The following is a 72,089-nucleotide window of genomic DNA, read 5'->3' on the forward strand; positions in this document are numbered from 1 at the left end:
TTAGCAGATGCCGCTAGGCACCTACTACCATCTCGTCAGTTGCGGTGGGAGATGGATATGTCGAAGATTTTTACCTGGGCCAGAGAAAAGCAGCCTATGCAGTCTCTGATGAACCTCTAAAAAGAGGTGAAATCGTCGATAAGAGTGCTGGCTGCACTCTCTGATCTGAGTAAAAGTTAAGACAGTTTTGGTTTCGCACCGCAACTGAATGAATAAAAATGGTATACATTTTTATTTTTATTAGTATTACTCCTATAGAGTAACTAGGTCCATTTTCCGCTGGAACTTTACCACGCTGCAGACGGGGGTTGTGAATTGCATAGTGTAGAATTCCTTCCCCTTAGTCTTCACTGCAGCATCCATGTGCTTGCATATTGTAGAAGCCTTGGAGGTTGTCACCAGGAACTGGGCCAATAAAGTTTTTCAATTAAAAATCTTTTAAAAATATTTAATTTACAAATATTTTTATTAGCTGAAAAACTTAGTCTTTTATTTAGCAGATGCCGCTAGGCACCTACTACCATCTCGTCAGTTGCGGTGGGAGATGGATATGTCGAAGATTTTTACCTGGGCCAGAGAAAAGCAGCCTATGTAGTCTCTGATGAACCTCTAAAAAGAGGTGAAATCGTCGATAAGAGTGCTGGTGCACTCTCTGATCTGAGTAAAAGTTAAGACAGTTTTGGTTTCACACCGCAACTGAATGAATAAAAATGGTATACATTTTTATTTTTAACAACTCTTTTGTTTATTTTAGTAATATTTTGTATTTTGACAACGGCACCCGATTTGGGCATCGAAACGTAAATAAAATTATTTTTTTCATTTTAATTGTGGCTTATTTCCCATATAAATAATTAATAACATGTCTATCTCGACAAAAAAGTACATCTACTAAATAAATTATTTTTCAAACTCTTTTAAACTAGTTTGACAAACAGTTTGAATTTTCAAACCCTTAAGATTGACCAGTTTGACTTGACTTGAAATATTTGTCAGAAGGATTGATTTGAGTTTGACTTGAAATTAAGTCAAACTCAAGTCACGTTCAAACATTCAAGTCAAACTTGTGCAACTCTAGAAGACATGATCTTCTAAAATGTTTTTAATGTACATCTCAGTTGTCATTCACCCAATCACATCCACAAGTTCGGTATGTCCTTTCCAAAAAATGCCACTCTATAGCACTATGCTGCCACCACCAGAATTAGCGCTCCGTATGAGATTACAACTGGCATACCATTCACCATATTGACCATATGGAAGACTAATCTCTACTTCGTCTACAGAAGACTTGGCGAATGGTATGCCAGTTATAACCTCACACAGAGCTCTAATTTTGGTGGTGGCGGCATAGTACTATGGAGAGGTATTTCTTGGAAAGGACATACCGAAGTTTTGGAGGTGATTGGGTAAATGACAGATGACACGTACTTTAAAAACATTTTAGAATATCATGTTTTGCTACTTTCCAGCCATATTGGATATGACAGATTCGTGCCAATGGGCATTAATGCCCCTTAATGTCGCTAGAATAGTGAATACTTACCTTGAGGAGGATCTAAAAAGAAATCCCAAACCTGTTACACTGAGAGGCTAAGGGTCGCAGTACAAAAAACGTCACTACAAAATATGCAATATTTTTGCCCATGCTTATTAATTGGCGAATTATTGCCTCTATGACAGATCGTCACTCCATCTCTTGGGCAGTATTTATTTTACTTGTCCCTTGCTATTTTAATAACTTTGTGTCCCTGATTCTATTGATGCTATTTTGTTCCGTTCTTTTTGAAGTTATACTTCTTTAGACGCGATTGAGAGTAAAATTTCATAATACTGCGCGCATGCGCACACAGACAGTATGGCGTTTAGTTTCTAAATCTTTCAAGTTATGTACAGTCCGTCTAATTTACTTACCGTTGCACGTCATTATCTACGCCAGAGATCTAAGTTGACATAGCTGCCAAAGTATAAAAAAATCCTGAATCCATTTTAAATCAAATAAATTACATAATTATTGTAAACGTGGATTATACAACAAAACAAATTAATATTAAATGTAAATAAATAAAAACTTAAGAAGTAGAGAACAAGAATTAAGTTATATTCAAATAAAGATTTGCAGTGCAAGCGTTATTGCACTGCATTGTTAATAATTATTAAAAAACGGCTTCGAACTCTTGGGAGAAGCCAATAGGTTCCTTTGTATATGTCTACAATAACAACTAAAAAGTTGTCAGATACCTCGATTATTCCAAGTCGTGATAAAATTAGGTGAAATTTATATTTTTATAGTAGAGGATCTTTTTATAGTAAAGTAAATAATAAAAACAGTAAATATAATAGAACAGATACTTATAGTAAAGAATATAAACAAATATTAAGTGTCATCACCGCAACTGTCAAATAAATGTTACCAATTTATTCTAAAATGTCACCTTCGTTCGATTACAGTTACAGTGTGTTCCAAACAAATGTGCTTCATAAAAACGCTTTATAATCCATTTATACAAATTAAATGAAACATATTATTGTGTATTTCTTTAGGTTAACATTAATAGAAATCTTCAAATATTATTTCTATATTTCTACGCGTATATAATAAAATATGTCTAGTGACTGTAATTGAAGTGTACTCGGCAAGATGATTCTAAAAAAGAACACACCTACCGCCAAATATTTCGTGTTGGTGTCATGCGACGTCACAGGCTATGACGCGGATGACGTGCAACGGTTAGTAAATTAGACGAAGTATATAAATATATCAGTGCAAGAAAAGGTGTGAAAAGAATATATTAGTATTTTTAGTAAATATATTTATTATAATTTTTGTGTCTTTGGATTTGTCTTCCTCAGGAGTAAGATGAGTATTATTAAAACATTTTATTGTATATTTATTATACTTCACCTTGTCTGTTTGTTACCGTGAATTGTCATTAGGTACGTCCGAACCGATACAGACACAATCCTCGTACAGGGTTGCCAACGACCGAACGTCGTATTCTACTAGATTTAGGTATAAAATCTACTAAATTCTACTAGATGGAGGATAAAATCTACCAATAATTCTACTAAATTATTTGCTCACAAAATGACACTTGACAGCCAAAAAAAAGAAGAAGAAATGACAGATGACAGCCCAAAAAAGAAGAAGAAATGATAGATGACAGCTAAAAAGAAGAAGAAATGACAGATGACAGATTATTATATTTTAAAAACAACAAAAACCATGTTTATTTAAAATATAATAATTTATATATTTACATAAACCACACATAAACAACATAATTGAAACTTCTAAAAAATAATTAAAAAAATGTTACAATACTTATTCTATAGAAAAGTATATCCTCTCTAGGAGAAAGTGGTGAAAACAAGAGAAACAAGTTGATTTAACTAATACCATTGATTAAGAACTACCCTTTTTTTTAATTCTTATACATTTTGTACATTTAATTTTTTTAACGTCACTTTCTTGTGCTTAACACAGTTTACTATCAAAAATTTTACTTCAAAATTAAGTTAGTTTAACGTTTTGAATTGTAAACTGATTTTAATATAAAATTATAGCTTATTTCCAGTAAAAATAGTGCATTAGAGTTCATTTCTAACTCTCAATAAACCCCTACTGATAAAATGTTGCAAGCATTGGCAATTTCATCTGATTGCACATATCACAAAAATATCCTCTCTAAGAAGAAATAGGTAAAAATAAGTTGTATTTAACTGAAAGGATAAGTAGTTATTAAAATGAAATAAAGTGTCTCTATTTATTATAATATGGGTAACATATTCATAAATACAAACAAGGAAATAATAATATTATATTATAAGTGTTGTATCGCATAAGTCATTTTTAGGGAGAATGTGACTTAAGGCTGTATGACACTATGCATTTTCTTGTATCATTTCTAATATGTTTCTTGTATACATTTTCTTGTATCATTTCTTGTACGTACATTTGTGCCCTGTATGACACTATGCAAGTTCTTGTATCGAAAATTGTATGAAATTCGGCACGTGATTGGTCGAAATTTTGTTTGTCACCCTGTGTCACATTATGGTAGTACTGCATCTACAGACACACTGCATCTACAGACACAGCTGATTTTAAATATTTTATCAAATTTATAAACTTTTATATAATTAACATTTTAATGTTAACCAGAATTTTACGTTGACTGAGGTTGATTATTTGTGTTTTTATTTTGTTTTGATATTTGTGCTAAAATATTTGCATTAGAATTATCTTCAGTTTGATCCAAATTAGGAACTATTGTATTTTCGTCTATTAAAAAATTATGCACCATGAAACCTAAATTTATAGTTTGAACTTTACTAGGAGCTAAATATATGGTTATTAGTAGAACAGTAGTCCATACCAAACGGTATATTAAGTATCAATAAAAGATTTATAAATAATACCTACAAAAACACAAATAAATTCATCAATACATTATCCCATTTTCATTTCAGCCGCCATTATGAGTAAGTAATTATGACATTTTAGATGTTTTACCAGCAGGTTTTACGTTTTTGCTCTTTGCGCAGAAATTGGCGCAGTTCTTGTACAATAATCTGTGCCTGACACAAATTCTTGTATCTGTGTATGACACTATGCATTTTTTTGACATCAGAAACGATATTAGAAATGATACAAGAAAATGTATAGTGTCATACAGCCTTTTCACCGTTTGACTTCTGAGGCATCCATATGTAAACATGTAAAAGACAACTATAAGTTCTAGGCAAAAAAATATAAAATCGTATATTTTGTACAAAATTCATTTACTTAAACAACATTTACTCAACTACTTAAAATATTTTCAATTTCCTCTAATTCTAAACCTACAATGGTATGTTTGCTGTCTTTTGTAATGTCTTTAAAGGTAGGTATATCGGAATTAAAATAACATTTGTATATATTTTTTTCTCCTTATGAACTTTTATTTACAATCAATTTCTTAAAAGTTTTAAGTAAGTTTGAATGAAATTTTAAGCAAGGAAGGAGGAGCATCCAATGATGCTTCGTCTTATAGGTTTATTTCACTGTTTTATTAAATCTTGTAGCCACGTTCGCTTGGGTCTTCTGTGTATTCGTCCATTGGTAGATATGTTTGATCAGTTCGTTGTCTTGGTTTCTTGTTCGACTTTCATGGTTGGTCACTTTACGCTTTATTTCATGTATTACGAAGGGAATATTCAGATCATTGTGAGATTACTGACATACCAGGGTGCGCCAGTAATTGGTCTAAGGACTTTTGATTGAAATCTCTGTATGGTTGTGATGTGTGTTAATTTAGCACAATCCCAGAGATGGATACCATACATCCTAATTGATTTCAACATTGCTTTGTATAGTAGTAATTTGTTATTTAATGACAATTTGGATATCCTACCAAGGAGCCAGTACATTTGTCTGAACTTGAGATCCAACTGCCTGCATTTCATTTGGAGGTGTTTGTTCCATGTTATCCTTTGGTTGATATGCAATCTAAGGTGTTTAAGATGCAATGTAAATTAATTTGAATGCACAAATATCATTCTTGAGACGAGACATTGTGGAAAAGTTTAGAATTTGTTAAAATGCTGGATTCAAAAGTAGGAGTTTAATACAACAGATATATAACATAAATGGTATTAACAATAAAACAAAGGTTTAAGTATTTATTTTTTAAATTTTAATACTTTATGCATTAGAATCTATAAAGTTTTGAACTAAGACCAAAAGTATTACACTTTCATTTGCATGCCATCAGCATTTGTTTATTTAAATGTGCTATAAAAAAAACACCATAAATCCAATTCCTTTACTTATTATTTTTTTGTCCTTTAAAACAATTTGTTTATTCATACATTTTTGCTAGCTGTGGAAGTTCTTTTAACGGAATGTGATATAACATACTTTAAATGATACTTCAAATCAAACACCAATATCATGTACCTATGTATTTATAAATTTATTAACAAACTGCAGTCCAAGAAAAATAATATATTATCAACATTAGCCATTTACAGTAAAACCTCCTTTAACCAAAATAATTGGGGGTAGGCTGTTTTGGATAACAAGAATTTCAGTTAAAAATGACATTGTTTTTGTACTCTTCTTTTATCAAATTACATAGTATTGGAGAGATATAGCTACAAAACATCATTGTCAAAGGGAAACACAAAAGATAATAGAAGAATTCTTTAAAAACACTCTAAACATGTTCATTTTCCTTGATTTTATTGCTTTTTGATTGATTTCCTTTATATTGACAAAATTATTGAAACTGTCAGCCATTTCGGTTAAACGATGTTTTGGTTAAAAAGGTTTCGGTTAACGGAGGTTTTACTGTATTTGCCTTAAATGGCAACATTTTAAAACAAACAAACACACACTACACAAAAAGTTGCACTAGACTTTCTTCTGGTTAAAAATGTATAAATGTACTGCCACAGTTTGTTCGAATTAATAACCGCAGGCTCAGTTGCCAATATTTCAATGTTTTCTCTAAACAACTGCAATATTTGTAAAGCTGCTATTATTGGAACAAAAGGTATGTTGCATTGCATCTCGTTTCACATATTAATACGAAAAATCTCTTTAAAATACCAAACCTTCTTTCAATAACAATTGAAGCAATTTATGATTGATTAAAAAGCACTTCAACTGCTGTCGAAGATTCTGCTATGGTGTCATTAATAGGTAGTTGGGAACTGGATATTCCCTAACAATACATTGTCCATAAATTCCCGATTTTATGTGCCCATAATCCATAATATACAAAAGTATTTGACAACTCCTAAAATAGAGTATTTTTTCTAAATGCACTTCCATAATATTGTAGGATGAGTATTATGGGTTATATTGCTCTTTAAATGACAAAATACTAATTAAATTCAACGTTTTACTCTTTTTCATGGTCTTTTTATATATATTACAGGTAACAAAAATAGAATTTTAGCACATTTTAGAGGTTATTTTTATAATTTTTTACAAAAATAAAAATATTTAATGTCATTGTCATTTGTCAAAATAAAAGATTCCTTTAAAACCTACTAAAATCTACTATATTTTCTACCAGATTCTAAAACCTACTAGATTTAAAATTTTCCCACTAAATCACAAGAAATTCTACTAGATCTAGTAGAAAATCTACTAAATTGGCAACCCTGTCCTCGTAGCGTATTTGGTATAGCATTCGGCCAGAGATCGAGAGGTCTTGAGTTCGAATCCGGAGCAATCCTATACTTTTTTTTTATTTTTATGAAAGCGGTAAGCACAAAATTAGTTTGGTGTTTAAAAAGAATTAAAACAAACTGTTTAAAGTATATTTATTTTTAAGAAATCATATAATAGAAGTATAACTTCTTACGTGCGTACAAAGTACACACACATTCTTTTTTTTTTCTGTTTAGTGCCCACTTGTTTATATCCTGGACACTACATTTTGTTCTGAACTCGTCAATCCTTACTCGGTCTGTTAGCTTGCTTCTTAAATAATCTTTCTATCCCATTGTATTATCTAGTAATACTTTATTTAAAGAAAATGTTGAATGCACTTGAAATTTTCAACACAGCCCTGCGTACGGTTCTGATACTAGTTATGCAAAAATAGCTATAAAATAGAACTGTGAAAGAAAATAAATTATTGTGTTCATATAAATCTCCTGCTCTTTAAATCAACTAAACCAAGATGAAACTGGCGTGTGTTTTAATTATCGCTGGTCTTATGGTCTGCTTAACAGAGGTAAGAATTGTTATTGTGCTAAAGTATTTTGCATTTTCCTATTATTATTCTTTCACTAGTCTGAATTTGATCTATTTTATTACTTCTACATACATGTCGGTTTGTAACGTTCTCCCTCCACCGTTTTCCGACTTCCAATAATCCCTTCATCCAATCGTTTCATTGATCCTCTTCTATCTCTCTTTCCCTCATTCGAACTTATTCTCCGTCTAAAAATTTGTTTTGCCTTCTACTGTCCATTTTAGAATTTCCTTTGGTATCCTTTGTTTTAGTTAGATTTATCATCACGTATGTCATTCTGTCCAATCAGATTATTATTATACCGGGAATATTCTTCCTACATTATTATACTGGGAAGAATTTTTAGGTATTGTGTTTCTGTTTAATTACAACGAGTTTCCTAGTGTTGACAACTGTCACATTTAAGAAAATAAACCATAATAAACTTTTAGTTCTGCATCTACTGTCAAATTGTCATGAGGACAACACAAATGGGCAATTTTAAGCGCTTAAATGTACTTCCGTAAAATTATTTCATGAATAAAACTGAATTTGTAATTAATTGTTATTGTAACTATTTTATTGATATCTTCGTCTAAATATTTTCTAAATTGTGCTGTTAACTTTGACAAGTTGATAAATGTGTGTCACATTAATTAGGATAAATGTAACTGAATGTTTATTTACAAATACTTCAATTTTGTATGTAAGTAATAAAAAATAATCAGTCGAATATCACACGATAGTAAGAATAAATAAGAACGTAATGCTCCAATTTGTTTCTCAAACATGTTTCGATTTGGCAATAGTTTTCGAAAAATTGTCGCATTATTGTCAATTTCTTCTCACTCTCTTGTCATATTCTTGTGAATTTCTTGATTCTGTGCCATATATTTTTTCTATTATTTGTGTTAAGGAGAAAATGGTCATTATTGCATCGAGCTATACTAAATCCTGTTAGTTTTCTCCTTCAGAATCTAAATATGCTTTACCGATTCGATTATTCAAAATTTTTACATATATCTGTTTCGGCAATTTTCACAGTTGCTTTTGTCTCCGTTTTTATGTATATGCTTTTTCTCATGAGGATCTTTCAGTGCGTCACAGTTTTTCGATTTCTTTCTAACGCATTAAATTGTATATGACAGAAAAAAACGCACGTCGGTGACATTTATAACATTTATTCTAGTTGTCAATAGATAGCGCTATAATCGAAAATAAAATAATTTCCGAATTATATAATATATCTACGAATATAATCTGAACAATTTAAAAGACTATATAAATCAAGCATCAGCATTAAAATCAGAAAATAAAGTACACGAAAAAAGAATAGAAGATCTAGAAAGAGAGGTAAGAAAGAAAAATATTATAGTATACGGTATAACAGAGAAAGACGGTGAACAAGAAAATGATATGATAAAAAGTATACAAAATATGGCAATTAAAATCCAAGTTCCACTAAATGAACACACAGACATAATAGACATAAAACGCGTTGGTATACAAAGAGATCCCCTAAGACAGTTACCGAGACCTATACTACTGGAACTTAAAAGCGGTTCCAAAAGAACTGAAATATTGAACCAATCGAAAAGACTAAAAGGAACAGACATTTACCTAAGTGAAGATTATTCCAAGGAGATACAAGACCAGAGAAAAATACTGAAACAACACTTAAAGGAAGAAAGAGAAAGGGGTCAGAAGGCATCGCTAAATTATAATAAGCTAAAAATAAACGACAAAACATATACTGTGGAAAGCTTAGGATACAAGAGGACACAAAGCGAAATGATGAATACTAAAACACCTCAAGGAAAACCCAGAGGAAGAACATATACGGAAAGATCACCAGGAGATGACGAAAATGAATCAGAAAATATGGCGAAAATAACCAAGACTGCACATAATTCCGGCACAAAGCCAAAAAACTGAGATTGTATGTAAAAGTAGCACATAGTAAAGAACAAACGACTAGTATCACTAAAACATACCGGCAAACGAATATGGAAAACGCATTTATGGAATGTAAAGAGATTGTAAAGCAAATGAATGAAAACCTGAAAACGAAACTAGCACGGAAAAAGAACAACGAATCAAACATAAGAAAAAGAGATATAATAAAAGAAAAACCAAGAAGAAAAATAGAGTAAAAGTAGGAACCTGGAACGTTCAAACATTATTGAGACCAGGAAAAATGGAAGAGGTAGCAAGAGAAATGTAAAGATACAGAATAGACATACTAGCACTACAAGAAGTACGATGGAAGGGAGAAGGAAATATCAAAAAGAAAAACTACACAATATACTACTCGGGAGAAAACAAGTAAGGAAAAAACGGTACAGCATTCATGGTTAGCAGTAAGATTAGGGACAAAGTTATAGAATTTAAAGCGATAAATGGACGAATGTCGTATATAAAAGTAGAAAACAAACAAGCCAATATGACAATCATAAGCATATATGCACCCACAGAAAATGCACCAGAAAATGATAATATTGAATTGTATGAACAACTGGAAGAATTATATGAAAGATTACCCAGAAATGATATAGTTCTAATGGTTGGTGACTTCAATGCAAAAGTAGGCAAAGAAAACCAGTATAAGGAAGTAGCAGGGAAAGAAACTATTCATGACGAGACAAATGATAACGGAAGAAAATTATGCCAACTAGCAGCAATAACAAACAGTTACATTATAAGTACAAACTTCATGCACAGAAGAGAGCATAAAGTAACATGGTTGATACCTGGCACAACAGATGGCAATCAGATAGATCACATACTAATATCCAAAAAATGGAAAGCAATAATGCACGATGTCAGATCATATAGAGGAGCAAACGCGGACACAGACCATTTTCTAGTAATAGGAGAAATCAAAATGGAGATAATTAAAGCAGAGAGAACAAGACAAAACAAAAGAAGATGGAATCTGGAGAAGTTAAAAGTACAGGAACTAAGAGAACAATATGAGACAACCCTAAAGGAAAACCTAACACAAGCAAATAACACAGAGGACATATGGAAAAATATAAAAGAATCCATTTTAAATTCAGCTGAAGAAGTGCTAGGACAGAGGGAAATAAAAAGAAGGAAAGAGTGGTTTGATGCAGAATGCGAAAACAAAATCAAACAGAAAAACCAAGCAAGAGATAAATGAATATCAACTAAAGAAGTGCATCATCGAAACGAATATAAAGAAAAAAAGAAAGCAGCCTATAATTGTTGCAAGAACAAAAAAAAACTATGGATCGAAGAGCTGTTAAAGGAACTAGAAATTAATAGTAAAGACAGCGCCAAACTATTTGGATACCTAAAAGCTCAACAAAGAAAAGGCAGACCAGTAGTTAAAATTGACAATAGATCATGGGAAACACAATTCACAGAACTATATAGATGCAAAGAAAGCCCGGAAGAGGAGGTAGGCACAATGGAAGACATTAGAGATAATGAAATAGGGATGCCAACACATGATGAATATTTAGCCATCATTCAAAAAATGAAAGAGGAAAGAACACCAGGCCCAGATGAAATTCCCAATGAACTAATTAAAAACGGAGGGGAAAAGTTATTAACAAGCATCTATAACCTAATAATTAGAATATGGGAAGCAGAAGAAATGCCCGAGGATTGGAAAGAAGGCAGAATTATACCAATATTTAAGAAAGGAGAAGTAGCAAACTGTAACAATTATAGAGCAATATCTCTACTGAGTACAACATATAAAATTCTAACAGCCCTCATCAAACAAAAACTTAATCAATTCACAGAGAAAAAAATTGGGGACTACCAGCAAGGATTCAGAGAAGGCAGATCCACTACAGATGCGATCCACATAGTTACACAAACAATCGAAAAATGCCACGAACACAACATAGAACTCCACATCCTCTTCGTAGACTTCAGACAAGCCTTTGACTGTATTGGAAGAAACAAATTATTTATTGAAATGAAAAATCAAGATATACCAGCAAAATTAATCAGATTAACAAAAATGACCATGGATGGAGCTCGAGCCAAAGTAACAACAGAAGAAGGTAGCACAAAATCAATTGCAATAGAAACAGGAGTGCGACAAGGCGACTCCCTGTCAACCACATTATTCAACATAGCACTAGAAGGAACAGTCAAGGCCAGCAAAATTAAAGGAACTATAGCCCACTCCTCAACACAAATAGTTGCATATGCAGATGATTTAGTTCTTATGGGAAGAGACAAGGAAAGATTAAAAGAAGCAGTAACAATCCTGGCAAAAGAAGCACGGAAAAGAGGTCTAGAAATTAACGAAGAAAAAACAAAATAGCTACTCTGCTCTAGAAGAGAAGATAACAGGATGAGAGAAATCAAAATAGAAAACTACACTTTTGAAAGAGTCCAACAATTTAAATATTTGGGAGTAATAGTGAATGGCCAAAACAAGAGAAGTGAAGAAGTAACGGAACGAATACTAACAGGCAACAAAACATACTGGAGATATCATAGGCTTATGAAGGACAAGAACTTATCCAGAAATACAAAACTGAAAATATACAGAGTTGCAATCAGACCAGTAGTTACGTACGCAGCTGAGACAATGTGCCTCACGGAAAAAGATGAAGAAAAATTGAGAATATTCGAAAGGAAGATCCTCAGACGCATTATGGGCCCGATAAGAATGGACAACGGAGAAATGAGAAGAAGAATGAACCATGAACTAAGAGACATAATGAAGGGAGAAGATATAGTTAGATTTATTAAATCACAGAGGCTGAGATGGCTGGGATACATAGAAAGAAGGAAAAACGACCGACTGATTAAGAAGATCACCAAATGGAAACCGGCAACTGAAAGACCAAGAGGAAGACCCAGAGAGAGATGGGAGGACCAGGTCATGAGAGATATCAAAATTCTGGAAGTGAGAAACTGGAGGGAACTATGCACATATCGAAATGAGTGGAAGAAAATAGTAACGAAAGCCAAGTTATATAACAAACTTTGACAACATACAAGTGGAATGCGGAGTGATTCACCGCAATAAGCGAATCTGAGAGCTCTAAGTAAGAGCGGCAAACATTCCACCTGGAATGAAAAGCCCTGATGATGATGATGATATAAATCAAAGAAAATACCATTTTATAAATGCAATAAACACAATTGACTTGTTTTTATGCCAAATTGCAAGTAAAATTTGACAACTGTCAGATTTAACTAAAATGTCATGTCACTAAAATGTATATTATCACGGACTTACCTTTTTTTTCTATCATTTGTGACGCACTGAAAAATTCTCATGAAAAGAAGCATATTACTGAGATATGATGTTTTCCATTCCTTAGACATTTCGTCTTTGTTGTAGCTTTATGTAATCTGTTCGTTCCGTACTTAAACAAGTCTCCGGATATATTCCCTGGTCCTGATGCTTTATTCTTTTTCAGATGTTTACATACATTTTTAATTTCTTCCGTTGTTAATCTTATTGGCGCGGCTACTATTGCAATTCTATCTTTGGTTATGTTTTGAAATTCTATTCTCTGCTAAAAGTCCTTTAAAATACTCTTCTCAGTCTTCGGGTTTGATGCTCTGTATTACGTATTTATTCTTTTCTTTTCTCAATTTTTTATCGATTTCCCGCTCTCTGTGCTTCTGGTTTTTCCTAGATAAGTATGTATTCGGTGGCAGTTTCTTTCCCAAGACTCTTTTTAGAATTTTTTTTGTACGCCTGCTTGTTTTCGTTTATATTTTATTTTGTCTTGAAACATTCTTGGTATAATTGCTTTTGCATTTGATTTGCTTTTGCACTGCTTCAAATGCTGCTTCTTGCAAACATTTTTAGCGATTCATATTATTCATATAAATGATCAATATTGTTAGGGAAGGGAATTTCTATTTTCTTAAAAATCTATTTTCAAATAATAGAACTTTTCATCGACTCTCGTTTGTTTCGAAATTCTGTCATATGTTGTATAATCTGTGTATAATATTCATATATACAGATTATACAACATATGACAGCAGCTCGAAACAAAGGAGTGTCGATGAAAAGCCCTATTCTTAAGAACTTTCTTCATATAGGCGTCTTCACGTTCTTCATGTTGCACTTTTTTTCGTTTCGAAGCTTTCCTCTTTATTTATAGTTCACTCACTCACGGTAAAATTTACTATTGTAATTGGAAAATGAGCCAAAATTTATCAAAATTTATCATTTATCGTTATCAAAATACAAAATATTACTAAATTAAACAAATATTGCAAAACCTACAAACTTGGACTGCCCTAAAATTTGCATGGACTGACATAAAATTTGGCATACACATCGCTAACATGTCAAACAAAAATAGTGATATTCTGCCGATGTGTGCCTTTTTCCTCGGGGTGAGACCCCGAGTTTTTCCACTAAATCAATACGTTTCGAAATATTTGCGAGTGAATATGTTTATTTTTCAAAAAAAAACGTTTTTAGACGGTTTTTCGCAAATAACTCAAAAAGTAAGTAATGGAACCAAACTACTCTTTCTCTCATGGGATAGCTGATATATTGGATATGAAGGCATCGTTTTACTACTATGTTTTCCATTATTATTAACTTCTTTTGTATTTTAAAATCTGTTTATTTTATATTTTCATCATCTTTTCTCTCTCTTCTAATATTTCTTTTATCGTCTTACCGTTAGTAAGTACTCTTCTATAATTTGCCATTTTACTATCTTCCTATTTTTAGACCGAATGATTTCTTTAGCTATTTTAATTCCATACCAGTTATTATCCTAAATATAACTTAAACATTCTTAGTATCTTAGATCTCTCCCAAATATTTCAAAATTTTTCTGCTATTTTAAAAAACCTTGGCTTAAATGTAGCTACGTTGGTTGATTAAATGTTTTATCATTGCGTTATCTTTTTTTATTGTCCCCTCAGTGTCTTTTGAAGCCATAATTCACGATATTGATGATATCCAACAATGAAAGAAATGAATACGTACATAATACATCCATATCCATTTTGTTGACCGTTACCTGTTCAAATTAATTCATTTCTGAATGTTCTTGTCACTGTAGGTATTCATGACATAATATTCGAAAGTCAAATCAGTAGACAATAACAGTCGTTTTGAATCATCGTCATGGAAACCAAGATCGTCGTCATGGTAAATAATTATATTGAAAGTTTGGTTTTGATAACCTTGTCAAAGAATTAATTTGTGTATTTTCATTCCTAAATAGAAACTGAAATAACTCTATTTGTTGCGGCTTTTTTCCAAACGTACGGCCCTAGAAAAAATATTGTTCCTAACTCATGCGGAAAGTTTCTTCCCCGCATTCGACTGCTTGCCCAAACTCCGCTATCGCGTCGTTCGGGTCAACGGCAGTCTCGTGCGGGAAAGTATTACTTTCCGCACTAGTTAGGAAAATAATTATTTTCGTTCTTTATTTGTTACATTGTTACATTTACATAAAAAAAGTAGTTTTTAATTGTTTTCACAAATTTTTTTTATTTTTTAGTTTGTGTTTTATTGTAAAATTTATAACTACATAATAAATTATTTTTTATTCTTTATTTGTTACACTTACATACAAAAGTAGTTTCTAAGTGTTTCAAAAATGTTGTATGATGTGGTTGTGTTTGTTTTGTATAATTTTATTACTAATAAATTATATTTCTTTCATTATTTGCTACAATGTTACATTTATTACAAGATTGATAATCAGTAATCGTAAATTGTCAGTTTTAGACAATTTATAAGGATTGAGCCCCGTAATTAATAATTTGCTCTGAAAAATTCAAATATCTTGAAAACTAATAAATTTAGACATAGAGAAGGTTTTATCAAAATTAAAGTGCGGTAATCGTACTTTTCGATAGTGACATAAAATACAAGGTGTTCCATTAAAAATTACTTAGATTATTTTTTGATGATTTTAACTTCCAATCGTATATTACGATACTTGGTCACGTGTTTAATTCTGTCCAATCAAATTAAAATTATACTGAGAATTATCTACCGTAGAAAATTACCGATAGAATTTTTTTAAGTAGATTGTTTTTGTTTAATGGCAACCAGTTTCCTAGTTTTGACAACTGTCACATTTAAGAAAATATCCATAATATACGTATTAGAAAATAATCTTACGAATATCACACGACAGTAAGAATAAATAAGAAAATAATGCTTTATTTTTACTCAAATTTGTTGTCATTGGGCAAAAGCCACTCGAGCCCTGCTTGCTCTCGTGTCTATTGCCAGTCAACAAATTTTCGAAAAACTGTCGCATTATTTTCAATTTATTCTCACTCTTGTGACATTATACCCGAAAATAATGTACTTGCGTTTTGTCACCCTGTATTTAATATAAAAAAAATTAGCAATATCAATCATTTATAAAAAATTTGGCAATAAATAAAACAATATGGCAGTGAGTTGAACTTGTTACCATTTTCATACAAAATTGGTTATAACTTTGTAAATACCATGTATAACCTAACAAACCTTTATACTTTTGTAATGGAGAAGTTAAAAACATTTCGAATATAAAATAAAATACAGTGTGTTCCATTTAAAAAAACATAAGTTTGGTCTGCCACTATGTTATCGAACACCTTGTAACATTCTAATTCATTTTGAAATGTGAAGCTCAATGTTGGCTACAATTTTTGTTATTAAGTTTTATTAAGTTTTTATTAAGTTTTATTGCTATCTATTACTATAACGGATCTACGGAGCTTTACCCCACTAATCAATCACCCTGTGGGTCCGAGTCATTCCCTGTTGTGTGGGTCCAATCTCTGATGTTTCGGAGCCACGATTGTTTCTTTCTTCCTATACCCCTTTTACCTTCGATTTTGCCTTCTAATATTACCTGGAGCTGCTCAAATTCCCTATGGCGCATTATGTGTCCTAGATATGACGTCTTCCTAATTTTGATTGTACTGACCAGTTGAGGACATGTGTTCATTATTTCCAGTACTTCTTCATTTGTAGTTTTGCTGGTCCAGCATATTCTTAGCATTCGGCGGTACATCCACATTTCGAATAAATTCAGTTTGTTGACGTCATACTGTTTTAATGTCCAGATCTTACAGCCATATTGTAATAGAGACCACACATAACACTTTAATGTTCTCAATCTAATTATGACTGATAGCTTGGGGTTACAGAGCATTTTAAGCATGTTCATGAAGGCAGACCTTGCTATTTCAATGCGTCTTCTAATATATTTTGAGTGGTCTAGCTGACTGTTTAGGTCTCTGCCCAGGGACAGTATGCGGCAAAATAAGCAGTACTGAAATGAATATTGAAATGTTTATGATTATTTATATATCTAGTATACATGATATAGCCTCGCAAACATTATTCACGACGACGCGCGTTACCGATAAAACAGATGCTAAAGATGACCTCTGGCCAGTGGCGGATCTACGGAGTGGGAAATTGAGGAAGTTTCCCCCCTAACAAAGTTCAAAATTAAAGAAAAAAATTGTTCAAACATAAAAATATATTAGCTCACATCAAACCGAAACCATCAAAAGACAGACTCAACCCAATAAACACCCTAGTTAATAAAATTAATGAAACTTTATACCTATAAGTTGATATTTATGTTTTTTATGTAGTCTGGGGATAGACTTATACAATAATAATTTATTGTATAGACTTAAGTTGGAGTTTTTGTTCATGAACCAATACATTTTCCTGTCCTAAAGCCAGTTTGGACTTACGGTATTCAGATATGGCGTACAGCATCTAATTCCCATTTACTGAAACTTCAGCGTTTTCAATCAAAAGTCTTGAGACATATTACTAACGCTCCGTGGTATGTGCCTAATTATGTTATACATCGAGACCTTCAGATCCAAAACATTAAAGACACCGTTGTCTCACTCAGTGGAACCTACAAAAATAGACTACTGAAGCATCCAAATACGCTTCCGCAAGACCTACTTAAGCGACCCAGGAGAGGAAGACTAAAACGCCGTGACCCATTAGACCTTTCTGTACCTGTAATTACTGAAACGTAGACTATAGAATTTAATGTGTGTGTATTTTAACTATTGATGTTTTTTTTATGTTCGTAAAATATGTTTTTGTAAATTGTTATTTAGATCTCAGATATTTTTATCAGAAATGTATCGCAAAGGATTTTCATCACTGGATGGATTTCCACTATGTTAATGTGATAAACCTATTGCTTATTGTTTTTTTTTTTTTAATTGTAAAAACAGATTTCAGTAAATAAAGGATGTTTAAAAAAAATGTAGTCTGAGATTATCTTTTTTATGGTTTTTTGGTTGGTTTTTCATTGGAAGTTCCCCCTAAGGCAAATTTCCCCTCCCAAGCCAAATTTTTAGATTCACCAATGCCTCTGGCACGAAAAAATCTTTAATTCTAGTCCGCAATTCCGAAATGGTAGACGATGTATCTGTCTGACTCCTTCAGCATTCCCCATATTTACGCATCTGGTGGCGTTAATTTTGGTGAGTGGCAACTCCCAAAATGATCGCACAGTATTCGAAGAGACTCCCTGGCAGTGTGACAGGTTGTCCCATCCTGCTAAAACAATTGTTGATTTTAAGCTTGGACCGTTTTCATGACCTTTTCCTATTACCGAAAATAGTACTCCACCATAAAACTTTTTTCTGCATAACTGAGAATCATCCTGAAGTAACTAGCATTAACATGATATTCACAAACGGTATACCAATGTTCAGAAATCACTTAACACGTTTCGGCACATGACACATACAAAATTTGAGGCATACGATTTTCTGTACTGTTTATTTTGCCGCATACCGTATATGAGGCTTTGGGAACTCTGAAGGGTGATACCATTTACTTGTATGTTGGGTGTAATTTGTTCATGGGGGTTCTTGTGGAACACCATGATTTGTGTTTTGGAAAGGTTAATATACAAGCCCAGTCTGTGACTTTATTCTGATAGTATGTTCATTAATATTTTTAGTTGGTCTTCTGTTTCCACTAATACTGCGGTGTCATCGGCATGCCTTACATTGTTAATGATGATTCCATTGACTCTGGCACCTTCAAGGCGATCTTCGAGAGAAGCTCTGATGATATGTTCGGCATAGACATTAAATAGTAGAGGGGACAGAATGCACCCTTGACGAACTCCTCGTTCTATGTTTACGTAATGGGTGTTTCCGTTGTCTGTTCGCACCCTACTTACATGTCGTGCCCGTTAGGTACATATTACTTAACTTCAAATATCTCAAAAACTAATGACTTTATCGTTACGAGTAAGGAGTATGTTATTTACATAGAGAGTATTTTGCAATCTAAAAATTGCACTAAAATGGCAATTCGGCCAGTGACGTAGAAATTGGGAAGGGTCATGAAATGAGGGTTGTGTGTTTATTGCTTTAGATCTTATCATTTTAGATCTTACCAGTCCTTGTGTAACCATTAACCACAAGAAACTCTTTCAAAAACTGTATAAAATGACAAAAGATAGCAAACTCATTTGTCTTATTTGCAGCTTCCTTTAACTCTTAATGGAAAAAATGGCAGATAAATAACACATCAGAATGATCTCATTCAAGCCAATGTAATGACTTTGATATTATACAACATTTACAAAAAAGATTAAATGCGTATCAATAGATACTAGGACATTCATACATTCAAATGGCTCAGCTATTAATTACCGCTCAATGAAAACTGTTTGCCGAAATGTGTAGAAAATTAAAAACATGTAGGTGTATATATCAACAAGCCTGTGCAAGAGTAAATTTCTAAATTCTAAAACATATATCTATAACTTAGCTCTAATATGTATATTGTTAATAGTATCGCTTCAGCTGATAAGAGAAGGGAAGTTGTTAGAGATGTGTAGCAAAATAAACACAATGAAGACTAAATTCGTATCATATTATTGTTAATTTTTTGTATACTTTATTTTAATCTAGATTTATTCTACCATTTTCTTTTTCCACAGGCTCAAATTCGCTATCCTGAATACTATAGAGTACAGGACGCCATCGGAGAATGCAAAAGGGAATTAGGTTCAACAGTAGATGAACTCACAAACGTTAAACTTGGGATCATAACCCCTGATACTGGCAGGCAAGTTCTTTGTGTTCATCGTAGATTGGGATATATGGATCTGAATGGAGACATTCTTCCTGGTCCGTACGAGCTACACATTGCAGGAGTTACTGATGACAAGGGTCGTAAGGAAGAGTTTAGAAGATGTGGCGCGTATCAAGGTCTTCTACCTGCCGAAGTTAAAGCTATTAATTTTGATAGATGTTTCCAAGCCATTTTACAAATAATGGGTCGTGATGGTTGATTTATCTAAAAAAAATAATGTGTAATAAATACATATATATATGTATGTATATTCACATGGTGTAATAAAATATATTCCTTTTGTTTAAATCTTTATTTTTTATCAAATTTGGTGTAGTATAAAATATACAGGATGTAACAAAATAGCTGGTAATCAATTAAATCACGTATTCGGGGCCAAAAATAGATCGATTGCACCTAACCTTAGTACATATGTATGTGCACATAAAAAAAGTTACAGTCGTTTGAAGTTACAAAATGACAATCGATTTTTTTTTCAATAATATGGATAACTATTAGTGATTTTTTTATTGAAAATGGACATGTGGCATTCTTATGGCAAGAACATCTTAAACAAATAACAGTGAAATTTGTACACCCCATAAAAATTTTATGGGGTTTTGTCTCCTTAAACCCCCCAAACTTTTGTGTACGTTTCAATTAAATTATTATTGTGGTATCATTAAATAAACACAACGTTTTTAAAAAAAAAATTTCCTCCTAGTATTTTTTCGATGTCACTTATCGAGATTTAATATGTTTTAAAATATACGTAAAAATGTAAAATATAAATAAATTTGAATATTATTAACAGGTATTTGTTTTATTCGTTCTCTGGATTAACTCTTTATAGAAGTTAAGACTAATTTTAATAGTTTTATTTTAATTAAAATACAAATGTATTGTTACGAACTTATCCGTCATTCAAACGTAATAACATCTTATAAAAGTCAATAGTCAAATGGAACTCTTCTTCTTTTTTATAATCTTGTTTAAGGTAGGTAATACAACATCCCCCTTCAAGATGATACATCTTCAACATAACTACTGACTAATCTTCACGATAGCGTAAAGGTCTGACAACTGCTCTCCCAGAGCGCGTTGTATTCTTACTCTGCTCAATATTAAATGGTCCATCAGTTTTCGTTGGCGTTGGAAGTCGTACAGGCGTTTTGGGTTGAGTTGGGTGACTTTCCACTTCCTGACTACCTTTCTCAATGTTTGTTGGTCTTTGGGATGTTAGTTGTTGAGTAGTCGGTGTAGTTTCTGGAGTCGAATTTGTTTGTTGAATCCCTGGCAGTTGTTTCAATACTCCATCGGGGATACTGCTTAGATATGGAGCAGGGATCAGATGAAAACGGTTTCTCCTTATGGTGCTTATGGCAGTCTTAACTATGTATGATCTTGGATTAACTTCGTTAATGATTTCACCATGTCGTTTCAGGTCTGTGATCCATACAAAATCACCAATTTGAAGTCGACTCAAATTCTTCGGTCCATGTTTTCCATCATATAATTTTTGTATTTCGAGCGGTACTTCCTCTCCGCGCTTATTAGCTTTTTTGATGATTTAAATTCAGCTAATGCGATTGATGGTAGATTATCTCTCAATTTTTTTCCAAACATCATTTCGGATGGACTGAATCCGTTCTCTAGTGGTGTGTTTCGATAGGACAGAAGTGCTATCTCTATGTTGTTCTTATTCTTCTTTATTAAGGTTTTTGCGACTTTTACAGCAGCTTCTGCTGCGCCATTTGCTTGGTGGAATTGTGGGCTACTTCTCGATGTAGAGAACCCCCATTCTCTTGCGAACTGTTGGAACTCTGATGTTTCAACAGCATGAAATTGTGTTCCAGTGTCGGAAAAAACCAACTGTGGTATACCATATCTTGCAAATATTGTTTTGCAGATGTTTATTACTTCCTGTGATCTCATGTTCTGAACAAGAAGTACTTCAAAAAATCTGGAATAGTTATCAGTTACGACGATATACCATTTTCCTTCAGTTTTAAAAAGGTCCATTGATATCACTTGCCATGGATAATCTGGAAATTTAGCTGGCAATAAAGGTTCATGATGGTTTGTCGAGTTTTGAATACAGATAGGAAAAGATCTTACTTTGGCTTCTATCTCTTGAGAAATTCCTGGCCACCACATCGTTCCCAGAGCACGACGACGAGTTTTAGTTATTCCAGAGTGGCTAGCGTGCAATTTTTCCAACATCATTGCCCTGAGCTCACATGGAATGATCATACGGTTTCCTCTAAGAAGGATACCATCCACAACTGATAGTTCATGACGTACTGGGTAGTATGGTTTAACATCACCTGATAATGCAGACTTGTGAGGCCAGTCTCCCATTATGTAGTTCTTCAGTTGATTACAGGTTTGATCATTGCTTTGTGAGTTAGCAACTCGTGTTACATTCTCGTCAGACGTGTGAATACCTGCAAGAGTGACTCCATGAATGAAGGCATCGATTTCTTCTTCTAATTCTTTGTCATCTTCTGAAGGTATAGGTTTACGAGATAAAGTATCAGCAATATATAAATTTTTCCCTGGGGTATATACAATATTGTAGTCATAACGCATCATGCGCATTCTAAACCTTTGAAGTCTTGGGGACAGATCATCGAGATGCTTAGTTTTAAATATTTGTACAAGTGGCTTGTGATCGCTCTCTATGGTATATTGTTTTCCTATCAGAAAGTTCTTTAGTCGATCGCTTGCCCAGGTCAGAGCTAGTGCTTCTCTTTCTATGTTTGCATAATTTTGTTCAGCTGGAGTCAAAGTCCTCGAGATGTATGCTACAGGTTTCTTATGACCACCTTCAACTTGAAGTAATACAGCTCCCAGTCCTTTGGTAGAAGCGTCACTGGATAGGATTGTAGGTTTATTTGCATCATACATTGTTAAACAAGGTGCTGATATAAGCAATTCTTTTATTTTCTGGAACGCCTCTTTTTGTGCTGGGCCCCATAGAAATGCATTGCTTGGACTAACTAACCTTGTAATTGGTTGCATAATCTCACTCCTATTAGGGATAAATTTCGCTAGGAATGTTACAGTACTTCAGAATGTTACAGGAATGTTACGTTGAACTTCCTTGACATTTTTTGGTGCTTCCATGTCTACAATTGCTTTCACCTTGCCTGGATCTGGTGCTACCCTATCCTTCGACAACACAAATCCCAAGAAATCGATTTTCTGCTTACAGAATTCAGTTTTGCCCTTATTCAATCAATTGCCCTTAGTCATCGTGTTCCTCTTTTGTGTTTCCCCAAACCAGCACATCATCTATATGGACTAGAGTATTTTTTGCTCCTTCAAGGACCCGTGACATTCTTTTCTGGAATTCCTCTGGTGCCGATGTAATGCCGAAAGGTAATTTCTGGAATTTAAATCTTCCAAATGGGGTTAAAAAGGTTGTGTAGTCTCTTGATTCTTCGGCTAAATTAAGTTGCCAGAATCCATGATTTGCATCAAGTTTGCTAAAGTATTTAGCCCTTCTAATCTCTGCAAGTTGTAGCTCTACTACGGGAAATGGGTGAAACTGACGTTTGACACTTTTATTTAATCTTGACAGATCGACACAGATACGGACCCCTTTTCCTCCTTTCTTTATGTTTACTACCATTGGGGCACACCATTCGGTCGCATGATCTACAAGAACAATGACACCATTTCTCTGCATTTCTTCCAAAGCTTCCTTTACTTGGTCTCTCAATGGAACTGGAACAGTTCTTGGTACAGAAATAGCATATGGTTCAGCATTTTCCTTTATTTTAATTTTGTATTCACCCTCCATATTGCTTAGTCCTTGGAATAATGAGGAGTATTCTGCGACCCAATTTGTCTCAGTGCTTATAGAATAAATTCTTTTTACTAAATATAAGCCTTGGCATGCTTTCCTACTCAACAATGGGACATCAATCTCTTCAGAGATAAATACAGTTTCTGTAATTTCCCTATTTTTATATTTTAGTTTTAATTTTACTGTACCTAGTATTTTGAATCTTTCTTGCTTTTTTGCACTAAATACTTTATTCGAAGATTCATTTAGAGGTAGTTTACATTACTCAGCACTTGGACAGGTACCATTGTTATATCAGCAGCAGTATCCAGTTTGAATGTGACAGGTTCAAGCATTCTCTCTTTGCAGCTTACTTGTAGTTTTTGTGTCCACACATGCCTGTCATCACTCGCTTTAATTTCATGTACATAAGAGTTTTCGTCACTATCAGGCTCTGAATCTTGCTGAATGGCATGTACATTTTTGTTTTTGGACTTTTTATTTTTATAACACATCTTGCTGTAGTGTCCTTCATTTTTGCATGTACCACATTTAGCATTTTTTGCAGGACAGTTTGCTAATTTATCATGCCAATCATATCCACAGCTAGGGCATTTTTTCGTTTTCTCACCTTTACTTGACTGTTGGCAATTTGATTGTTTTCTTATAGCAGAAACATTTGGTTCATTTAGGTTTTGTTTTTGACGGATCAGTTCTTCATGTTGTCTTAGACAGGTTACAGCTTTTTCGAGAGTAAGTGCAGCATCAAGTTGCAGTTTGTCACTTATGCTTGTATCTCTCATTCCGATAATCAACACTAATAAAACCATATCATTGTTTAAAGTCCCCCAATCACATGTTTTTGATAGACTATGTAAGTCAGTAATAAATTTCTCTGCAGTATCACTCCCTTGCTTATGATTTAGGAATTTGGCCCTTTCATAGATAATATTTCTACGGGGTATAAAATAATCTTCAAATTGTTTTAATGTCTCATCATATGTAGTTGGAACTGGTGAAAATGATGAGAATATTTCTTCAGCTCTTACCCCCATATTATAAATTAACACATCAGTTTGTTTTCCATCAGATGCTTTATCAAGGCCACACCCTCGTCTAAAACGTTGAAAACGGTTTTTCCATTGTGCCCAATCACTTGGATGGAAATTAAATGATTCGGGAGGTGATAAAGTGAGGTTTATCGACGGTGATTCTTGAACTGGAGCGTTATCAGGCATTTTTTTCCCAATTGATGCTTAACTGTGCTGTTTTCGTACTTTGTATTTTTGTACTAACCAACCTCTAAATTTTTCGAGTTTTCTCATCCGTATTTTTACAAATCAGCTGCCACCATGTTTTATTCGTTCTCTGGATTAACTCTTTATAGAAGTTAAGACTAATTTTAATAGTTTTATTTTAATTAAAATACAAATGTATTGTTACGAACTTATCCGTCATTCAAACGTAATAACATCTTATAAAAGTCAATAGTCAAAAGGAACTCTTCTTCTTTTTTATAATCTTGTTTAAGGTAGGTAATACAACAGTATTTATAATCGTACTTAACCATATAGGTACAAATACTTGGTGGATTTGACAAATTCAAAATATCTCGATAAAAACTGACTTGTACTAGGAGGCAAAAAAAGTTTTAAAATCATTCTGTTAAACCACTATTTTTGAACTAATGGTAACACAATAATAATTTAATTGAAACGTACACAAAAGTTTGGGGGAATTGAAGGGAACAAAACCCCCATAAAATTTTTATTGGATGCGCTTTCACTATATTTTTTTAAGATGTTCCTGCCATAAACATGCTACATGTCCGTTTTCAATAAAAAATCTCTAATAGTATTCGATATATTGGAAATTAGTCCTATTAGTAATGAAGCTTAAAATAGTGCAAAACCTCGCAATTTTTACAGCACAGATCGATTTGCTTAAAAATTTGAGAATAAGTAGTGGATAGTCCAAGGATCTAAATCTATATGTTGCCGAAAGGCGTTTTTACCATGGGGGTGGTTGCCACCCCATCTCGGGGGTGAAAATTTTTTATTATATTTTGACCGCAAAAGTTAATAAAAACATTCATTCTAAACAAATACGTTCTATACACTTTTTTGATAAAATTAATAGTTTTCGATTTATTCGCTGTCGAAAGTGTTAGTTTTATATCGAAAAAATCAATGTTTTTAATAAGTTTTCTGCTAATAACTTCAAAGGTTTTCGTTTTATCAAAACAACTTTACTTAACAAAAATGCACATTTTGAAAAAATAAACAAAACCGTTTTTTTTATCTTCTTTGAGACCAATAGTAATCGAGCTATACTTTATAATAATGTTAGCTCTTCTTCGTCAAATGCTAAATATTGTAGTTTCAAAGTCAAAAGACGGGAAAACGGAAAACTATACATTTTTCGAGGATAACTTATTTAAAGCATTTAAAAATATCTATGATGTTTCTGCCATAAAAATGCTACATGTTCATTTTCAATAAAAAATCTCCAATAGTATTGGATATATAGGAAATTAGTCCTAGTAATGAAGCTTAAAATAGTACAAAACCTCGCAATTTTTACAGAATAGATCAATTTGCTTGAAAATTTGAGAATAAGTAGTGGATAGTCCAAGGATCTAAATCTATATGATGACGAAAGGCGCTTTTATCATGGGGGTGGTTGCCCCCCATCTCGGGGGTGAAAATTTTTTATTATATTTTGACCGTAAAGTTAATAAAAAACATTCATTCTAAACAAAACGTTCTATACATTTATTTTTTTTTTTGATAAAATTAATAGTTTTCGATTTATTCGCTATCGAAAGTGTTAGTTTTATATCGAAAAAATCAATGTTTTTAATAAGTTTTCTGCTAATAATTCCAAAAACTTTCGTTTTATCAAAACAAATTTACTTAACAAAAATGTACATTTTGAAAAAATAAACAAAACCGTTTTTTTTAATCTTCTTTAAGACCAATAGTAATCGAGCTCTTCTTGGTCAAATGCTAAATATTGTAGTTTTAAAGTCAAAAGACGGGAAAACTATACATTTTTCGAGGTTAACTTATGCAAACTAATTTAAAGCTTTTAAAAATACCTATCTTCAGAAATAAAAAAAAATCTCTAGCTCAAATATAAGTGGCTTATACTGAAATGAATGTCAATTCCAATTTTTTTCAGCGAAACAGTGATCGGAAACAGACCTCTTATTACCACCGTAATTAAAATTAGTAATTTACCTTATTTGGTCTTCTTTATTTATGTATTGTTAATGGATTCTAGAAGTTTGACCGACATAGAATGATTAGTTTTTAAATAAATGTAGTTAAATCAAATAACGAATTTTTGTAGTTTGGAAATAAATGGCATTTTCTTCAGAATAGAACGATTGGCATCAGAGATACGAAAAAACGTTTAAATATGATATTGTAGTTTATTTAATTACCAACAACCTGGTTTCCAAAAATTTTCTCTACATCAAAAATTGAGTGAGATTTTGACAATTAAAACTTGTAATAACATGCAAAACCACCTTTACCAACCCCAAAGTCACCTCTTTTTGCGACTGAGGATTTTAAAAAGATTTAATATAAATAGGCTCATAGATATTATAAAAACCTACAAAATTGTTTTTTACCAATCTTTCCAAGATAAAAAATTAAAAAGTTACGGTTAAGAAATCAATATATTTTTTTGAAAAAAAAAGGAGAAATCCAATTGGAAGCATAATAATGTAAGTTAACGGTGTTTCTAGTGATTGCCCTTATTTAGTCTTCTTTATTTATATATTATTAATAGATTCTAGAAGTTTGACTTTCTTAGAATGATTAGTTTTTAAAGAACTGGATTCAAAAGCGAATAACGAATTTTTGTAGTTTGGTAAAAAATGCTATTTTCTTCAGAATAGAAAGATTAGCATCAAAGATACAAAAAAATGTTTAAATATGAAATTGTAGGTTATTTAATTTCCAAGAACTTGTTTTGAAAAAAATTTTTCTACGCAAAAATTGAGTGAATCGTAAATGAGTCTATCATCGAATAACATTGATTTTTTAGATATAGCACTTTAGAGTAACACTTTCGATAGCGCATAAATCGAAAACTATTAATTTTATCCCCCCCCCCCCCGAGATAATAAAATAAAATATTTTCACCCCCGAGATAGGGTTGCAACCACCCCCATGGTAAAAGCGCCTTTCGGCATCATATATATTTTGATCCATGGACTATCCACTACTTATTCTCAAATTTTCAAGCAAATCGATCCATTCTGTAAAAATTGCTAGGTGAAAAGCTTCGATTTCTGGACTAAATAATTGATTTTCATTTTGTAACTTCAAAGGGCTGTAACTTTTTTATGTGCACATTTGTAGTAAGGTAAGTTAGGTTCAGTCGACTATTTTGGTCCCAGAATAAGTGATTAATTTATGACCTGCCTTTTTGTTACACCCTGTATAAATATGGTAAAAAATAATACAGGTAATTTGACTTCGTAAGAGACCGAAAGTAGAACCGGAAGTCGATATTTCAACTCTTCGTGTAACTTTGCGTCGATTGATATACGTTTTCGCTTATTTTGAGTCATATTTATTCAAAGAACAAAACCAGAATAAAAGTCGAGTAACTAGGTCATTATGTTATAAGAGGTGGCAGGCAACCTGCAATAAAAATCCTCTGTTATGCTCAGCGAATGGCACAAACCTTCAATACAGTGGCGAAGAACTACAACATGAAAATATCAACAGCCAAAACAAAACCCCTGGTAGTATCAAGGGAACCCAAAAGATGCAAATTAGTAATTAACAACGAACTAATTGAACAAGTCTCGAGATTCTAATATCTGGGAATCGAAATATGAAAGCAAGCAAATAAAGCTAATTACGTGTCAGGATGTCTGAGGGATGTCATCTGGAGAGACAAAGATATGAGGCTGGAAGGGAAAGTATGCATATACAAATCATGTGTAAGACCGATCATGACGTACGCGATAGAAACAAGATGTGACACAGCAGAAGCCAAGAGGATACTGAGAACATCAGAAATGAGAACGCTGAGGTCAATAACTGGGAAAAAACTGAGAGATAGAATACCGAACGACAGAATAAGAGATCTCTGTAACATACAAGATATACTACGGTGGGGAAGACAGAGACGACGAGAGTGGAATCAGCATGTGACGAGAATGGACAGCGAGAGAATAGCCCGTATAGCCAGGGATTCGAAGCCAACAGGCAAGAGACCAATAGGAAGGCCCTTTAAAAGGTGGCGAGATAGCTGGCAGTCAACATCACAGCTACGAATACAAGCTCAAAATCGGTAAGGAACAGGCCAAGAGGCCTATTATAAGAAGAAGAAAAAGAAGAAGATATTTATTCAATTTTCTTTACAATTACCTCAAAACCGGAACTAAAGATTCAAGCTCGACTTTTCAATACCCTTTGATTAATATGTCACATGTACTTCTGTGACTATAATATGGTACTTCTGGCTACAACTTTTTAACTGGATATATAAAAACCAAAAGTATACATTTTTTCTCATCTTGCTAAGATATGTCGAATAATATATCGCTTATACTATTTCGGTGACTTTAAAATGGTACTTTCGGTTGCAACTCTAAAACCGGTAGACGTCAGTTGTTGACGTCAAATTTCTCATCTTAAATACCATCCGTTATAAGCTTTCTTTCGACATCCCATTTGTCATTATGTATGTGTTAATAACGGAAGAGTTATGTGCGTAGACAGACGGGCAGACAGGCACGAAACTGAAAGTATATATTTGTTATCGTCTTACTAAGGCGCGTCGAATAATGTATCGCTTGTACTATTCCGACGACTTTAAAACAGTACTTCCGATTGCATTTCTAAAACCGGTTACAAGCTTTCACTCGACATCTCATTTGTCATTGTACCTGGTATAATGACGGAGGAGTTGTGTTGACGGACAGACAGACATGTTTATTGTCCAAGATTAACAAATATCAGCTCACACTACAATAAAAAATAAACATGCTAATTGTCCATCTTCTTCTTCAACATTAAGTAACCCAACTTTGGACATAGGCCTCCCCCAATTCAATCCATTGTTTTATATTTTGCGCCACTTGATTCCAGTTGTGTCCTTCAATCTTCTTAATGTCGCCAGTCCATCTCATTTGTGCTGCTTCTCTCTCCTAACCATGGTCTCCATCGTTCTATTTTGTGGTTCCATCTTTTATCCTTCAGTCCGGCATTGCGTCCTGCAAAGCTCAATTTTAATTTGGCATATTCTCCTGCGTCTTTTATTTTGGTTTTGCTTCTAATCCATTCGTTTGTTTTTTTTTTGTCTATAAGTCTCACCCAGAGCATTGATCTTTTAATCGCACTTTGTGCCTTTACTATTTTATCCATATTGGCCTTGGTGAGTGTCTATGTGAACCATAGGGGAGTACATATAGGGAGGATAAGCTGTTCGTAAACTCTGGTTTTCAAATATTGTTATATTTTTGTGTTTTTCAAGAACCAACTCAGTTTTCCAAATCCTGCCCACGCTAATCTTATTCTTCTGGTAAATTCGGCAGTTTGAGTTTCTTTGTTAACTTCATTATCGGTCAAAAATTTTGATATTAGCTCAAACATAATGCAAATAACAAACCTGACTTAGTGTCAATGTATGCTTCCTCTCCGGGGGTGAATGCCACCCTTTCTCGGGGGGTGGAAATTTACAATTTCAAAATGCCACCGGGAATCCATAGAAAATTAAATTTTATGAAGAAAATATAGAATAAAATTTTTTAATTAACTTAATAATTTCTTAGTTATTCGCGATTGAAGATTCCAAAAAAAAACACGTTTGTGAATAGTTTTTCGCGAATAACTCGAAAATTACGCATTTTCAGGAAAAAATTATCCTTATGAAAATTGATGCCTATAAAAAACAAAGAAACTAATCAGTTTTGATTAAATTTTTTAGATAACATTACGTAACTTACGCAAATAACGAAAAAATTATTAATTTTTCATAGAAAATGTCAATAAACATCTTTAAAGTACTTTTGTAGACCTTCAAAATAAGCGACAATAGCCTCTAGCATGAAAATTAAGCAAGTTATTACGAAAATTAATCAAATACCTCAAATTTATAAAAGAAAAAATGACCGTAAAATGTATGCCATTATACATGTGAGTCAAAATTAGTATTAATCCTAGTAGTCGAGGAAATGAAGCTAAAAAAATGGCAAAACCTCGAGATTTTTTCGTCCAGCATCGATTTGTATAAAAATTTGGGATTAGGCTCATTAAACCCTCTAGATCATTTTCTATATTGAGCCGTTGTACGCTTTTTGTTTTTTAAGGGTGAAAACTACCCCTAATTGTAAAAAATTATAAAATACCTAACATATTAAACTTTAATATTGTCAACATTTGGTTCTTACTAGTTACATATCGATTGTTTTATGCTTTAAGATATACTATCATAATATTTCAACCCCTAGAACTCCCCTTGTTGGAGCTATATATAAAACATTTACTTATCCTAAAAGAATAATTTCGGCTTGCATCGATTTACATAAAAATTTGGGATTAGGATCGCCTCACACTGTACTTCATATTCTATATCATGCTTAAGGACGTTGATTATTTTTAGGGGTGTAAACTACCCCTTATTTTCAAAAGTTATATAAAAACATTGTAAACTTTAATATGGGTAAAATTTGGTTTTGATTGGTTAAATAATGATTGTTTTATACTTTGAGATATAATATCATAATATTTCAACCCTTAAAAAGCACCCTTAATAACATTACAGTTTTTATAAGTAGATATTTTAATAGATCTATACAGAAAAAAAAGTAGAATTAAAGAATTACAAAAACATTTATTTACACAAAAATATGAGTTTACAAATATGTACAAATACAAATACAAATAAGTTTTTAGTCATTTTCCATTATACGAACCGGTTCTGTGGTATTATACATTAGTGATGTAACGAATATTCGTATTCGCATTCGCATTCGCGAATATTCGCATGTTTTTACCTATTCGCATTCGCATCCGCATTCGCGAAATTTGTGCGAATGTTTTGCGAATATTAAAACCAGAAAAAAAATAATTTTAAGATAATATTAGGCTAATAAAATCAAAATCTATTCACTTCTCATCTTTTTTTATTAAGAAAAGGTAACTTAACCTCAAACATGCAGCTACTCTCAAATGGAAATATGCAGGACACAACAGCAGACAAAGATACGGAAGATGGAACAAAGTCAACAAAGCGATAACTCACTGGAGACCTTGGGACTACAAAAGAGGAGGGCAGACCACAGCCGAGGTGGTCGAATAACCTAAAAAGATCAGGCCATATAATGACCAGATCGACAGCATTAGCACTGAACCGAGAAGAGTGGAAAAATAAGGGGGAGCCTACGTTCAACTTTGGACAAATGAATGGCAATAGATAGATAGAACTTAACCTTGTATAATCACATTATCAGCCTTCACTTATTTTATTATTTGGTATTATGTAATAAAGCTTAACATTCAGATTGATTTACACTAAATATCAATTAACTTTTCATTATAAATTTAGTAAACATTACAAAAATAGAAACAAATTTAAAAAAAACTGAATATTCGCATTCGCATCCGCATTCGCGAATGTCGGTAGCAGATATTCGCATTCGCATTCGTATTCGCGAATGTTCAAAAAATGACATTCGTTACATCACTATTATACATACATTGAAAATTATCCATAAGCGGACTATTCGAATTTTTCGAAAAAAAATTCGTTTTATAAACATAGCTCCTTCATTTTTGGCGATAAAAAGTTTTTTCAAATACAAATTTGTTGGATTTTTGAAGAGTTATAAGACTGTGTAAACTTAAATTTCGTAAGATCCCTTAGTTTTTAATTAGGGTGGGTTTAAATGGCTCGAATAAGGGGGTGTCTGCTCGTAAATAGAGGTTTTAAAAGCTTTATCGCGCTAACTGATCAGTGTAATGAAAATTTGTGCACAAAAGAATTTTAGCTATTAAAAAAGCTACAATTTAGTAGTCTATCATTTTTTTCGTATCTCCAGTATTTTCGGAGATATTTTGAAGTAAAAGGTGAAAAATGAGAAATTAAAAAAAATTTATTTTTCTTTAACCTCAAATTTTTCTAAAATTAGACCTTTTAAATAAGTCAAAATTCTTGGATGTATTTATAATATAAATATAAAAGGAATTATAAAAAGGTCAAGACCAATTTGTAATTAGGAAGGTAGTTAGGGGGTTGTTTTCACTGATTTTTTCATAGAGAAAAGCAGGTACCGACATTATTTTTATCATAAGTCGCTTAATTTTCAGGCTAGAGACTTTTTATTACTCTTTTTTGAAAGGTCTAACTGTATGCTTGAAAAAAGATTATTTGAGTTTTCCTCGGAAAAAGCAAAGTTTTTCTGTTATTTGGCTTTGAATATTTCAAATTATGCATTTGACGAAAAAAGCTAACTTTTAACATGCCGTATCTCGGTTTGTATTGGTCTTAAAGATATTACAGAAAAAGAATTTGGTTTGCGTTACTTATGCCTGGTTGCACCAACAGATCTTAAGCTCCAGCTTAGCTAAGCTCTGCTTATAGATAGGAATACCGGAAGTATCACTTACGTTGCACCATAATTTTGGATTCTTACCTTGTTATCAAGTATATCTATTATTAAATTATGATATTCCTATTATATTTTAATGTAATTACTCGTATATTACATTAATTCTTATGATATTCTTGGCTTAAGCCTAAGATCTGTTGGTGCAACCAGGCATAAAAGATACAATTTTGATAGCTACAGTTTTTTTTTTGATTAAATGCATATTTTTCGAGATATTCTCAAAAAACCCTCTAAAAAAGTCGATTTTTTCGTCGAAAAACTGTTACTTTCAAGCGCGAATAACTCGAAAAATATTAGTTTTACGAAGAAAATGTAAAAACCATTTTTTTCTTAGAATTACTGTTTACATCGATTTACATGGTTAAAATGTAATAAAAAATTCCCGCCCCCGAGATGGGGTGGCAACCACCCCCAAGGTTTTAGCGTACAGCGGCATGATATAGAAAATGATCCTTGGACTATTCCCTACCTTCTGTGAAAATTTCAAGTAAATCCATGCTGGACGAAAAAATTGCGAGTCAAAATGCTTTATTTCCCCGACTATAGCCCACGTGAAATCAACTTTTAAGATTTTAAGGTAACCCCCCACCCCACCTCCGTAGGGGGTCGTGTTTGGTGCCATTCGATAGATTTTTCAAAAATATTGAATAAGTGTATTTTTTAAATATACACTCTTTTGCATGTACTTAACTTACCTTATCTTAATCTGACAATTTCGAGTTTTTTTAAGGATAGATTTTTTTTTCGGGCCCCCCTTAACGAACTCCCCTGTGTTAAGAGCCAATATATGGTAGAGGTACATCTGCAGGGTACCAGGTTTCTCCCCATATGATAATCTGGCGCGCTCGAGTAACTGCAAAAATCCCCGCTTGGGCTCCCCTACTATTATATCATAAGCAACAATTAATTTTCATTTTCTTAACGAATTCCACGACTTCAAGCTTTCAAAAAGATTTTTTTCCTAATTTTTATGATAAGGGGTAGTTTTTAGGGGTTGAATCAAATTAACAACTTGTATGTATCAGGTTTTTTATATTTAAATAATTTTCTATTTAAGATCGAAAATAAAATGATTTCATAATCTCAGCGATTTTTTTAATAACTCTATGAGGGGTAGTTTTTAAGGGTAGTTACATGTAAGAATATCAAACTATTAGTTAAATTGTAAAGAAACAACAAAAATTTAACGTGTTTAAACATATTGATGTCCATAACTGCTTCCATATATTAATTTTCAATTTTTTCCTAAGTCTCATTTTGAGGGGTGGTTTTTGGTGGCTGCGTTATTAAAAAAAGGAAGTGTCAGATCTCTTGTACTTGGAGGAAAAAAATTCTCCTATTACGATCCAAAATAAAAAAATTTCATATTTCTTGACCATATTTTTTATATAATCTTTGTATGAGGGGTTGTTTTCAATGGTTGTGAGCTGTAAAATATCAAAATATAGAAGTCATGATTCAAAACAATCAACAGTTAATATATTTGAACATATATATAGCCCATTACCGCTTTAATTCATTAGTTTTCAATTTATTGGAGTAAGGGGTAGTTTTCGCCCCTTAAAAATAAAAAGCATACTTTGCGACTAAGTCAGGTTTGAATGGTTATGGTTAAAATGTAATAAAAAATTCCAGCCCCCGAGATGGGGTGGCAACCACCCCCAAGGTTTTAGCGTACAGCAGTATGATATAGAAAATGATTCTTGGACTATTCCCTGGTGAAAATTTCAAGTACATCCATGCTGGACGAAAAAATTGCGAGTCAAAATGCTTTATTTCCTCGACTATAGCCCACGTGAAATCAACTTTATGTATGTTCCGACAACACGTTCCAAAAGTTTGAATTATTTAGAACAATTACATTTTCAAAAAACCTGTTTTCAGTTAATTTCTTTTTTTTTTCGATTTTTCAAAAATTACGTTATTTTTTCAAAACATCTCAAAAACTTTTGGATTTATGAAAAAAGGTGTTGATGGACCAAAAATTTAGATTTTTTACTGAAAATTTTGCTTCTTTTATAAGTCACGTAGCTTATAAATTAAGCGAGATATAAGCGTTTAAAGTATTGATTTCAATGCTAAAGAAGCGTATTTGTAGCCCTTTAACATTAAAATTATCTAAACAAAAGGGTTTAAAAAAATTACAACTTCCATGATCTTATAGATTATGAAATTCCCTACAAAATGATGTGAGAGTGAATGCAAAAAGCTTAAAGGGAAGCCGAGTTATTGTTAAAAAACCAAATACATTTTTCTAGATATAATGTTTAAAAATTACGGAAGGTCTAAATTTTGATGTTTTTGGAGTACTTATTCTTTTATGCATGCAGTGTCTGATTTGTATTTACATATCGGGCAACAAAACTCTACAATTTTACAATTTTAATGCTTGGGGATGGACAAAAGTGAATGGCACCTTGGTACCAAACAAAATGACGGATATTCCTGCAACAGAAGAACTACTTAAAATGAAATTTTGCAATTGCAAAACAAAGAAGGATGTGGCTCAACATGTGGGTGTCGCAAACTTGGATTATATTGCAATCTACCTTGCGGTTCTTGCTCTGGTGATAGCTACCAAAATTGTCCTCCTGTCGACCAAGATGAAAAGGAAGTTGATGCAGAAGAAATAGACGAATTTGTTAGTTTAAGTTAAATGATTGATATATACTTTAAAAATCATATTAATTGTATACTTAATTTATAGGGCAGTCAATGAGGGTATGTGGCTCCGAATCATATCCTACTACATCGATTTACGTGATATTTTCAGAGTAAGTAGGGAATAGCCCAAGAAACAAAGTCTATCCTATGCCGATGTGTGCTTTTGTCTTGGGGGAGGTTCCCACCCCTTCTCGTGGGTGGAAATTTTTTTGCTTAAATAACTACGGAAGTTGCTAGAGAACCTAATACTAAGCAAAAACTGTTCTATAATTTTTTTTTCGAAAACTCAATACTTCTTGAGTTATTCCTGGTTGAAAATTGGTCATTTTCATTGAAACATAACACCTTTTTAAACGGTTTTTTGCGAATACCTTAAAAACTGTGCATCTAACTAAAAAAACTATAAAAACATTTTTGTAGCTTATAAAATAACAAAGAGATTATTTCCTTTATTAATCTTTTAGTTATAACATAAAAGAGATATGGTTAGTGAAAAAACCTTGTTTTCTTAGTGCATGCTCAAATCAGTATATTTAACTTGAAATAACAGAGAAACGGTCGATTTTAGGTATATAATGTTGTGCTTATACAATATGTTGTGCTACAATAACTTTTGTTGTGCTTGAAAAGGCCTATAAATGAAGCAATATTAAATGTCGATTACATTCAAATTATGCGAGATAAACTGTAAAAAATTTGATGACTAACGTATTTTAAGAAAAAAATGAGAAGTATATTTAACCCCTCATTCACAAGAATTTAAATACATCGTTTTCCTTCTACAATACATTTTACTATAGTGTTCTTTTTATGTTCAAACAGTTGGGCGGGTTTAAAATGAATGGTTTTTGAATAAAATAAGATCAAATTATTGAGCAAATTTTTAAATGTTCTTAAAAATCTTCCTATTTCTCCATGTAACTGGAAAATGATAAGAGATGCCAAAAAAAGATGCTACACAAAAATGTAGGTTTCTTCTAGATAAACATTTGATTTTATTTTTTATAACAGTATCTCTTATCATTTTCAAGTTACATGCAGAAAAAGAAGATTTTTAAGAAAATTTAAATATGTGCTATATAATTTGATCCAATTTTTTTCAAAAAGCATTCATTTAAAACCCGCTCAACTTTTTGAACATAAAAATAACACTGTAGTAAAATGTATTGTAGCAGGAAAACGATGCATTTAAATTCTTGTGGATGAGGGGTTAAATATACTTCTCAATTTTTTTCTTAAAATTCATTAGTCATCAATTTTTCGCAGCATGTCTCGCTTAGTTTGAATGTAGTCGACATTTAATATTGCATATTTGAAAGGACTTTTTAGGCACAATAAAAGGTATTGGTAGTATTATACACCTAAAATCGACCGTTTCTCTGTTATTACAAGTTGAATACACTGATTTGAGCATGCACCAAAAAAACAAACTCTTTTTACCTACCATATCTCTTTTTGTATTATAACTAGAAGATGGAAGAAAGAACAAATCTCTTTGATTTTTTTATGAGCTACAAAAATTTTTTATATAATTTTTTTAGTTAGATGCATTGTTTTTAGGGTATTCGCAAAAAACCGTTTGCAAAGGTGTTATATTTCAATGAAAATGGCCAATTTTCAACCACGAATAACTCAAAAAGTATTGAGTTTTCGAAAAAAATTATAGAACAGTTTTTGCTTAGAATTAGGTTCTCTAGCAACTTTCGTAGTTGTTTAACCAAAAACATTTCCACCCCCGAGAAGAGGTGGGAACCGCCCCCAAGACAAAAGCACACATCGGCATAGGCTAGACTTTGAATAAGGAGATATTTTCAGGCTATTCCTAAAATTTCATTTAAATCCATGCAGGAGAATAGAATTCGGAGGTAATAACCTATTCTTGCTCTCATTGACTGCCCTATTAATGTTGTAAAATAAATATTTTTCATAATCATCAAAATGTGAAGTTTAAAAAGTTTAATTTCTCTCAAACGTCCTATATCTTTATGGGATACAAATTTTATAAATATATCATTATATCATAAGCAACAATTAATTTTCATTTTCTTAACGAATTCCACGACTTCAAGCTTTCAAAAAGATTTTTTTCCTAATTTTTATGATAAGGGGTAGTTTTTAGGGGTTGAATCAAATTAACAACTTGTATGTATCAGGTTTTTTATATTTAAATAATTTTCTATTTAAGATCGAAAATAAAATGATTTCATAATCTCAGCGATTTTTTTAATAACTCTATGAGGGGTAGTTTTTAAGGGTAGTTACATGTAAGAATATCAAACTATTAGTTAAATTGTAAAGAAACAACAAAAATTAAAGGTGTTTAAACATATTGATGTCCATAACTGCTTCCATATATTAATTTTCCATATATAATATATTGTATTAATATTCAATTTTTTCCTAAGTCTCATTTTGAGGGGTGGTTTTTGGTGGTTGCGTTATTAAAAAAAGGAAGTGTCAGATTTCTTGTACTTGGAGGAAAGAAATTCTCCTATTACGATCCAAAATAAAAAAATTTCATATTTCTTGACCATATTTTTTATATAATCTTTGTATGAGGGGTTGTTTCAAGGGTTGTGAGCTGTAAAATATTGAAGTCATGATTCAAAACAATCAACAGTTAATATATTTGAACATATATATATAGCCCATTACCGCTTTAATTCATTAGTTTTCAATTTATTGGAGTAAGAGGTAGTTTTCACCCCTTAAAAATAAAAAGCATACTTTGCGACTAAGTCAGGTTTGAAGAGGAGTGTAAAATTAACTTAATTCCAAATTTTCAATAAGATCGATGAAGGCAATTATTAGAATTTCTAGGTTTGGATCCATTTTAAGCTTGAATGATTGTACTACAAACAGGTAGATGTATTCGCTTACTGTTTACGTAACATGAAAGTAATGAGCGCACGTTTCAAGCGCAAAGATATCTGTAAAGGAACATGGATGGCACTAAATGGGGAATACACAAATTAAATCGATCACGTAGTTATAGATAAGGCACATCGTCAAGCAATAAAGAATGTAAGATCATATAGAGAGGCAGATATGCAAAGATTTGATGTAGGATAGCTGATGGAACCAAAAGTGCAACGAAGTTATGAGAAAGAATTGCAACGAATATGCCAAGAAAGAGAACAGGATAAGGTAGAGGGTATAAACGACCAATAAAAACAATTAGAGGACATAATAAAGAAAACTCTTGACCAAACATTACCATATAAAAAACCTCAGAAACCCGAAGTATGGTGGGATGAGGAATGCCGGGCAGAGACAAAAAAAAGAAATAAACTAAGAATGTCAGCATTACAAACACAGCAACCTGATGCAAAATTAGCATATAAGGAGAAGCGAGCAAAAGTGAAAAAAATAAACAGACAAAAGAAAAGAACAAATAATGAACAAAAAGTAAAAAATATAAGTAAAAAAAAATTACAAACTTTTACCGAGAAAATAAGTTTTTTCATGTTGCTTAAGATTTTTTCTACCTCTTTTTCTGTTGGTTCCTGTACTTCAATATCGTCCTGTCCTATTGTCTGTCATTCTTCTTCTCCTGGGTTTTCGTTTAGCAATTCGCAGAAATATTCCCTCCATCTCACTTTCATTTTTTCTTCGTCGCCTAATAAGTGCCCTTCCTGGTCCTTTATATACACAGTGTTATTATATCTTTTTTCCCTTTCTTAGTTTCTCTGTAAAAGTTTTTAATTTTTTTTACTTCCTTTTCTTTTTTGTCAGGTCTGGATTACTATATACGATTCTTGATTTTAAGTTCCACAACTTATATTTATTCTTAAGAATTTTCATTTTGTCTTCACAGTTTTCCATTTTCACTATACTTTGTCTTCACAGTTTTCTATTTCCACTATACAAATATACTTAGTCTTTTTTATATTTATTATCTTAATTGTTACTTGTAGCTCCTTTTCTAAAAATGACTCTATTTTTTCTTTTAAATTTTCGTTTTTTTCCTCTCCCTTGATCAATCCTCAGATTGTGATATTCTGCTTTCTTCTGTCCCCCTCTAGCTCTTCTATTTTGTTTGTAAGTCCTTTTATTTCATTCCTTATATCTCGGTTTTCTTTCATGATTTCTTCTATTTTTTAAGTACTCTCGTTGCCCCATCTTTATTTCTTTCACCTCCACCATAAGCTCTTTCATAAATTATTAAATTTCCAAAGATAAAGTTTTTCAATCCTAATAGCAACATTAATAATATTAAAAAATATTAAAAATATTACCTAAAAGATTTTTAAATTGAAAACTTATTGGTACATTTCCCTGGTGACACGTCCAAGGCTTCTACAATTTGCAAGCCAAATGGATGCTGCAGTGAAGACAAAAGGGAAGGAATTCTTCACTATGCAATTCACAACACCCGTCTGCAGCTTGGTAAAGTTCCAACGGAAAATGCACCTATTATAGTTACTCCACGGGGTAATACTACTATAAAATAAAAATGTATACCATTTTTATTCAGTTGCATTGCGAGGCCAACAAGAGGGTAAACGACCGAACAGCATTAGACCGAAATGATACATAAATTAAAAAATTATGCTAAGTAATTATGCAGTAAATTATGCTAAGATTTTGTAATATGTCTTTTTGTTTATTGTATTTTTTTTGTACTATTTTATATATAGACTGTGGAAATTGTTACTCTGTACAGTCTGATATAAAAAAAATTTCATCCTTTAAACAAATTAGTGAAGGTAAAAATAAATTAAGGGTCTTCTTCTTCGGGTGCTATGTCCGTTTATCGAACGTTGGCGATCATGTTGGCTATCATAACTTTATTCGCAGCAGATCTGAAGAGCGATTCCGAAGTGTGACCAAACCATTGCCTCAAATTTCTTAACCAAGATGTTTTTCTTCTTCCTCGACTTCTTCTGCCTAATATTTTACCCTGCATAATTAGATGTAGAATGCTATATATTTTTCCGGATGTCTACAAACATGCGCAAAATACTCGAGTTTTCTAGACTTTATCATTTTTAACAGTCCTCTGCCTTTCTTCATCCTGCTCAGAATAATGAATAATAATAAAAAATTCTGCGTAAATTAAGGGTAGAGTGACGTTAACACTATTGTTTCTATTTTCATACTATAATATATCAATTATGATGTCACTACCTGTATCATAATGAACTTCATTATGATACAGATTTTCATTAAGATACAGATTTTAACCAATAGAATCGCGATGTGGCATTCGCGATCAAGGTTGTACACGCGCAGTGACCAATGACGAGTCAAATACATACGCTTTGACAGTTCTCAATATGTAAACAAACCGTCAAACTGACAAACTACTGAATTTATTTGTGTTACAAAATTAATAAATTTGAATATATCTTTGTTGTGAATGATCATAGAAAAAATAGTGTATACAACTTGCATTTAATTATCATTATGAAGCTCGTACTCTATACGAAACTTGCCGCATACGGCTCGTTTCGTAACCCTCATACTCGTTCATAATGACCATCATTAAATGCTAGTTGCATAATATACTATTAACTGTTTATAATAACCACCCAAATAACATTTACCTAGTTGTAATTACATTAGTCTTATCTCTTTTACTGCGACAACTAAAAGGAACTGCTTTTCGGTCTTCTGCTGTTCGGTCTAGTGAGGTTTCGGTAAAGTGCTTTTCGGTCTAATGAGTTCGGTCTACTGCTTTCGGTCTAATGATTTCAGTCTCTTTACAGTAAACCCAACAAGAGCCTCTAACAGGAGGTGAAATCGTCGATAAGAGTGCTGGTTGCGCTCTCTAATCTAAGTAAAGATTAAGACATTTTTGGCCTCGCATTGCAACTGAATAAAAATGGTATACATTTTTATTATATTTCCTTTTTTTGCTTCATTTTAGCCAAATGTCAAAATACGTACTTGGTTAAGATTGTCGGTGCGATTAACAAATAAGCACTCATTAAAGCAGTTACGTATAGGGAATGCCTAAGAAATAAAAAGTACCATAAAATATTATTTCATTACAATACTAAAATACAGGGTGTTCCATTTAAGAAAACTCAAAAAATACTCATTCCGTGTTTCGACCAACTCTATATAATAAAGTTAAACATTTAGCTCTACTAATAATTTTAACAATACTAGACTATATTAAAAATCGTTTGAACATAAATAGAAATTTTTATGTCAAATTACTACAATTCTACAGTGTATGAATGTTGCTAAGAAATTAACAAAAAAACGTAATTATCTTTTAATCTACTTCGTATATTATTACAAAACCCTCTAGTTTAGGAAAGAAGATATAGAGGAGAATCAAAAAATATAAAAATATACATGGTGTTCCATTTCGAAAAACATAAGTTTTTGTCACCCTGTCAAAATGGATAGCCCGGTATATTTGAAAATATTTTTCAATTATGGTCCTATCTGTGCATCAACTTTTATCAAAATAACTTTTTTTCGTATCTCTTACGATAAACGAGTAATTGAACTTCTTCGTACTAATTCCCCACCCTATATGAAGTTAGCTAAATACCTAATATTAAAAAAATAATAAAGCGAGAAAATTAATTTTTTTACAACTAATTAACGACAAAAAACGGCAAATTCTGCACCAACTCGATTTAAATTTGAAACATTTTTTGCGGTTATGATTCGCTAAATTCATATGAAGTTAGCGAAACATCGAATATTAAACAAAATAAAAAACCGGCCAAATTAATTTTTTCACAACTAATTGGCGGCAAAAAATCGGCAAATTCTGTACCAACTCGATTTGAATATCAAACATTATTAGCTGTTGTGATTCGCTAAGTTCATATGAAGTTAGCGAAACATCGAATATTAAAAAAAATAAAAAAGAGGCAAAATTAATTTTTCCACAACTAAGTAGCGACAAATTCAGTACCAACTCGATTTTAATTTGAAACATTTTTCGCTGTTGTTATTCGCTAAGTTCATATGAAATTAGCGAAACATCGAATATTAAAAAAATAAAAAAAGCGGCGAAATTAATTTTTCCACACCTAATTAGCGGCAAAAAAGCGGCAAATTCCTATTGTGCTTGTCATATTATTTGCGAGAAGTGATTCGCTTTACTTTATGTACATCAAATCAACTTAATCTTTCATTAAAAAAATAAGAATTATTAGAAAGGGGGGAGTGTATACTAATTAAAATTTTGTGGAGTTTTTTCTACAAATTTTATTTTGTACAATAAATAATTTTCTCATTAGTTGTCAATACAATAAATAATTAGTGTAAGGTTTATGGTATTTATGTCTGTTTACTATTAATAATATTGGCTAAGATCAGGTATGTTTAGTTGTGTAGTAATTTTTAGTCACGTATAGCAACGGAACTTCCCAAAAAAGAAATTATTAACGTCACTAGACAGTTGTGTCTCAGAAAAGCGAATCGACTTTTAACAGTAAAACCCATCGCAGTAGAAATATCCCCACCCCTAAAAGGCTCTGCCATAACAGTGAACTGCTATACCCTATTTCACGAATATACGACTGTTTTGGATTATTTCGAGAACGAATATTTTACTGTGCAAAATATGAAGAACGAAAGTAAATTGCAAATTACATTGTTGTTTATTAGAATAATAATAATTATTAGAGCCGTTTACTTTTACTCTGGACTAATTAGCAAAATTCATGGAAAAGTTATTTACCAGCAATTTTATTGCTGGAATCGAATTATAAGATCCTATATATTGATAATATAGATATACAAAGTCCGCAGATAGTGTGCTACTTTTTTTATAAACATAATGGCGCCGACAAATCGTATTTTTTTTTCAATTATTGCTCTATAACTCCGAAGATTTTAACTTTACAACAGAAACACCCAAATAAAAGTTCACCGAAATTAAATTCTGCATAGAGATTTGTTTTTCCCGATTTGCTGCGACGAAAATTTTCCTCGGAAAATGTGGGTTTTCCCAACAAAATCTCTAATTTTCAAATAAAGTTTTAGGTAAGTAATTATCAATCAATAATTAAATAACTAAGTGACATCAAAGCTTTCTTGGTATAGATTGTAATTCCAGAAGCCGGTGAAAATTAAACGAATATTTTAGCAACAATTCAATTGTTAATTAACAATTTACGATCGCAATAGTAACCAAAATAATCATGATACATTAATCAAACTTATTAAGATTATAAATATGAGATGCTTATTTAATATTTTATCGACAAAATATAAATTTTTCGTTTTTTGCATAATCTTTAAATTTTGAAAAAAAAATAGTTATAATACGCTGGTCTAATTAGTAAAGTACAAAGAAAAGTTATTTACCAGCAATTTTATTGCTAGAATCGATTATTATGATCCTATAGATTAATAATATAGGTATGCAAAGTCCGCAGATAGTGTGCTACTTTTTTATTAACAAAATGGCGCCCCCAAATCGTGTTTTTTTCAACTATTGGTCTATAACTCCGAAGATTTTAACTTTACACCAAAAACGCTCAAATAAAAATTCACCCCAATTTAATTCTACATAGAGACATGTTTTTCCCGATTTGCTCCGACGAAAATTTTCCTCGGAAAATGTGGGTTTTCCCAACAAAATCTAGAATTTTCAAATAATTTTTTTGGGCAAGTAATTATTTACCAATAATTAAATAACTTGGTGAAATAAAAGCTTTCTTGGTGTAGATTATAACTGCAGAAGCCGGTGAAAATTAAACGAATATTTTAGCAACAATTCAATTGTTAATTAACAATTTACAGTCGCAATAACAACCAAAATAATCATGAGACACTGATCAAACTTAATAAGATTATAAAGATGTGATGCCAATTTAACATTTTGTCGACAAAATATAAATTTTCCATTTTTTGCATAATCTTTAAATGTTAAAAAAAAATAGTTATAAACAAATTAACATTTCTCAGAAATTACTTATTATATTATAATTTTAAAAAATACTTAGTATGCGTATTTCAAAGGTCTTGAAAATGAATGCTTTAAAATTTTTTTCCCACTATTTGCAAAAAAATTATGAAACAGCAAAATAAACATACGATTATTCCGTTGTTTAAAATTTGTTTTATTTGTTTCAAAGCTTAAAAGTGAGTTGATGGTGCAAAATAATTACTCTCAAAAAATACCAAACATTAGTTCAATGGTTATATTTTAATCAAAGATTAAAAATGTTTTTTTTTTGTAACTTTTATCGCGAAAGTACTCTTGATACAGAGCCGTGGACGGGTTATAATATATAATTTTATTTATTAACTAGTGCACGTCGCGCGGCGGTCGTCGTTTCGAGTAAAAATTTAAGCTACGGTACTGTATTAGTCTACTTTCGCACGTGTAATTTACAAAAAAATATATTTGTTATCTTTAATTAAAATATAAATATTAAACTAATAATCGATATTTTTTGTAAGTAATTAGCTTGTACTTTAAACTCACTTTTACGCTTTGAAAGAATAAAAAACATTATAAACAACGTAGAATCGTATGTTTACTTTGCTCTTTCATAACTGTTTTGCAAATAGTTGCAAGAAAGTTTTAAAACATTCATTTTCAAGATCTTTAAAATACGCATTTTACCTATTTTTTAAAATTAGAATATAATAAAAACTTTCTGAGAAACGTTAATTAGTTTATAACGATTTTTTTAAACATTTAAAGATTATTCAAAAAAATTAAAAATTTATATTTTGTCGACAAAATATTAAATAGGCATCTCATCTTTATAAGATTTCAAAGTTTGATCAGTGTATCATAATTATTTTGATTATTATTGCGACCGTAAATTATTAATTAACCATTGTATTGTTGCTAAAATCTTCGTTTAATTTTCACCGGCTTCTGGAACTATAATCTAAACCAAGAAAGCTTTTATGTCACCGAGTTATTTAATTATTGGTAGATTATTTTATTCATAGGAGATTCTGACCAATAGAAAGCTACAGACATGCAAATTTAGGTGATAATTTTTGATAATCTCCCGTCGTTAAGCATATTACGTCAGATGCCCTTCGTTGCTACGAAAAAATACATTCAGTGACATTAATGACAAATGTTTTAAAAATTATAAAAGTGATGACTTTCAACCGTCAAATACATATTTATAACAACTGTGTGTTTAATTTCACTAATTGGTACTTACATATATAAATTACAATAAAATTTTGGTTTTGAATAGTTTTATTCATAAAATAATCGCAACAAATTGCACTCGAACTCTAAAATTAATATAGAATTTTTGCCCTCGTGACACTTTGACATAATTTCACTCGCCTTCGGCTCGTGAAATTAAAACTGCCAAAGTGACACTCGGGAAAAATTCAATAATTTTAGAGCTCTTGTGCAATTACTACTGATAATTACTTATCTAAAACTTTATTTGAAATTTAAAGATTTTGTTGGAAAATCCCGCATTTTCCGAGGAAAATTTTCGTTGGAGCAGATCGGGAAAAACATGTCTTTATGCAGAATTTAATTTCGGTGAATTTTATTAGGGTGTTTTTGGTGTAAAGTTCAAATGTTCGGAGTTATGGAGCAAAAATTGAAAAAACACGATATGGGGGCGCCATTTTGTTAATAAAAAAAGTAGCACACTATCTGCGGACTTTGCATACCTATATTATTAATATATATAATCATAAGCTTCGATTCCAGTAATAAAATTGCTGGTAAATAACTTTTCCCAAAAATGGCCTATTCTCCGATAATCAGCCCAGACTATTTCGCACTTCTTATGTAGCACACTAAATATTCGTTGTCGCGAGAATCCAAAAAAGTCGTATATTCGTGGAATGGCCTATATGTGAAACTGCCGCTTTAATAGGATAAAATGTGACGTGTCAGCAAATGACAAGGGGTGGCAAATTATAGCATTATGTCAGTTATAGAAAAATATAATTTATTTGATTTCTACTGATATAGTTCAATAATAAATTGTAACTTTCCTTCAATTAATAAAAAATAGAAGTGATCAACTTTATTATTTTAATACTTAGTTTATAAACTTTTGACTACGAGACGTACGAGAGGGATAGAAATGTCAACAACTGACAAGAGGTAGCAAATAGACCATTCCAAATCACGTGATATAATATGGCCGACGGATGGCAAATGTCATAATATATAATGTTTACATTTACATTAATTTGTAAAGAATATCCTGTTTGGTTTTGTTTTTTATTGTTAATTGTGCAGCGAACTTGTGATAGCAAATTAGATATACCTAGTCAGTCAAACACAACGAAAGGTCTTTTTGATTTCTGTATGAGCTTTCGAAACGTTCGGTTGTGTGACAGTTCAGTGTGGAAGTGATAATTCAAAAAAAAACGCAGGCGGCAAAAACAAAATAGGAACTACATAATAGAGGTAACTAACAAATTTCCTATCTGTTGAATTCCTAAATTTCCTGTAATTTCTTTGAATAAAATAAATTATACATTATCTAGTTAGGTAAAAAAGAGACAGCTTTGCATTACACGGTTAATTATGGGGGATACCACGGGGGGTCTAACTCCCCCGGTGATGAGGAGGTGTTAGATAATATAGAAAACACTGAAAATAATAATAGTTTAAATAATACACCATTACTTGATAGCAATGATAATTCAAATACTATTAATAACAATGAAATAAAAAAAGGAAAAAAACATTTCTTTTATCAGTACACTGATACCGGTCCGTTTGAGGTATATATGGAATCAAAAGGCGATAACGTTCGTAATTATAGTTTTTTGAAATTAGCAAAATACATAAATGACAAAAAAATCGAGAATGTACTTAAACTTAGCAAAAAAGGAAAAAACCGAATTAGCGTTGCTTTCAAGAAATGGGAGGATGCTAATAAATTTGTTTTAAATGACGTGGTCAGAAATGATGGATATGAATTGTTTATTCCGGCAAATAACGTAACATGTAGGGGAGTCGTTAATAATGTAGATACTAATATATCGGATGCAGATCTAATCAAATTTTCGGGATTGGCTTCGGTCAACATTAAAGTACTAGAAATAAGACGATTTAAATGGAAGTCTAAATATGACACGGAGAAATATAATGATACAGAAACAGTCGCATTTACCTTTTCGGGAAAAGTAATCCCGAAAGAAGTGAATATATATATGGGATCCCTTTTAGGGTAAAACCATACATGATACCAGTGGTTCAATGTTATCGGTGTTCTCTTTTTGGACACACAAAAAATCTTTGTAGAGGGGGAGAAAAATGTAAAAACTGCGCGGACAAAATACATGAAGGGGATTGTTCGATGAAATGTTTACATTGTAATAGCAGCTTTCATATAAGTACCTATGAGGAGTGTCCAGAGTATGTGAGACAGCGGAATATTAAGGCTGTCATGTCTCTGGACAATCTTTCATACTACGAGGCATGCGAGAGATTTCCTTGTGTTTCTACTAGAAAATCGCAAGAGAATAATATATTCAGAATGAGCCAGGAGGAATTCCCAACTTTACATAAAACTCAAACAAATAATTTAGAGACAATTCCCGTCAATATGCGATGGATAGAAAATGTAAAGAGTAACCCTGAACACCTGTTTAGTAGAAAAATTGAGAATAACTCAAACAAAAATAAAAGAAAGGCTAATGAAACAAATAAGACATACAATAAAGAAGTACACAATCAATATTTATTATCTCCAAATGGGAGAAGCGAAGAGAGAGCTCGTGCAGTAAACAATGAGACTCCTGGATGTTCCCGTACAGAACAACTAGAGAGGGACACAGAAAAAACACTGAATGCGATATTAAAAAAACTAGATTGGAAACATAAGGAACATATAATCAATTACTTGAACCAGCTATTTATACATGAAAGCTCATCGAACCAAAAGTTGCTAGATTTAGATGGATATCAAGAATCCACTTATTATCCAATGGAACATAAAAAGTTTAAGCAGTAATTATAACAGTCTAAAATATTTCATAAGCGAACATAGACCCAAATTAATTCTATTAAATGAAACTTGGCTAAAAAATGATCATCACTTCTATCTAAGAGGATATGAAATACATAGGTTGGATCGAGGGGATGGTTATGGTGGCCTAGCTACTGTGGTTCATAATAGTCTGGATCACAAAATAGTATATAGGTATAATAATAATGTTAGTAAAATTCAAATTTTAGCAACAAAAATAATAGATTGGGACATTACAGTTATTAACATTTATATCCATCCTAGGGCAAAAATAAATTTAAATAGTTGGGTTGGACGCATAAATAAAATCAGGGGAAATAAAATTTTAATGGGGGATATGAATGCACATAATGCACTTTGGGGAAGTCAAGTGTCTGCTAATGTTAATGGAAGAATAATTGCTGAATCCTTAGAGAATTTGGATCTAGTTTGCTGCAATGATGGGAGACCCACGCGGATTACCCTACCTGGACAGAATGCCTCAGCGGTAGACCTAACACTAATTTCCTCGGAAATTGCAAATATATGCCAATGGGATGTGTTAGAGGATTCTGGAGGCAGTGATCATTTTCCAACTTCTTGCAAAATCGCAATTGTAAATGAAAATATAGTAACACAAAAAAGTCATAAAAGAAATACAAAGAATGTCAATTGGGAGAATTATGCTTCAAAAATAGAAGACTTGATGAAGAATGGGTGTGAAGACTATAATTCATTTACACAAATTATGGAAATGGTGAGTGATGAGGAAATACCTCTCTTGAAAACAGAAAAATCTATAAGAAAAAAGAAAAGCCCTCCCTGGTGGGATAAGGAATGCTCTAATTTAATAAAAACAAGAAAAGAAAAAATTTAAAAATATAAGGAAGAAGCAAGCAATGAAAATTATATTGAAATCAAAAAAATATTTGCATACAGTAAAAAAATATTTAAAACACAAAAAATAAATAGCTTCAAAAGCTTTTGCAATGGATTGACAAGGGACACTCCTCTATCTGAAATATGGCGAACAGTTAAGTTATTCTCCACATATCAAAATGCTGTAATCCCTGCTAAACTTCCCAACAAAAACATAGCTCAGAACCAGAACATATTAAATAATTTGGCAATTGACATAACAGATCCTGAGTTCACGGTTACCCTAACTAACGAGGATGTGGAGGACATTTCAAGGCAAGAAATAATGTATGTATACACCGTTCTTAGGCGTCAACGCCCTTCGGTAGGGATCTATGGAGGAGTATCACCGAGCCGGAAGCCCTTATCCCTTCCCGTACCGCTCCTCCATAGGCCGATCAGACGCCAGTTTATTTCAGACCAAGCCGTAGACTCTATTGAGTTTTATACTACGGCGTTGGCCTTTTATAAATTTCATGACCTAGCTGAGGCTCGAACCAGCGACCGCAAATCGCAAATCCACTAAACTTGTCGATCGCCTGAGCCCCAGCTAACTGGACCGTCAAGACCGACGGCAAGAAATAATAAGTGTCATAAATAAAAAGGATAAGGCTACTGGCTTAGATCTTGTAACATATAGCATGATAAACAGACTTCCCCTGGTGGCGCTAGATGCATTGTCAAAAATATTTAATCAAATAGTTAAAAGAAACACAGGTTTTCCACAAGAATGGAAAAACACCCTTGTCATTCCCTTTTTAAAACCCAATAGAGACCCTTTATGTGAGGATAATTATAGAAACATAGCTCTAGAGTCATGTATAGGCAAAATTTTGCAAAATATAATTAAATTAAGAATAGAACAAATAACGGAAAAAAAAATCGATACTAAGCCCTAAGCAGTTAGGTTTCAGAAGAAACAAAGGGTGCAACGATAATTTAGCTTTAACAATTAATTATATTAGAACTGGATTTAGTAAAAATTTAAATACAATTGGAATTTTTTTGGATATCAGTAGGGCATATGATACAGTCAATATACCTATATTTGCTATATAAATACTTATTAAAGTATGACATCCCAATAACTTATGCAAACTTGATCTTGCAATTTTTGCTCAACAGAAATATCTACGTTAAAGACAAATCAAATAATATATTAGGCCCAATGCAAGCATCCACTGGATTGCCTCAAGGGTCTCCACTCAGTCCAATATTATTCAATCTCTATACTAGATCCCTACATGATTTAATAAACCATGAGATGGAGTGTTTTCAATATGCAGATGATTTTGTAATTTTGGTGCAAGGATCTGATATATACAAGCTAATTAATTCCTTAAATACCCATATAATAAATTTACAGGAGTGGTTTGAGAAACACAACTTTAAAATTTCAGCACACAAATCAAAAGCAATAATATTTAGAAAAAGGAGTCAGGCTTATAACTTCCCACATTTGATATATCAAAATATGGAAATTCCATGGAAAAATGAAATAATGTATCTGGGATTTCATTTACAGTGCAATTTGAATATGACAATTCTAATTAACGACATGATAACTAAAGCAAACAAAGGAATAAATGTCATGAGAGCAATTTGTGGTACAAAATGGGGAGCTGACCCGAACATTCTTTTGAGTTTATACAAAGGAATAGTTAGATCTCATTTAGATTACGCAGCCAATCTTTTAAACCCCTGCAGTAAAAGTTTGATGATGAGGTTGGAACAAGTACAGAATGTTGCCTTGAGAATCGTAACGGGTTGTCTACGTTCTACACCCATCTTAATATTGCAAGCAGAATGTTCAGTAACAACGTTACAAGTTAGAAGGGAGATACTAGCACATAAATATATACTCAAACAAATGCCTGAAAAAAACAATATCATAGTAAAGAGTCTAAATAAGCTAAACGAAGCAATAAATGCAAACAATAGATTCTGGAGGAACAAGGTCATACCAGATTACTCACTAGCATATACAAATATACTCAAAAAAACAAAAAACATAATTAGATATAAAATCAATCCTATATATGAGGTAGAAAGAAAAACTCTTCTATATCCCATTACAATTAAAAGTCTAGAATTTGAAAAATATGAAATTGAATCTAACGAAAGGTTCATAGCTAAATATGGTGGAATATATAATAATCATACCCACGTATATACAGATGGATCAATAGACCCACAAACAAATCAATCGGGATTTGGAATTTACATCCCAAGCATCAATTATAAATATTCGTCACGACTCCATAACTACACACAAATCTGCACAACTGAAATAATAGCGGTATACAAAGCCATCTCGGTATGTATTGAAAAGGAAATCATGAAAGCAGTGATCTTTGTAGATTCAAAAAGTGCCTTATCCAAAATATCTAGTCACAAATGGGACCAAATGGATTATGTAACTATAATGACCAAACAATTATTGGTAGATGCAAATAATATGGGATTTTCAATAGGATTAGAATGGGTACCGGGACATCAGGGGATTAAAGGCAACGAGGTGGCAGATAGCTTGGCCAATATTGGGAGAGAATTAAGAGTACCATATGATGTAAAAAACATCAGCTCAGATATCTTTTGTGTTACAAAAAAGAACATCTTGACTCAATTTTACAATAACTGGTATTCCCAAATTAAAGGTAAATATCCGGACTATTATGGACTGCAGAATAATTTCCCTATAAAACCTTGGTATAACAAATGTGGATATTTGGGTAGGAACAATATTACTAACCTTAATCGTTTACGAAGTGGACATTGCAAAACTCCTTGTTATCTCCACAAAATAGGCAAAACGGAAACACCGATATGCGAATGCGGTACTATGGGAACATTGGTACACATCATCTTTGAGTGTCCCATAAATAAACATAAAGATATGGATTTGTATCTAGAACTAATAAAAGCTGGAATAGACAGTCCAATATCTTTACAGAGCATTTTATATAAACCCTCGAATAAAGTTATTAAGATAATCAATAAATTTATCAAATTTTTTCAAGTAGATCTATAGAATTTTCAAAAAATAATAATAATAATAATAACAATAAATAAATACTTCAGAAAATACAGGGAATCTCCTAAAATGTCAAAAATTATATTTGTATCCTTAAAATCCTTAATCCTAACCGAAGGTAGCCAGCCCTAAACCTATGTGAAAATGTTTGGAAGCTACCCCCAAACGAGAAAAGTCTTAAGTTAACCTTAAATGTTGTAACACTTTTCCCCCTCTATTTACAGGAAAACAAGAAGAAGGACAAGGACCACACAGGACCAAAGAAAAAAAATAGATCTGAAGTTGACAGGACACCTGGTTGTGCATTGCCTTGAGCAAGACGCGCATAACCAATAACATGTACTGGGTAAATGATTAAAAAAAATCGAAACCCAAAAAAAAAGGAAGAAGAAGAAGAAGAAAGGTCTTTTTTAACCAAATTGACACAAACTGATAACTATTATTACTTTGGGATAATTCAGTTCTGTAGGCGATAAACCACTTCAAATTTAATTTGCTATCACAGTTTCGCAGATTTATCTAAACAATTAACAAAAAAACAAAACCAAGCAGGATATTCTTCAGAAATTAGTGTCAATGTAAACATTAGATACGACATGACTTGTGCTATCCGTCGTCCATTCTGACAGTTCATTGGAATTCCTAATTATGTATGACAAGTCATGTCCATTCATGTTTGTCAAAGTGTGCTTAAAGCAAAATCTTTAATTTGATAATAGTATATTGTGCAACAAGTGCAGAAAGGTACTAATTTCTCACGAGTTTGAAAAATTGCGGTACGAGCGCAAGCGAGTGCCGCAATTCAAACGAGTGAGAAATTACCTTTCTGCACGTGTTTCACACTATACTTTTTCTACAAGCACAGTTTTTCCTAAAAATAAAAATCACAATTTCCAAACGACGATTAATTATAATAGGTGCCTATGTGATAAATTTTAAACTGTATTTAATTAATACCTACTAATAAATTTAAATTCCTTATACCTAAATAAATTGCACAGAAATCAGTTAAAAAATTAATGCACTGCCTTAATTTGTTTAAATTTAAACAATTATTACACATTATTGACATTATATTTATGCAGTCACGGATTTACACAAAACCTACTTCATTCGACGTCTCTTGCACAGGTTGCTAAATCCTTATTGGTTATTTGATAATTATAAAATGTTTAATAAGAATAAAATTGTAAAATAAAACAGTTGTAACATCCATAATTTAGTTTCTATGCTATAGTTAAATATAATAATTGTCTTATAGGTTATATATTTGTCTAAAGTTTAACCACGGATGTAAACAGAATATAACGTTACTCAGAATGCGGTAGTCCACGGATGTAAACAGAATATAACGTTACTCAGAATGAGGTAGTCAACTGTGCAGAAAAGAACTTTGCGGCACAGAAACGTCACTTTGCGGCACAGAAACGTCACTTTTCTGCACACTAATGTCAAATATCTTATACTGTGAGAAAATATCAAGTTTGCTAACATAAAACCGTGCAGAAAAGTGCACTTTGAATAGTGGTTGTAGAAAAAAATGTTATCCACATTTCCTCCGTCTTATTTCTTTCCCGCTAAATTCCTTCACTATAAAATCTCGTAAACATTATATTTTATTATTAATTAATATTGTAAGAAATAGAACAATGTCTCAATTATATAACTACCAAGAAACTGAATAAAATGCATTCGGAAAATGTTTTAATATCTGCTACAAGAATTCATTCGTTAAAATCTTGAAAATACTACATAATATAATTGACAATATAGAAAGTATTATCATCCGTTTTGATTAAGTAGCAAAACTGTTTTTGTAAGCATGTATGACTCTTTGCTTAGTCCATTTTTTTATGATTACCTACCTACAATTTATTATTGACTTATACGAAACGGTAATAATACATAAATTATATTTCCTACCTTGTATACATTCTTTCTCTAACTTGTTCCACACTAATATCACAATTATTTTCAACATCAGAACCAGAGTATCTATTCTTATTTTTACCGAAAAATCTCCGAGAACTGTTAAAAAATTCGTTACCGAAACCATACTAATACACATTCTTTAGAATAATTGTCACTCCCAAAATACTATAAGAACCGCGTACTTGTTTACGTACTAAAAATTTACCAAGTGCATAGATCGTTTTTTGTTTTTCGTTGCCTAGCAACGAATCATAGCCGTAGATGTTTTGAGTATTTCATTGTTTAGGCGGTTTCCAACCTTTTTTAGCTTGAGGCAAACCAAATGGCAAACTAACTTAAACATAATTGGTTCAGCCACGGCACACTCGGGTAAATAATATCTATAATGATAGTAGCCCAATAAAATAAAATAAAATCAAAATGTAATTCCGTACAGGTTGAAATAAATTTTTTATTATTAAAGTTTAGGTCAAAACAAAAGTTATTTTCAAGAAAGTATATGATTCATATGAGGGGATCATTGTTTAAATAATTAAAAATTGGTAATTTTTGCACAAAATTTACTTTTTTAACGGCTGCGGCAATTGTTGTTTTTATTAAGGATTTTACAATTTTTTCTGCAAAGATGAAGAAACAGTCTTTTATATGAGATTTACTAAATTAAATTTGACCCTTAATTTATTTAAATAATTGTAAATCAAAATTTGAAAAACAAATTTCCAAAAAAATATTATTTACAATATAAATAAGCACTATAAAATATTACGTTTTGCAGAAAAAGTTGGGCTATAATATCGCTATAAATCGACAAAAAAATTGGTTGATAAATATTGAGCAGTTTATGAGATATTTAATTTGTTTATAAAAAATTATCATTTTTTCAATTGCAAAAACGCGATTGTTGCCGATAGAGTATACAAGTTTTAGAGGTCTCATTTTGTTTGCCTTTATGTATATCTTTGATAAATGTATTGACAAATTAAAATTTTAATCAAACACCCCTTCAAAATGGTGTTTGAAAATTGGTGTAATTTGTTTAAAACTGGTTTTTTAAATAATATCACCGGGATTAAAAATTTTGAATTTTTTTTCGATATTCGTGTTCTTGGTAGTTTTTGGCACACAAAAGAAAAAAATTTTCTAGATCCATTTTTTGCCGAGATAGCTTTTCCAAGTTTAAAAATTCATAATTTGTTTATTATATATCAATAATATGTTTATTATATATCAATAATATATATCAATATTAACATTTTAAAGTTTGTGAGTACATCTATCAACCCTACTACTTAACAATGTCATTTTTACATACAGTTAAAATTTTAGAATATTTTAAAAAATAATGATTTTCGTAGCGACCTTAACTGAAAACTTTTTACATGAAGACTGGTGCAATAGTACTTTGCAATATCTTCGTTAATAATGGACCAATTTCAATGTTTTTTTTTAGTTAATGGTAGCTTATAAAAAATGACACTGTTAACAATAAATATTCGTCAATTTGTTAGGTACAATTTAATCAATGCATTTATAATAATCTAATTAATTTACCAGATCACATATCAATATGTTTTCAATCTCAGGGCTTTTTATAAAATTAATTACTTACTTACGTGGCTTCTAAGTATTTCTCAATGGTTCCTAATCGGGATAGGAAAGAAAAGAGTAAAATAATACACACATATGGGTTACAATTATAATCAAATATGGTTTATTTTATTTAAATGGCAATCACTGCTTAATATTTGCTATATCTTATTATTCTTCAACATAACATTTACACATGGGAATCTTATTTCCTTTTGGTTTCCAATTGAAAGTTTTTATTAACATTTAACTATTAGGATTTATTAGCAACAATTCTATTTAAGTTTGATGAAGCTTTTCTGATATTATTTATTATGTTCTTCAATTTATAATGTGGTATTTAATACGAAAAACCCATACATTTATGTCCAAACAAATGAGACTGACCTTTTTCTGGTGAACTGAGAATGTCTTCACACAAGACCCGTTTCCTGCTATCCTTGGCTGCGATCAAAACCTCGTCCTGGCTTTCAGTAATGTTCTCCTTTTGAAAACTAGCTCGTATAGCTCTCGTACCTGCTTCTGTCGTGATGCTGTATTCTACCTTTTTCGAAACTGCAATCAGCTACCGGGACACTCTTGGCTCAAGGAGGTTCTTTTACTCTCAACCTGGCCTACCTCTCGTTCCACGATAGATACTCCACACTCACGGAACTACACCGGCTTTCACACTCTCCGTACACTACCGTCTACTACTCGACTTCACTTCTCGACAGCTCAAAACATTCTGATCTATGCTTGTCATTCATTCCCTTACTTTCTAAATATCCCTTCCAGATTCACAAATCAACCTTCCACCACCAACTCTCATTCGCAGTATTCCTCAAAACCAATTTTTAATCTTTCTAAATATGCTTAATGGATTTCCAAAAAAATAGTTAATTCCCATTCTAAAATTACTTTCTACTATTTACAAAATTTAATGACCTATTATCTACTTCAAATGAGTCTTATTTAGCATAGGCTAATGATCGAACCTTCCGCGAACAACGATAATGGTACGCGCCATTCACTTTGTTTATTCTAAGCGCATTGTCCCGAGTTTCGTTTAATCACTTCTTAAAATTAAATATAACAATTTGTTGTATACAGGTTGTTCTAAATTTATATGCCCGTGGTTGAGAAAATTGAAAATATTTTATATTAAATTGAATTCTGCTTATAATTATCAAAATTTAATTTTCAGATCAAATAGAAATATAACAATATATATATATATATATATATATATATATATATATATATATATATATATATATATATATATATATATATATATATATATATATATATATATATATAAAACAAGGTTGAAATATTGGGGTAGCAGCAATCTCAAAGAAAACTCTTTATAATAGTTCCAAGCTTTCGAAAATGTTTATTTTCATCATCAGGGAAACTACAATCATAAATATTATATATTGGAACTATTATAAAGAGTTTTCTTTGAGATTGCTGCTACCCCAATATTTCAACCTTGTTTCCTAACTGTTCAGCAAATATTATATACCTGTTATATATATATATATATATATATATATATATATATATATATATATATATATATATATATATATATATATATATATATATATCCCAGCCCGAAATGGTGGATGTGTGAATTGTTCGTAAGGGGATTTTTCCACATTCTCTATTTCATCTATTTGATTATATATATATATATATATATATATATATATATATATATATATATATAAAACAAAATATGCACAAGGTGGAATGCAACCATAGACACGTGTTTCTGACTTATTAGTCGTCATCAGTATGATATAGCTAATATATTTATATATATATATATATATATATATATATATATATATATATATATATATATATATATATATATATATATATATATTATATTTTGTATTCACATTATCTTTGCGAGATTTTGCCAAAGATTTGTACAAAAAAAAAAGTTTTTATGATTCTTTAAAAAAATTTACTATTTTGGTAAATTTTTAAAATAAAAATTTGTTTTAATACTCTTGTGATTATCTTTGGTGCCAATTTTATTTATCACAATACTAGAGAAAAAAGTTTTATTGAAAAAAGAATTGTTTATAAGTAGTTAGTTAATGATTATTTATGGCAAAAAGGGTCATGCAGATGCTATTATTTTTATATGCTACCCCAAATTAAAGGAAAACATTGAAATTGGCCCATTATTAACGGAGATATTGGAAACTACTCCTCAGCCAATTTTCAAACAAAAAGTTTTCATTTAAGGTGCAACAAATATCATCATTTTTAAAAATATTCTACAATTTTTATTATGTGTATAAATGACATTGTTAAGTATTAAGGTTAATAGATGTACTCACGTACTTTTAAATGTCAATATTAATAAATAAACAAATTATGAATTTTTAAGGTGATACAGTAAGGTGATAGATCAACAGGTAGCAAAAACGCGTTCCAAGATTGCGGCTGTAATTTTGAATATTTTTTCGAGATATTTGGCACACGTATTCGTAATATAATAAAGAACGGCGGTACAGAGCCCAATTTGAAAAATATATGGAAATTACTATATGGAAATATATGTGGAAATTACTCTGTAATTAAACACAATATTAAAAAAAGAGCCTGTACCGCCATTAAGAAGAACAACAAAAATACACTTTCTTCAAATAAACTTTTTTATCCGATGCCTAGATTTTGTTTCATTTTGGAACTACTAAAATTTTTTATTTCATTAGTAGTTACAAAATGACACAAAATCGAGGCATCGGATAAAAAAGTTTATTTGAAGAAAGTGTATTTTTTTGTTCTTCTTAATGGCGGTACAGGCTCGTTTTTTTTAATATTGTATTTAATTACAGAGTAATTTCCACATATTAATATATTTTTCAAATTGGGCTCTGTACCGCCATTCTTTATTATATTACGAATATGTGTGCCAAATATCTCGAAACAATATTCAAAATTACAGCTGCAATCTTGGAACGCGTTTTCGCTACCTGTTGATCGCTACTGTTTCTTCTTAAACTGGAAAAAGCTATCTCGGCCAAAAATGCTCCTAGAAAATTTTTATTCGTTTGTGGATATGTCAAAAATTACCAAAAACACGAATATTGAAAAATAATTTCAAAATTTTTAATCCCGGCGATGTTATTAAAAAAATAAGTTTTAAACAAATTACACCAATTTTCAAACGCCATTTTGGAGGGGTGTTTAATTGAAATTTTGATTTGTCAATACATTTATCGAAAATATACATATAAGAAAAACAAATGAGACCTTAAAAACTTGTATATTCTATCGGAAACAACCGCGTTTTTGCGATTGAAAAAATGGTAATTTTTGATAAACAAATTAAATATCTCATAAACTACTCAATATTTATCAACCAATTTTTTTGTCAATTTATACTGATATCATAGCGCAACTTTTTGTGCAAAACGAAATATTTGATAGTGCTTATTTATATTGTAAATAATATTTTTTTGGAAATTTGTTTTTCAATTTTGATTTACAACTATTTAAATAAATTAAGGGTCAAATTTAATTTAGTAAGTCTCATATAAAAGACTGTTTCTTCATCTTTGCAGAAAAAAATTGCAAATCAGTAATAAAAACACGAATTACCGCGGCAATTAAAAAAGTAAATTTTGTGCAAAAATTACCCATTTTTAATTATTTCAACAATGATCCCCTCATATGAATCATATACTTTCTTGAAAATATCTTTTGTTTGGACCTAAACTTTGATAAAAAATTTATTCCAACCTGTACGGAATTACATTTTGATTTACATGTATTGTAAATTTATTTGATCGGTCTATAGTGAGTATAATCAAATTTCGCGGCACACCTGCAGGGACTTCATGGCACACCAGTGTGCCGCGGCACGTTGGTTGGGAACCTATGGTTTACACAAATACACAAAGAATATAATTTATTGAAAATAAATTACCTAAAATATAAATATTAATAAGGTTTTGAAAGTTATAAGACCGCTATAAAATAGAAACATTTTAATAAATACATCTCATTATGAATAGAAAATACATAATGGTAATTATTAGAATAATTTGTAGTAATATATGGTCACTTTTTCATTTCAATTATAGGTATACATATTAATAATGTTATGAAACTTCGCTAAAAAAGCAATTTAAATTCCTCCCTCACATTATGAATAGAAAATACTGATAATTAGAGTAAAGGTGCGTTCGAGGGTAACTGTCGGCGACAAATTGTCAGCAAATCGCATGCGCACTTTAAAATATTATAAATAATATCGTTAAGGTGATACAGTAGCGATCAACAGGTGGCAACGAATGTGGTCCAAGAATTCGGAAGTTCTGCGAACTTTCAAAAGTGAGGCAACAGTGCGTCGGTAATTCGACACTGACAGTGACGTTTATACTATTAAAAACAATAATTTTTATACACATAGGCGCGAAATGTTACCAAGTCAGTGGCGTTCGATTTCTTGTTATAAAAAAATCGATTTTTAGCAGTTCCAATATTACACAAAATCTAGGCATGGGATAAAAAAGTTTATTTGAAGAAAGTGTATTTTTTGTCTTTCTTAATGACGGTACAGGCTCCTTTTTTCAATATTTTATTTAGTTATAGAGTAATTTCCACATACTAACATATTTCTGAAATTGGCCTCTGTACCGCCATTCTTTATTATATTACGAATATGTGTGCCAAATATCTCGACAAAATATTCAAAATTGGAGCCGCAATCTTGGAACGCGTTTCTTGCTACCTGTTGATCGCTACTGTTTCCTCTTAATAGATAAATATACAAGGTATATTTACCTAGTATAATTTAATAATTAGTTATTAATATTAATTAAAAGTAAATATACCTTAAAACAATAAATGCTGTATAAAAGGTAAATTTAAAAAAAAACCCTCAAAAGGGCCACATCAATTCACATAACTAGTTTTCGACTGGTTTACCAGTCATCATCAGTGCTTACGTGCAATGTACATGTTAGCCACCAAAATGCTATTTTACAAAAATATGTGGGTCCAAGCCCATTTCAACTTCCAACGTCCAACTTGCCGTCAAACTTCCAACATGTGAACAAGTCACACCCAAATTTCAGATGTTACCTAGGGCAAATTAAATTATATTTTAAACATCAAGGCTTAAGGTAGCTTTTTATACTTATGTTTCCTTAACGGACTACTTGAAATGGGCTTTGACCCACATATTTTTGTAAAATAGCATTTTGGTGGCTAACATGTACATTGCACGTAAGCACTGATGATGACTGGTAAACCAGTCGAAAACTAGTTATGTGAATTGATGTGGCCCTTTTGAGGGTTTTTTAAATTTACCTTTTATACAGCATTTATTGTTTTTGTATCACATGGTATACAGCCAACTACAGGAAAACTTTTTTCCTTGTGGATTTTTAAATATACCTTGTTTATTTATATTTTAGCGGTATTATTTATATTGGTAACCGGTCAATTACTCGAATGCAATTGCTCGAAAAACAATTGCTCGACATGAAAATTGCTCGAAATACAAATTGCTCGAATAAAAAAGAAAATTATATATCTAAAATATTTATTCAAAATAATACAAACTATAGACATAAGAAAGATTCTTGAATTAGGACAAATTAGGTGATATGTCACATATATAATAGCATATTAATTTATGCTGAAAAAGTATTTATTACAAATCTAAACTATCTTTGAACTTTTAAAATAGTAAGAAAAATAACGGTTTTGATTTTCTCTCATTATGATAATTAGGTATTATAATAATTTCCAGGTATTAGGGAAAGATTAAAATCATTAAATACCCATTAACATGCTTACCCATTACCAATGTTTCTTTATTGGGTATGTATTGGATTTTTTATTTTGATTTTATTCATTGTATTTTATGTCTTATCACACCATTATGATAATAAGCCTTTTGTCTCTAATCTTAATCTTTATCTGCCCATTAACATGTTAGTTATCAATGTTTCCTTATTGGGTATATATTTGCTTTTTCGTTTTGATTTTATTCATTGTATTTTTTGTGTCAGTGGTGATAAGTTGTTTTTAGTTTTAAATATACTTTGTTAAGAGACATGGAGTACGTGTTAAGTGAGAAAGGTAAACGAAAATTTTGTTATAACAATTTCCTCTTCATCGAAGATCGAAGTGTCGACACAAAAGTATATTGGAAGTGCGATCTCAGTCGAAAATGTAAGTGCCGCGCTCGTGTAATAACCGTGGATGGACAAGTGTCTTCATCTAACACCGACCATAACCACAATGCCGACGCTGCAAGATTAGAAGCAACAAAAGTTATGCAGAGAATAAGAGAAGATGCAGAAAACACGAGGGATTCTCCGCAATACATTATGTCCCAAGCTTCTACAAACATAGGAGCAGCTGTTGCAGCCAAATTACCTTGCGTTGGAAATATGAAGCGAACCATTAGGAAAGTAAGAGAACAAAAAGAAGTTGCACCAACCAATCCAAGCAGAAGAGAGGATCTCATTTTACCCAATGAATTTAAAACGAGTGAGGCTGGAGAAACTTTTGTCTTTTTGGACTCAGGACCTATACCTAATAGAATCCTGATTTTTTCCACTCGGCGCAACATTACTCTATTGGCACAGTCACAACATTGGTATGCCAACGGCACTTTCAAAGTAGTTCCAACGCTCCTTGAACAACTTTATACAATTCATGGACTAAAGGACAATGTGGCCATTCCTCTGGTATCCGCTCTATTGCCGAATAAGACAGAACAGACTTATATTACATTATTACAAGAAATAAAAAAATTTTTGCCTGCTGCTGCAACACCAATTACTATCATGACCGATTTTGAATTGGGGATGATAAATGCTGTACAAAAAGAGTTACGAGATACTGTACATAGGGGATGCTTTTTCATTTTTGTCAATGCATCTTTCGCCATATCCAGTCCAACGCTTTACAAAGGGAATATGAGCAGAATCCACAATCCACAGACAGCTTTAACTTTAAAAATGCTTCCAGCCTTGGCATTTGTTCCTACAAATGATGTAGTTAACGCTTTTGATCATATCTGCGACCAGAACATTTTCCCACCAGAGTTTCAGGCTGTCCTGAATTATTTCCAAGATACTTGGATTGGCCGGCCACAACGCAGAGGAGATCAACGACGTCAACCACTTTTTGCCCATGCCATGTGGAATTGTTACGATGGAGTACGGGATGGACTTCCTAAAACAAATAATTTTATCGAAGGTTGGCATCGCGGATTTCGAATGCAAATAAGTGCGGACCATCCAAGCATTTGGAAATTTATTTCCGTCCTAAAACGTGAACAACATTTAAATGAACTAAAAATTGAACAATACATAAGTGGCGAACAACCTCAAGTGGGTCATAGGAGATATAGAGACACTGCTGATAGGTTATTGCGTTTAATTAACAATTATGAACCACAAATTAACATCTGTGATTATATATGTGGAATTTCACATAATTTTTCATATTAAGAGTGTCTTTCTTATGTAAGTACCTACATATTAATATTTTTCATTATTGTGAATAAATATTTTAGATATATACTTCTCTTTTTTATTTTATTTTATTCTAGCAATTTGTATTTCGAGCAATTTTCATGTCGAGCAATTGATTTTCGAGCAATTGCATTCGAGCAATTGACCTAGAACCATTTATATTAGGTGAGGTTAGGAATTGTCAACGACTAGTCGCCGACAGGTACCCGCGAACGCTCTTATTATTTGTAATTAATAGGTAATAAATATGGCCAATTTGAATTTTTTATATTATCTAGAATAATACTGCGGCGTAGTAGTGAGGGAGGAAAGTATGCTAAATTTGCAGTTACTCGAGCGCTACATAGTGGATACGTTGGTGATGGCTGCTCGGCGCTCACCCTCTTAGATTCAACCTGTTTGCGGTTTATATGTAGAGGAGCGCATGCCGTATCCATTTGAGCAGGTATAGATAATATTTTATGCACACTAGATACTGTTGGCACCCACTTTGAAAAAATGTGTTGTTTTCACCAATGTTGAAAAAATGTGAAAAACTTGAGTTATCTATGTCTGTCTGTCCCAGAGACTTTGTAAACTAGAGATGTTGAAAAAGTATCTATTCGTTACAAAGTACTCGTTACTTACGAATACCGAAAGTAACGATTACTATACAGAGAGGCAAATCGTTACTATGATTACTCTGATTACTTCGTTACTTCGTACCAATCGTATCAGAGCAAGTAACGACTATTGTATCTACTTTGATTACTTCGTTACCAAACCATCATGAGAAAGAAACGGTTATGAAAAATAAAGCGAAACTACAACATGCAAAAGACAGGAGAGTGTTCATCAACAACGATATGACCAAAGAAGATTTGCAAGTACAGAAAAAATAAGACAAGTTGGCCATGAAGAAGCAAATAAGGGTAAAAATGTAAAAGTAAAATTTAATAAGCTAATAATAAATGGAAAAACAACGAAATGGAATAAAAAGAGTAACCATCTAGAGGAAAGTCCAGAAGGGAATCCAAAAAACTAGCACCTGACAAAAACCCACAAAACACTTCACAAACGATGACGGATATGGCAAAGAAAAAGTCAGTGAATAAAAATACAAGTAATAGACCGAACACAACTGACAAGACCGAAATTGACACAAGAGAAACCATAGCCATTGGAGCATGGAATGTAAGAACCTTATATGAAAACGGCAGATTAGAGCAAGTAGGCCAAGAAATGGATAATTACAAGTTGAAATTTATTGGTTTAAGCGAAACACACTGGAACGGCAGCGGATCATCTCGAGTAGGAGACCAAAAATTAATGATTTATTCTGGGAATACATCTGAAAATGCGAAACACGAAAAGGGTGTAGCAATACTTTTATCTCAAGAAGGAAAAAATGCTTTAATGGAATGGGAACCATCATCTGAGAGAATTATTTGGGCTAGACTCAAAGCAAAGTACTATAACCTAATAGTGATCAACGTTTACGCTCCTACAAATGAAAATAATGATGCAGAAAAGGAAGAGTTTTATGAAAAATTGCAAGCAACGTACAATAATATAAACAAAAAGTATAAAAGAGATATAAAAATGATAATTGGAGATTTCAATGCCAAGATTGGCAATGATAATATAGGATATGAACATGTGATGGGAAAAGAAGGTCTAGGAAGGAAAAATAACAACGGAAATCGATTAATTGAATTCTGTGAACAGAATGAGCTCATTATAGGTGGCAGTATTTTTAAACATAAGCAGATCCACAAAGAAACTTGGAAATCACCGGGTGGTAGATATAAGAACCAAATCGACCATATACTAATTGAATCAAAATGGAGAAGCTGGCTACAAGATGTCAGGGCCTTAAGGGGTGCAGATGTGGATTCGGACCACATGCTTATCAGGGACCAATTAAAGATGAAACTAGCCAGAGAAAATAATCGCAAGACTACCAGAAGAAAAAGATTCAATGTAAAATTCAAAGTATTCAAAGCAAGAAGAAACAAGGAAAATATTCACCGACAGACTTAAAGTAAACCGAAATATACACCACTGTAATGGAGACTCTGTGGAAGAAATATGGAAAAACTTCAAAGAGGTCATGATGAAGACAGCAGACGAAACAATCGGGTTGAAAAAAAGTGAAAATAAAAAATGGATAACTAAAGACACGTTACAGCTTATAGAAGAAAGAAAGAAAATCAAGAAAGACATTGCAAAAAGAAGGAACAAGGGAAGAAGAGATCCTTGAAAGAAAATACTAAGCAAAAAACATAGAAGTGAAAAAGGCATGCAGAAATGATAGAAGGAATTACATAAACGAAATGCTATAATCAGCAGAGAAAGCAGCACAAGATAATGATCTACGAACAAAATACACGATTATACGAAACCTAACAGGCAATCAAGCAAGAAATGTAAGAGAAATAAAAGATAAAAAGGGAAAATTAATTAAATCTGAGAAAGAAATAACTCAAAGATGGAGAGAATACTTTGAAGAAATATACGCCAAACATGACCGAACCCAAGAATTGGATGAGCAAATTGAAATACAAGAATTAGAGGTTAACACTGGGGTAATTACAAGAGAGGAAATTGCCAACGCACTTAAATTATTAAAGAATGGCAAATCCGCAGGAACAGATAATTTACCTATCGACCTGATAAAAGCAGACACCGAACAAGCCATAGATATGCTACATAAACTTTTAAATAAAATATGGGCCAACGAAGAACTGCCACAAGAATGGAAAGAGGGACTGATAATAAAAATACCAAAGGAGGGAGATCTGAGTAACTGTAAAAATTGGCGTGCAATAACTCTATTGAGCGCCTCATCCAAGGTGCTAACAAAAATTCTGCTCGAAAGAATGAAAGAAGAATTGGACAAGAAACTGAGAAGTAACCAAGCAGGCTTTCGTGCTAAACGCTCTACTATAGATCACATATGCACCTTAAGAATCATCCTAGAACAAGCTAATGAATGGCAGAAAGACATAAATTTAAGTTTTATCGACTTTGAAAAGGCTTTCGACCGAGTCAATAGGGAACAAATGTGGAAAATTTTAAGACAGTATGGTCTACCAACAAAAATTATTAACCTGATCAAACTGTTTTATGATGGGTATAAAGCTAGACTAGAACACGAGGGAGCAATCACAGAAGAAATAGCTATTGAAAGCGGTGTTAAACAAGGTTGTATCTTATCTCCTACTTTGTTCCTTATCTTGGTAGACTGGATTATGAGGAAAGTAACGGATGATCGGACAGGCATTAGATGGAACCTCTTTAATCAGCAGAAGATCTGAAGAACAGACGTCTGCCTGTTAACAGAACACAGAACTCACATGCAAACAAAAGTCGATAAGCTAACACAGTACTCTGATATGATTGGTCTCCGGATAAATACAGAGAAGACAAAAATCTTAAAAAATGATAACCGGCAAATTAACAAAATAAAAATAAAAGACAAAGAAATTGAAGAAGTAGAGAAAGTCACGTATTTGGGATTAATCATGGAAAGAAAAGGAGGATGCATGAAAGACATACAAGCAAGAATAACGAAGGCACAATTCGCCTTCAATGCGTTAAATAAAATCTGGCAAACAAGTGAAATAACAGAGTCAACAAAAATCAATATATTCAATACATGTGTAAAAAGCATATTACTCTACGGAGCAGAAACTTGGAAGCACGACGAAAGCACAACAAAGAGGCTACAGACTTTTGTAAATGGGTCCTTAAGAAAGATCTTAAAAATTTACTGGCCTAATATAATAACAAATGAAGAACTATGGAAACGAACGAAACAAACCAGTATAATAGCAACAATCAGACAGAAGAAATGGAAATGGATCGGCCATACGTTAAGAAAAGATCCTAGTAACATCACAAGACAAGCACTCGAATATCAACCTGAGGGTACAAGGAAGAGGGGACGACCAGATAATACTTGGAAGAAAACAGTAACCAGAGAACACAACAGAATCGGCTTAAGTTGGGGGGGAAGTGAAAAACAAAGCAAGAAACAGAGGGGAATGGAAGGAACTGGTACGCAGATTAACCAGAGAATAAACACAAGAAGACGCGCTGAGCTGGCCACCAGCCGTCTTACACTATCGGCCAAGAAACGCAGATGCGCCTAATACTCCACTAGGAGTGATGGTCCAAGAGAGAGAGAGAGAGTCGCCGACAGGTACCCGCGAACGCTCTTATTATTTGTAATTAATAGGTAATAAATATGGCCAATTTGAATTTTTTATATTATCTAGAATAATACAGCGGCGTAGTACTAGTGGAGGAAAGTATGCCAAATTTGCAGTTACTCGAGCGCTACATAGTGGATACGTTGGTGATGGCTGCTCGGCGCTCACCCTCTTAGATTCAACCTGTTTGCGGTTTATATGTAGAGGAGCGCATTCCGTATCCATTTGAGCAGGTATAGATAATATTTTATGCACACTAGATACTGTTGGCACCCACTTTGAAAAAATGTGTTGTTTTCACCAATGTTGAAAAAATGTGAAAAACTTGAGTTATCTATGTCTGTCTGTCCCAGAGACTTTGTAAACTAGAGATGTTGAAAAAGTATCTATTCGTTACAAAGTACTCGTTACTTACGAATTAGGCTATTGATTATGTACTATAGAAAGGAACTACAACGTTAACGGGGTTTTATTATTTCATATGGTCAATGAATCTCTCTATATGAAAAAACCGCGGAGTGCTACCATTTAAAGGGGTGCGTTTTTGAGAAATGGGTGAATTAGTCCCTGGGCACAGGTTACATTAGGGTGAGTTCTATGCACTTTTCGTACAAACACGTCTACATAAAAATTGTTCCTGGTTAAATTTCCTATCTAAATATAACTTTTTAAAGTTAAAGATACTTTTTTTTACAAAAATATATTCAAAAGAAAAAGCACAAAGAAACCCAAAAGAAAGAAATTTTGTTTTTTGTCCCATAACTTTTATCCACGGGGATATAGGTATAGACATTGCTTCACAGAAAAAAACTTACATATTTTCTCTTTAAAATGATGTTTGGTAAAGGTCATTAGGATTTACAGTTTTCGAAATATGATTTTTCAAAGTTCGCCACTCACAGCAATTTTGGGCAATTTTCCTTGTTATTTCGCAAATATTGTTCTGTAACTTTTTTCTACGTAACTTTAGGTATATGCAATGGTACATGTAAGAGGAATAGAAATCAATTACCTTTAAAATGGTCTACTGTATAACGTTGTACGACTTCTTTTAAAGAGGTTATCTTTTTCAAGACTTTTAACGAGTTTTTATATTTTTACGAATATTTTTAAATTTTCCATTATAACTTTTTTTTCTATATGGTATATATTATATAATAAAAAAGAAAGCTTATTCTGTTTACTTTAAAATGGTGTATTATAAAAAATTCTAGGGTTATTTTTGAATAAGATATGCTTGTTCAAATTGTAATGAGTACTTGCAACGATTTTTGATTTTAGGATTATTTTTTAAATTCCCCATTATAACTTTTTTATGTGATTGTGTGTTATGATTGAGTCTTATTTTTTATAGGTAATACTTTTGATCCACTTGACTCGGCCGGGCAAACTTCAAAATAAGGATTAATTCCAATATTTACTGTCAAAGCTTCTGCACCACAAGCTTTGCTTGAAAAAATAGCATATAAATGTACCAAAGGATGTACAAAAAACTGCGGTTGTAGGAAGATAGGAATTAGTTGTTCAATATTCTGCAAAGGGTGCATGTGCATGGGTACTAATTGTGGGAACTCTAAGATAACTGAGGTGTCAGAGGAAGATATTGAAGCTAATGCTAACGAAGAGATGGACTTTGATTTTGAAATTTTTTAAATGTCAACGTTTAAATAATTTTAACTAAAGTGATGTTTTTTAAGACTAATGTTTTTGTAATTTTTGTAAAAGAAATATTTTAAATAATACAGGTAAAAAAATATCAAAGAATCACTCGGTTTCCATTATGTATTTAAATATAGATGATACACCATTTTAAAGAACAGAAAGTAAGCCCTCTTTGTTGCGCAATATATAGATAGTATATTCATGTACAAGAAAAAAAGTTATAATGAGAAATTTCAAAAATAATCATAAAAAATGTAAAAAATAATATTTTTTTTATATTAGGTATTATATAATATATTATATAATAATTTTGTTTTATTTTTATATTATATTATAAAAAAATCGTTAAAAGTATAAAACCTTGAAAAACCACAATCTCTTTAAAAAAAGTCGTACAGCGTTATACAGTAGACCATTTTAAAGGTAATTGATTTCTATTCCTATTACGTGTACCATTGCATATACCTAAAGTTACGTAGAAAAAAGTTACAGAACAATATTTGCGAAATAACAAGGAAAATTGCCCAAAATTGCTGTGAGTGGCGAACTTTGAAAAATCATATTTCGAAAACTGTAAATGCTAATGACCTCTACCAAACATCATTTTAGAGAGAAAATATGTAAGTTTTTTTTCTGTGAAGCAATATCTATACCTATATCCCCGTGGACAAAAGTTATGGGACAAAAAACAAAATTTCTTTCTTTTGGGTTTCTTTATGCTTTTTCTTTTGAATATATTTTTGTAAAAAAAAGTATCTTTGACTTTAAAAAGTTATATTTAGATAGGAAATTTAACCAGGAACAATTTTTATGTAGACGTATTTGTATCAAAAGTGCATAGAACTCACCCTAATGTAACCTGTGCCCAGGGACTAATTCACCCATTTCTCAAAAACGCACCCCTTTAAATGGTAGCACTCCGCGGTTTTTTCATATATAGATGTCCATTGACCATATCAAATAATAAAACCCCGTTAACGTTGTAGTTCCTTTTAGCTATCTTATTTTGAATATATACAATAGCCTAAATACCGAAAGTAACGATTACTATACAAAGAGGCAAATCGATACTTTGATTACTCTGATTACTTCGTTACTTCGTACCAATCGTATTAGAACGAGTAACGACTATTGTATCTACAACCAGTACACTTGATTACTTTTCGATACAATTCTCGATATGATTACCGGTACACAAACACAAAAGTAGTACAGTAATCAAATCATTGTTATCTCTTAAACAGATCGGTGAAAGTCGTTGTTATATCGGAATACCTGTGCAAAATACCTACCTACTGAGAAATACGATACGGTTTTGTGGAAGTAAAAGAGATTAAGCATATATGTAAATCTTAAGGGAGTGTTTTAGTTTCAATTGCAATCAATTGTCTATCATCAATATTCTTTTCCCTTTATCCATTTCTCCATAAGTTTTTATCTTGGGTCATATCAGTATCAACTTGTCCTGTCCGACCCAACCGACATGTCCTGTCTAAGCGTTTCACCCCGTCTTGTTTGGTTTTCCTCTAATAGGTACTCCTTCCAAGAACCCGCAGTTCAGCAATTCTTCATATTAGTGATTAACGTCTCGACGTTGAACATGACCAAACCTTCATATCATGCTCCTTCATTTTGGCGTTAATTGGAGGCACCTATAGACTTCCACTAATATACTCATCTTTTATTTTATCCTGTTTTGTCACTCCACTCATCCGTGTAAGCATTCTCATTTCCGTAACATGAATTCTTTGTTCCTCTTTCTATTTAACTGCCCAGTATTAATCTCCGTACATCATAGCCGATATTATGGCTATTTAATAGAAATTTTCCTTCGGCTTTCATTGAATTTCTCTGTCACACAACACACTACTCGCTTCAGTCCACTTCATCCATCCAACACTATATTTTCCCATTAACGTATATTTTCGCACATTCTGATTATTTTGTCGTCATCATTACCAGTACGTTTGCATCCAGTACGATGGTGAATCCAAGTTAACTAGGCATATTATTGTGCAGACAAAAACAAAAGTGTCTCCACTTTTTGAGGATTTAAATAAAATAAAAAAAAAACTTGTTGCAACAAAAAGGTAAGTCTGTGAAAAGGTATAAAATAATGGTTTAGCTACAGCTCATACAGTGCATATTAAGGCAGGCCGCACATCAAAGAAACATGAAACGTAAATTACGTTTCATGGAAATAAAGCACTGATAAATAAATATACGTCCGGCCATTTATGAAACTCTCCGAAAATAAAAATGTGTCATAAGCATGAATCACACTCGTTTCATTAGTAGGCGGAGTTTGAGATTTGTTTAGCAGTGTTTTATTTTCATGAAACATGTTTCATGTTTTTCGTTTCATGTTTCTTTGGTGTGCGGCTTGCCTTATAGTTCGTAATGCAAACTGTACGTAAGGAAACAACTTCTTTTTATTAAACATTGTAGTTACGTGGTATATTTATTTAGTG

The 72,089-nt window shown here is 32.0% G+C and overlaps 1 protein-coding gene across 1 annotated transcript; it reads left to right on the forward strand.

The window, feature by feature from the left end:
• Positions 1-7,584: 7,584 nt before the first annotated feature.
• On the forward strand, positions 7,585-20,106 carry LOC114325768 (uncharacterized). Its single transcript, XM_028273898.1, has 2 exons — positions 7,585-7,733; positions 19,664-20,106. Exons 1-2 carry the CDS (start codon positions 7,680-7,682, stop codon positions 20,015-20,017), a joined length of 408 nt encoding a protein of 135 aa, XP_028129699.1. The 5' UTR covers positions 7,585-7,679; the 3' UTR covers positions 20,018-20,106.
• Positions 20,107-72,089: the final 51,983 nt, after the last annotated feature.

This window comes from Diabrotica virgifera, chromosome 1 (genome assembly GCF_917563875.1).
Source record: "Diabrotica virgifera virgifera chromosome 1, PGI_DIABVI_V3a".
Taxonomy (NCBI): Eukaryota; Metazoa; Arthropoda; class Insecta; order Coleoptera; family Chrysomelidae; genus Diabrotica; species Diabrotica virgifera.

Excerpts from the sequence above, each read along its gene's own strand:
- LOC114325768 (XM_028273898.1), top strand. The coding sequence starts at position 7,680 with ATGAAACTGGCGTGTGTTTTAATTATCGCTGGTCTTATGGTCTGCTTA. Across the intron at positions 7,734-19,663 it reads TTATGGTCTGCTTAACAGAG|GCTCAAATTCGCTATCCTGA; the intron begins GTAAGAATTGTT and ends CTTTTTCCACAG.